Source organism: Mytilus californianus, unplaced genomic scaffold (assembly GCF_021869535.1).
Source record: "Mytilus californianus isolate M0D057914Y unplaced genomic scaffold, xbMytCali1.0.p SCAF_2, whole genome shotgun sequence".
Lineage (NCBI taxonomy): Eukaryota > Metazoa > Mollusca > Bivalvia > Mytilida > Mytilidae > Mytilus > Mytilus californianus.
In genome coordinates this window covers 73,705,079-73,777,167 of record NW_026262668.1, presented here as the reverse complement: position 1 = coordinate 73,777,167, position 72,089 = coordinate 73,705,079, and the positions used below count along the sequence as shown (strand labels likewise).

Sequence of the window (72,089 nt, the reverse complement as noted above, 5' to 3'; positions counted from 1 at the left end):
AAAGTGTGTGTTGAGTACGGAACAATAACCAATTTCACATCACTACATGCTAATGTGTCTGTTCTTTTAGGAACTAATATTTTTAATTCACAACTGTTGAGGTGATGTGATGTCATCGGTAGTCTCCGTTAAGTGTATTCCCATTTTTTCTTGCCCGGGGAGTGATCTAGAGCTTGACGTATGGTTTAGATACTTGTTCATTAATTAATGCCTAACGGTAACCTTTAAATGTATGTTTTTTTTGGTATCTGTTTCAATTGTTTTTGTCCCACATTTATTGAACTTGCACTTTAAATACGTTTCAGATAATGAATATATTATAACAAAACAATTACCATTTAAGGAAATTAAATGCAGCATTAAAACTTGATAACTAATACGTTAAAAAAGTAGTCAACTAATCTAGGATGCTTTATTGGACTATTATAGTCTTTTTTGAATAGTTATAAACAGCACACGACGCTTTTAAATACCGATCTATTTTTTAGTCTCCAGTTCAGTTGTCATTTTGTATCGTCATGAAATGTTTGCGCCTAAGTTAGGCGAGATGTAGCAAGCGACTACTCCCACTTAAATGAACACAAATAAAAAAAAATATAAAGCAAAATAAAGTAACGGTTTGATGCCATATCCCAACAATCCGGTAGAATAGTACTTACAATGTGTATACGTGGCGCCTATCTAAAAATAGAACATATATATACATGTAGTATGAAATGAAAATAACACTTTATACATTTCATGTGTCAGAAGCGCTTTCACCTTCACCAGGAACGCCCAAAACCAAACATGTTTAAGTCAGATATATATAAATACGTAGAAATGTTAGGAGCTTTATTACCAAAAGGAACCTTAAAAGAACAACAAATTATACCAAATATCATCTTTGCCTAAGTGAGTTGGAACTTTAGTTTCTTAATAATTTTTTTAATTGTCTACAGGGAATTTAGAAAAAGTATGTTATAAATCATGTCAGTACCGAAGCACTGACTACTAAGCTGGTGATACTCTCGCTGACTATAAATGTATGTCAATTGCTTTATTTTAATTACAACAGTCTTCAGTAAAAACCTCTTCGATACCTCTGAAATCTGATACGACTCTGTTATTAACCGCTTAACATCTGTTTCATGCAGAATTCATTAGGTCCATTTAGAATTAATTTAAAGGTGTTTTAAGTGATATTATTTCATAAATATAATTTCATTGATCCTCCATATAGATCAACAGCTTGCAAGCTGACTAAATTAATGATACTATTACATTGGAACATTTAAGTGAAAAAGCCATGATATACCGTTTAAATAATATCAATAATATTTCAAGTACATATTTCTGTATAAAAATAATAAAATAAGATATCCATTTAGGACCTAAATACGATATAATATCACTTAAATAACATTTAACTTCAGGTATTTATAAATAAAAAATACATTTGTTTAGAAGTAAATTTCTACAAACTGAACACAATCAGATCAACATCTCTTTAGGAATTTAACTTTAGACGCTAAGACTTCAAAAGATCATAGCCCCATAAACTTTGCGGCGCAACTGATTAGAATCCCATCAAAATTTCAGCATGTTTGTTTCAGCTTAGTAAATGCCCAAAGTTTTGTTTAAGATATCAAATAAATGTATTAACAACACCTGTATACAATAGACATTGTCTAACCCAGGGCCCTGTGTTTACAATGTTCTATCAGCAAGGGTTAAACGATGGTCCCTTTCATGGATATATTTTCTATATTCAGTGCATAAGTTACATTCTTATTCATTACACACAAAAACATCTAACTATCATATAATACAGCAAACAAAGTTCAAATTTATCATCCATTACACTTAACCTCATTGACATTTAAACTTTGTGCTTGAACCAATTTGACTATTACTGGAATTAGCATAACATTAGAACGGAGGATTGCATGATTTAAGTGTCAACAGCTTCAATAAGAGCAAACGTTCTTTTCCACAGTATTATTTAATAGTTTTTCTTGTACTAGTGTTTGTGTTGCATATTTTACCTGTATTATAGAGTTTTTTTCTTGAGTTAATTCAAATATATATATATATATACATGTAGCTTGCTGTATGTTAAACACTCACTAGTCTGTTTGTTTAAACACGTATATAGCTTGCTGTATGTTAAACACTCACTAGTCTATTTGTTTAAACACGTATATAGCTTGCTGTATGTTAAACACTAACTAGTCTATTTGTTTAAACATGTATATAGCTTCAATGGTTTGTGATAGATGGAATGTACATTACAAATAGGGAAGAGTGAATACAGTGATACATATTTATCAAAGTTTCAAAGTTTCATATTGTTGATTTTTCAAACTGTTAAATCCGAGCGTTCCTGGTTTAAGTTATTCCAGACACACATGCTAAGCTCACGGGAAACATATCATTCGTCTTTTATTATATTTTAGATAGTTTAAAATTTTACAATACTCATAGTCAAAGGAAACTTTTCGTCAAAGTTTGCTTGGCTTCTATATAAGGTAGTGACTTTATATTTGGTCTACAGCTTGATAATGATGAGTTGTAGTGTGTAAGATATTTGTTAATCTGCCGTGCATCCACTTCCTGTTTGCGTATAGTTTGAAATTTTACAACACTCATTGTACAAGGAAAATTTTCGTCAAAGTTTTCTTGCCTTAAATGAAAGGGAAAAAAATGAAGCAAACGGACAGTATTTGAAATAAAAGTAAAGTAAAACAAAACAAACCAAACCAAAAAGGCTTTTTTTTTATTATTATTTTATTGTTTTATGCTAACATGAAAGTGATATACGTATAGTACTTATCTATATGAAACCCTGTTCTTATAAAGATTAATATTTACAGGGAACCTTGTTGTTGAAGCTGCAACATTAATGTTATTATTAACACCTTTAAGTTCGATATTATTTGCAAGTGTTAAAAACCAAAACAACAAAAAAACAAACAAGACCAATACCTGATCTGGACCTGCGTCACTGCATATAATTGATTGAGGTTGCATTTATACTGATGCTGTGACGCAGGTCAAGACCTGGCATTGGTCTTGTTTACTTTGTGTTTTAAGCTTAAGTTTACAGCTTTAACAACAATAATAAAAAAAAAATTTTTTGGTTTGTTTGTGTTTTTTTGTGTGTTTTTTTTTTACTTTTTAAATACTGTCCGTTTGCTTCAATTTTTTTTGTCCACGGTTAGTGTAAATACTATTATTTTGCTTGCTTTTCTAGCTACTGCAAACTTGCAAATAAAAAGATGAAATTCTGCTTATAAGATATTGTTGATATTGTAGGAACAGTTATATATCAGAAAATAAGGAACTAGACTTGCCATTGCGACATCCATCCACGAAAGACGAGATAGAAAATTTGTTCATATTTATAAGACATTGTAGGGCCTTCAATAGCAGGTAAAGATCTATACTGTAAGACCGTATAGGAGGCCTCTGGTCAAAATCTATGGTGGTTTGTTTTTCTTTTTGTTTTTGTTTTTGTTTTTGTTTTTTTTTGTAGACAGGTGGTGTATACATTCGTTCCATTGATTGACATAGTCGAGCGTTTGATTTTGTCATGGACTTCCCCATTTTTCAATTAACCCTGGAGTTCGGTATTTTTGTTAATCTTTTTATACTCGTCAATCAGTTATAGATGTTCTTATGTGTGACGGTAAAGAAACACACATTGATGAAACGTCTTCGCTACCAATTAGTTGAAATGAAAATGTCTATTTTATATATATTAATATGATTTATTATACTTCATGTCAAAATGCCATATTTTGATTGGCTAATACGAGGGTGTTAATTTACTCTATTACTCTTTATGGAGACGCTTGATCAAGTGTGCACTTTATTAAATACGACTCTATCCTATGGCAAATACTCTATTACCCTTCACGGAGACGCTTGATCAAGTGTGCGCTTTATTAAATACGACTCTATCCTATGGCAAATACTCTATTACCCTTCAAGGAGACGCTTGATCAAGTGTGCGCTTTATAAAATACGGATGGTTGTTATGTACAAGACGTCATAGTTTATTACTTTGAATTTGAAATTTAATCGACAGTAATAACAGTATAATAAATTAAATAACACATATCTGAGAGGGTGATAGAGCAGATTGTTTCCCCTCGAAAAGACATTGTCAACCTTGGCTTCGCCTCAGTTGACAATTTTTTCTCGGGGTAACAATCTGCTCTATCACCCTCTCAGCTATGTGTTATTTATATAATGATCAAGTTGTTTCTTGTACACATTTTTGATATAAGGAAAAATATATATATTTTATACTCTTGCTTTTATATTTGTAAAACAGCGTTTGTATATACTATTATATTTTGGTATTTTTGTGAAGACAAATTTAATGATTCAACGTTCAAATTGGGAGTAAAACTTGTAGCTATGCAATTCGATTTTCTGTTTCCCTATGTTTTTCTTTTTTCTTTTGTTTTTCCGTTTTTGTTATTTTGCGTGTTATTTTTTGTAGTTTTGCAACGAGAACGGGCTTTTTGCATGTTTATTTTTTGGCTATTTTAGGTATTTCAAATGAAATTTACTACATTGTCGATCTTTTTAAATGATGTTTTCATATTGTTCAATACCTTATCTTTATAAATGCAGATTCCCATATTATTGCGAGTATAAATCGAGGTGTTGTTTAAATCATATTCCTTTCGGGTATTTTTTTACAGGAACCAACGTTTATCCTAAGTGTATCTCCTTTATATATGGATAACACGAAGACAATCATTACTGGCTTCAAGCTTTGCTCGTGATCGGGTGAACATATTTGTGAGTACTCAATAAAGGCAACAGTAGTATACCGCTGTTCAAAAGTCATAAATCGATTGAGAGAAAACAAATCCGGGTTACAAACTAAAACCGAGGGAAACACATCAACTATAAGAGGAAAACAACGGAACAACAGAAACACTGAAGTGCAACAAAAACAAACGCCAACATACATAAAAAACGAACTATTTGATAACAAGTGCTCAAGCCTCACCATTTCCCTGGACATAAAGAGTACAAATCGAATGAAATGGACTGAATTAATTAGATCGTTGCGTAGACTCCGTATCACAAATCTCAAATATTGAAAGCTATAGTTTAAAATGAAAGTACAACAAATAAGTTGATCACAATTTTGTAGAATGGGCTAGTAATGAGTATACATCCGATTAACAGGAAAAGTACAGGGGAAAATACTATCCATTTATTGATGAGGTACGTCCGTAGCACTTTTCTGAATTTTTCATCGGGAATGTATAAACACTACAATTTGAAAGCTAAGGATGTATAAGTATAAGTACATGTACTTGAACATGTGAAAAGGTATATGACCAAAAGGGACCTTAAAGAATAATAAACTTTGCCAGAGGGAGCTAATTGGGACCTTAGTTTCTTAACAATTTCTAAGTCTATCAACGGAGAATTCGAGAAATCGTAAAAATCAACTGATATTTTCCAAAGATCGATTGATTGATAGCTGCTGAACGTGTAGTAGCAAGACAATAACTTGTTGATGTCACATGAAAATACTATGTTTTTGAGTTCATAAACTTCTGGTCTGAGATTTTTAGGCTTTCTAGCATACACAATAAGATTATTTCATATTCAAAGTCCTTAGCAGTGAAATCGGTATTCGTTCATACTGAATATAAATAAGAAGATGTTTAAACACGTATATAGCTTGCTGTATGTTAAACACTCACTAGTCTATTTGTTTTAATTACACCTTATGTAAGAATCCTGGGTTTTGATTGGTTGATAGCCAGTGTATTTTTCACCAATTTACTTTTATCAAATGAATATTGTTCATTTTTAAACAGCGCCGGGGTATATGCAAAAAGGATATGCCTTTTTTTACCCTCTCTGCCGTGGTATTTGCCAAAAAATACTCTATCCGACTGGACGCTTGTAATGTCACGATCATCAATGCGTTTTGTACGTTAACATTCGGTGTAATTAAACAGATATAGCATGTTCTTGAGGGGTATTCACTAAAAATACCAGTTTTGAGAATGAATTTCCCTCGCCTTACGGCTCGCGAAATTTAACATTCTCTCGACTGGTATTTTTCGCAAATACCCCTCCTTAACATGATATATCTGTTCAAAACACGTATATAGCTTGCTGTATGTTAAACACTGACTAGTCTATTTGTTTAAACACGTATATAGCTTGCTGTATGTTAAACACTCGCTAGTCTATTTGTTTAAATACGTATATAGCTTGCTGTATGTTAAACACTAACTAGTCTATTTGTTTAAACATGTATATAGCTTGATGTATGTTAAACACTCACTAGTCTATTTGTTTAAACATGTATATAGCTTAAATGGTTTGTGATAGATGGAATGTACATTACAAATAGGGAAGAGTGAATACAGTGATAGTACTATTCTTCTGATTATCAATATTTAAACTTTTTTTTAAATTACATATTTATCAAAGTTTCAAAGTTTCATATTGTTGATTTTTCAAACTGTTTAATCCGAGCGTTCCTGGTTTAAGTTATTCCAGACACACATGCTAAGCTCACGGGAAACATATCATTCGTCTTTTATTATATTTTAGATAGTTTAAAATTTTACAATACGCATAGTCAAAGGAAACTTTTCGTCAAAGTTTGCTTGGCTTCTATATAAGGTAATGACTTTATATTTGGTCTACAGCTTGATAATGATGAGTTGTAGTGTGTAAGATATTTGTTAATCTGCCGTGCATCCACTTCCTGTTTGCTTATAGTTTGAAATTTTACAACACTCATTGTACAAGGAAAATTTTCGTCAAAATTTTCTTGCCTTAAATGAAAGGGAAAAAATGAAGCAAACGGACAGTATTAAAAAAAAACTAAAGCAAAACAAAACAAAACAAACCAAAAAGGCATTTTTTTTATTATTATTTTATTGTTTTATGCTAACATGAAAGTGATATACGTATAGTTCTTATCTATATGAAATCCTGTTCTTATAAAGATTAATATTTACAGGGAACCTTGTTGTTGAAGCTGCAACATTAATGTTATTATTAACACCTTTAAGTTCGATATTATTTGCAAGTGTTAAAAACTAAAACAACAAAAAAACAAACAAGACCAATACCTGATCTGGACCTGCGTCACTGCATATAATTGATTGAGGTTGCATTTATACTGATGCTGTGACGCAGGTCAAGACCTGGCATTGGTCTTGTTTACTTTGTGTTTTTAGCTTAATTTTACAGCTTTAACAACAATAATATAAAAAAAAACACTTTTTGGTTTGTTTGTTTTTTTTTTGTTTGTTTTTTTACTTTTTAAATACTGTCCGTTTGCTTCAATTTTTTTTTGTCTACGGTTAGTGTAAATACTATTATTTTGCTTGCTTTTCTAGCTACTGCAAACTTGCAAATAAAAAGATGAAATGCTGCTTATAAGATATTGTTGATATTGTAGGAACAGTTATATATCAGAAAATAAGGAACTAGACTTGCCATTGCGACATCCATCCACGAAAGACGAGATAGAAAATTTGTTCATATTTATAAGACATTGTAGGACCTTCAATAGCAGGTAAAGATCTATACTGTAAGACCGTATAGGAGGCCTCTGGTCCATATCTACGGTGGTTTGTTTGTTTGTTTTTTGTTTTTGTTTTTGTTTTTGTTTGTTGTTTTTGTAGACAGGTGGTGTATACATGCATTCCATTGGTTGACATAGTCGAGCGTTTGATTTTGTCATGGACTTCCCCATTTTTTAATCAACCCTGGAGTTCGGTATTTTTGTTAATATTTTTATACTCGTCAATCAGTTATAGATGTTCTTATGTGTGACGGTAAAGAAACACACATTGATGAAACGTCTTCGCTACCAATTAGTTGAAATGAAAATGTCTATTTATATATATTAATATGATATGATCTATGATATAGCTAAGTTGTTTCTTGTACACATTTTTGATATAAGGAAAAATATATATATTTTATACAAAGAATTTTGAATAATTTCTTGTCAACCAATATTTTTTCGTCTTAAATTACTTTGAAAAACGATAAACACATGTACTTATGATTCACAGGGCTTGCTTTTACATTTGTAAAACAGCGTTTGTATATACTATTATATTTTGGTATTTTTGTGAAGACAAATTTAATGATTCAACGTTAAAATTAGGAGTAAAACTTGTAGCTATGCAATTCGATTCTCTGTTTCCCTATGTTTTTCTTTTTCTTTTGTTTTTCCGTTTTTGTTATTTTGCGTGTCATTTTTGTAGTTTTGCAACGAGAACGGGCTTTTTGCTTGTTTATTTTTTGGCTATTTTAGGTATTTCAAATGAAATTTACTACATTGTCGATCTTTTTAAATGATGTTTTCATATTGTTCAATACCTTATCTTTATAAATGCAGATTCCCATATTATTGCGAGTATAAATCGAGGTGTTGTTTGACAGGAACCAACGTTTATCCTAAGTGTATCTTTTTTATGTATGGATAACACGAAGACAATCATTTGATTACCGGCTTCAAGCTTTGCTCGTGATCGGATGAACATATTTGTGAGTGCTCAATAAAGGCAACAGTAGTATACCGCTGTTCAAAAGTCATAAATCGATTGAGAGAAAACAAATCCGGGTTACAAACTAAAACCGAGGGAAGCACATCAACTATAAGAGGAAAACAACGGAACAACAGAAACACTAAGGTGCAACAAAAACAAACGCCAATATACATAGAAACGAACTATTTGATAACAAGTGCTCAAGCCTCACCATTTCTGCTCAAGCCTCACCATTTCCCTGGACATAAAGAGTACAAATCGAATGAAATGGACTGAACTAATTAGATCGTTGCGTAGACTCCGTACCACAAATCTCAAATATTGAAAGCTATAGTTTAAAATGAAAGTACAACAGATAAGTTGATCACAATTTTGTAGAATGGGCTAGTAATGAGTATACATCCGATTAACGGGAATAGTACAGGGGAAAATACTATCCATTTATCGATGAGGTACTGCCGTAGCGCTTTTCTGAATTTTTCATCGGGAATTTTTAGGCTTTCTTGCATACACAATAAGATTATTTCATAATCAAAGTCCTAAGCAATGAAATCGGTATTCGTTCATACTGAATATAAATAAGAAGATGTGGTATGAGTGCCAATGAGACAACTCTCCATCTAAGTCACAATGTATAAAAAGTTAACAATTATAGGTCAAAGTACGGCCTTCAACACGGAGCCTTGGCTCACACCGAACAGCAAGCTATAAAGGACCCCAAAATGACTAGTGTAAAACAATTCAAACAGGAAAACCTACGGTCTAATCTATATAAGAAAACGAGAAGCGAGAAACACCTATGAACCACACCAACAAACCACAACCACTGAACAACAGGCTCCTGACTTAGGACAGGTGCATAAAAATGCATGTCTGATTTTAATGTCTAACAATAATTAATACTTTAATTCATAGAACAAACAGGGGCAATATATTCGACCTTATCAGTAGTGAGGCACGTTTTTTGCCACTTTAATCTTATATAATAACTCACACGTACATTTTTATATTTCTTTAGATTTTTACCCGTATATAAATAAAAGATGACAGAAGCTGTATGAGCTTCAAGTGAAAACTTTTTTTTTTACTCTAAGTGCCAATACTTGGTTCTCCTTTTCCTGCGAATGGATATTCGGATAAAAATCTGCTCTATGGTGTATAATATTGTTATTAAGATATGACATTAAAAAAAAAATGCTGATGTTTTCGAATTCTGATAATGGGGTAGCCATAAGAAACTTGTCAGCATTTAAACAAGTAAAGTGGTTGCTCTGCATGAATTGGGAGCAGAAATATCAAAATTTTGAACCACCATTATAGTTGTCGTCTTTAATGAGCTAACTTATCTCTGCATTTTCAGTATTGTTACACTGCCTAAGCAAAGCGTTAAGATGTTAATAAGAGTGTAAATAAAAGAAGTACATTTATGGGCTAAATTTTCCAAAAACAAATTTAAGCACATAACACCATTATTTATCACATTTAGTAATTATCTGATTTTTCTCGAAAATGTAAGTTTTATGCTGTGATTGATTTGTGCATTTTGACTGTGATGTCTTGAGAATGATTCAATAGTTAGCAAAGACTACGCTACTTTCATGAACATTTTGGAATAATCATAAACAAAGAACCTAAAAACATTTTTACAGAAACACTTTCTTTGTGATTAAAGATTGGGTATAGGTTGTACAGCATATAACATTTCTAAGTTAGTGTGAATTACGTGGTTAATATTTTGTATGCTTGAGCAAATTTATTATTGCATTAACTGTCATGTGATGGCTGTATTCCATATAAACAGAAATAATTGACACGAAATGAGATGTTATAATAATGCTAAGCACATTGGAGAGTGTTTTAAATACATTTGATTTTAAAGAAGATTTTGCTCGTCCAGAACACTTCAAGAGCATTCTTTAATCTGTTCTATACTCAAAGCCATACTAAGTCCTATCTTACTCTCAGAATTGGAATACAATATTCCATTCACTCAAACAATAAAGATCTATTTGTGTTCTTACTATACATTTTCTGTTCAGTACCACATTAAATCATTTAAAACACCGTCAAAGTGAAATTAATAAAGTCTTAAAGTCAAACTTTAAATTTGTTTTTCCATCCAAAGACGAAAATACATCTATGCCATGAACTAGGAGCCAACATTGGTTTGTTTTCTTTCAATCAAAGCAAAACTAATGTTTTCTCAGGTACACTTATTTGTCCATTCTTTAAAACTATAGCATACCAATATCTGTACAAAACTAATATTAATACTAAGGTACAATAGACGAACACACGAGTGAAAACATACGAAATCGCAAGAAACCCAAATGGAGTGAGACCAGCATCACAAACTGGGTAAGCTACAACCCGCACTATTAATGCATTAAATTACCCGCCTTAAGGTTTCAGTCATTTCCAGTTACCAGCGTATCTCCGAGAAAATGACAAAACCAGAAGGACAATACTGAATATATGGGAACTTGGACGGTTAACATGTCCCTGTTAAATTGAAAGACATAAAGTCGCGATCAACTTATTATTGATGACGACAGTAGAACTTGTAACGTGATGATTTAAGTACTTTTTGCTTATTTTCCTGCTTGGGTTAAATCTGAGTTAAATATACCTCTGTTGAAATCTCCATGATAACGGACATGAAACTTTCCCTTCATAACAAGAAAACATCCAAGCGTATATGTATGTTACATTTGAACACTGAGTAACAAGATCGTTTTTGTATATATTCGCAAACTCCGAGGCTTGACCAAAGTTTCCGTATTAAATTATAAAGGAAATAGATAATGAAATTGAACGACATGATGGGTTTTATCTTCGACATTTTCTAAAATGTAATATATATAATAATTAAATCAAGTTGTCTGAGAAAGTCCGGTAAAGCCTTGGAAATGTAAAAATGTAGATTCGTTGGGGATAAAAATCACTTAGGATCATGATGCCAAATTAAATATCAATCAAGCTGTCGAAATTCCATTTCTGGAAGTAAATGATAATCGATCTGAAACCTTTCTTCTTACTTTAAATACTTTTCCGCCATGGCTTCCCGTCCACGAGGACATTATTTACATCATCAAGTCTCGTGGTATGTACGATGTTTTATGGCACGATTAAATAATCACAATCTGGGAAACGCTTTAATCGAGATGCCTATTTTATACTTGATTTCCTTTCACTAAACGTTCTCAAGAGATTGATGCCGAACATCCGCGGTGACAACAGTAAATTAGTGTTTGACAACGAGGTGAATTTGATTTTAATCGCTCTAGCGGTGGCAAACCTTGTCCGTACAACATATATTTACGCGTAATTGATTGATAGATGGTAAAAGAATCGCTTTAGTTCTTGTTGTAATTATAATGTTCACAAGATTAGGAACTGTGATAGATTTTTCTGTCAGACACATCCAACGTTATTCCGATTTCTATTGTTTCCTATTTTGAGTGTAGACTGTTCCATTTTGCATATGATTTTGATTCCAAGGAATTGTAGAGAAAATGTGTCTTAGATACAAGTTCAAAGTGATCCAAACTGCAATTCATTTCTAACCTTTTTCAGATTTTTTTTAATTTTATCTGAGACTACTATAACACAGGTGTTATATGGTGTTATAGTAGTCTCATATTATATGAAAAAAGAATCAAAGAACATATTCCACGTGTAGGACGATAGCCGGCTAAGGAATTTTGCCGAATTTGATGTGTTTGCCATCAAGCCCAAGACCAAAGTTTAAATGTAGGAAAAGCTTTCTTATTTAAAAAAAAAACTACATCACAAAATGTTCTACCAAGAAAAGGGCAAATTTGTGTTGAATTATAATGCAAATGCTCTAAATAGAGAATGTTTGTACATAGTAACTAAAACCCCTGCAAGTCATTAATATAAAAAAAGGAGATGTGGTATAGTTGCCAATGAACTTTCTACCAGAAACCAAAGTACGAGGGTGTTCAAAACTTAGAGATAACCGTGCGACCTTCGGCAAAGAGCAAAAACCTATATCGTATAGAAAGCTTTAAAATGCCCCAGCATGAAAAAAGTTACTGTTTTGAAAGAAATTGACAGAAATTAAACATTTCTCCATCAAACATGTTATTTATAAATAATTTGCTTCATGAACATGAGAAGCACTTTAAAAAGTATTTGGTCAAGAAAACCAATAAATCAAGAAAAGAGCTTTCAATTTTTAATAAAAAAAAACAGGAAGTTGTTTTAGCAATGACAATTGGCATGTGCAATACGACTAATGCCACTAGCGGATAAGGATATACTTACCCACAATAAGCTCCTGAAATTAACTTGCTTTTTTGTGGGGTTCGTGCTCCTCATTCTTTAGTTTTCTGTGTAGTGTTTTGTCTTTTCGTCGTTTTTTATTAGTCATAGTACTGTCTGCATATTATTTTTATTGTCCCTTTGATATCTTTTGCTTCTTTGTTACATTTCCTTAGATGGGAAATACATGCTCTAATAATTGAATTCGTCGTTTCTCATTTGCAGGTGTTTTTAATATAACTATCAAGGTGACCTTCAAAAATTAAAATCATAGGCTTTTGGGAAGGGCACAATTGTTTTCCAAAGGAATATCAATATTGCGTATATGTTACCAATGAAAATATCTAACATATTAAGCATTTGTTTTGTTAGTTGTCGTGTTATAGCAAATTATGTTGAAACTATATGTCTGTAAACAACCCATATTAAAGGGAAAGAACGAAGATCGCGAGGAGTATAATGTTTTTGACCCGTATGTTTTCCTGTTTGTGTCTGCTGGACAGTGCCTACAATTAAAAAAACATCGTTTCTGTCCTTAGTTTGTTCAAGAGGTTTTCCATCGGTTTGGTTATGATATAGATCTGTTATATTTTGTTTTTTTCCATTGAAATTATAGGCTTCCTCTTTTTTTTATGGATTTCCTTAGTTTTAAGCAACCTACGACTACTAGTAAGACGTGCTGCAGTGTTACCCCTTTTCCACCAGAGCTAGTTAAAGATGTATGGTTTACAACACTAGTAGACTCCGAAGAGATCGCCACCGACACAACCGCTTTCGTCGACTATGTGACAGAGTACTGGGTATAAGGAAACAATCGCCAACAATGGAACCATTTCAGCAACGAAGGACCACGCACCAACAACCATACCATTCATCGAAAAACGAGTTAGTATCATTACACTAAGATAAACTCGTTTGATATTTGAATTATGATAGTGCATACAATTGTGAACAAGACAAGATGCTGTCACTGTCTATTCATTCACTTCATTACTTAAAGATTGTTATTTACTAATAGACAACGTTTAATAACTTGTGAGAAATCCAAAAGCTATTTAGTATCAGAGATTGTATCTACGAAGATGAACTCTGAAATAAATAATGTGGTTCAAAAATGAAAGTTGTTATCATTTATTTTTGGAAAAAATATAGATCTAGTCGGACTTAAGAGGGATGGCACAGCAAACTCAAGAAGCACGTCAACCATGCGCACCCAAATTTCTACATCCTGATTGAAATTCTTAAGGAAACAAGCCAACACAGAAGCCAACCAGATACAAGTAGCAGCAGGCGGGACCCAGCGACCAACATCTTGAAATGCAGAAATATCAACAACAGACTATCAACACTGAAAGAACGCTTTCTTCAAGGTGAACTTACCGCCAAGGACTACGCTGACTAAGCAACCTTCCTCCTCCACATGGAAATTCGTATTGTATTGAAAATTTATTAATAGACTCAATATATTTGTAAAGTACATGTATAATAAAAATCATGTCGTTTAATGAATTGTTCACTGTGTCTAATTTCAAAATTTGATGCAATACTACTAAAGTTTCGCTAAATTAATGCATTTTCCTGTGAAAATTTATGTTTTAATTACATGACTTGTTGTATCTAAAAATATGTATTTTGTGTCCGATTTAAAGTTTATTGTGCACAATTGGTTGAATTATACTTTTAATTTTCCCTCAACTTATAGCATTTCAAGACTTTCTAGAGTATTTGTCTGTTAGTGCTTATATTGTTTATCAAAAATTCTGTTGTTTGTATGCTATTAGTGCTCTTTGATGCAATAAATATATATATACTTTTCTAATTTTGACTTTTTCGTTTGGTATTATTATTATATTATTCAAAAGTTCATTTGAGCGGGATTTACTGTAACTCAAATAACAAGTAAATTCCGTTAATCCCGAATGTCAAAAAATCACGTTTCTCCAACAAGAAATTCTTTACCTGTATACAAAAATATCAAATGTTGGAGAAACGTGATCACACCTTTCTTTTGACTAATGCAATGTATATCCTACAGAGGTTAACTTTATATAAAGGAGAAATAATATCAGTTTTAAAAAATACAGTCTCATATTGATTTAATATAAGTTTTCTCGGTTGATGCGATATGCCAGCGTATAATCTCAATATGTCCAATTTTCCGGAGAAAGTTGGATATCCTAAAACGCCTTTGTACGCCTGTTTTTCGGAGGAGTTGAGTGCTGGTGATTGGTGTTGTCTGTTGTACTGTCCAATATTTTCTGTGATGATTTTTAACTCAAAAACTTCTCAAGCAATGATTTGAAGGAGAATCATCATTTAACAATATAAATTCTGTAACTGATCCAAAAGTCCGTTATGGTCCATCTGGCAAAACACAATAATAGAAGCGGCTTTCTTGGTCCACACAGCTGATCTCACTTCCATTTTTTTATATTCATTCATTTCCGTATATTTTCACTTTAATGTTTGAGTATATCCTGATTTAAGGACATTACAACTGGTCGGTGTAAACCCTCAATATCCATAGCGAACCAAGCAAAGAAAATCCATAGGTATCCTAACTCTCGTTGGCGTAGTACTTGGTGCTGCCATAACAATATGGGTATTGGTGTATTTTTAAAAGTAAATTGATTTAAACAATTAAGAAAGCTGTTTAGAATTATTTATAATCTCCTTATTCATTGACTGATTTCTCGAAAGTTTAGTTTTTTCATTTCTTTTGTTTAAGATTACGGATTGTCAAATATTTTGGTTTTGATCATCATTTGTCGAAAAGTGCAAGGAAATCTTATTCAACAGACATGGGTTTTAATTATGTCAACATGGTCCTTACTCTATCTTGAAACTCATGGTCATTACTCTACCTTGAAACTCATGGTCCCTAATCTACATTGAAACTGGAAAAACCTGGGAATTTATTTCAGTCATTCCTGGCCGGTAAACGTCCGTAATATTGACGAAAATGCCAATGTCTATTATTAAAGCACTAAGATACCTGAATAAAGATTTTAGGTTGCCTGCAAGAAAGTGAATTATTTGCAACTTTAATGTCTTACAGTCAACAATAACTTATAGTTTCTTCATCTATGTATTCTGTCATTCTTGAGATTAAATTAATGTCCGTGAGAAGTCAGAGATAAACATGGAATGGTTTGGAGCCCTATCCTAACCGTAAATGAATTTTGTCACATTAAATTGATATGACGACATAGCTGTACTCGTATGTGCAGAGTTGTGATAATAAGCTTATCGTCGTGAAAATGCTGTCTTATCTGTATTTCCAAACTGTGGTAGTTATAGTTTGACCTATGGTATGCTCTCTGATCTTCCTCGTATAAAAAAATGATATATAAGTTTATATGTTTTTCACAAAAAAGATAACTCCAGACAACTTCAGATCTTTAAAATTTCCTAATTTCTTGTTTTTGTGTTCCTTTTCTTTAATATTAAAGATTATGGTGTATTGTAATGGTTTCAAATCTTTCATTAAATCTGTCACGGAGGACAAGTATTGAGCAAGAAAATGATGAATAATAAAGTTCTATAAAGTTAATCGTGCCTTCAATTTTGCAATACAAAGATGATAAAATTGATTAAAACGTCTAGAGTCAATCAAACATCTTAATTACTTCTTTTCTAATTAAATAAACCTAAGATTACTCCAAAATTGAAATACTTTATCAATTCCTCGTTTTTCATAATTTTTCAATTTTATCGGAACACAAAATCTGATTACAACATCGGTTTAATTCAACCGATGAACTTCATTTATTAATCAGTTGATCATTTTTTGTGATGGATGTAATAATAATTGTTTGATTGGGGTTTGATTTCAATTAAAATCGGGACTCTAATATTCGTCCAAGACAGTGCGACAGCGTACAAGTGATGGATGTGTTTTGCGATAAACTATACGTATCCGTTCCGTATACATACTATTATAACACCCTAAGATAATTGACGTAATTTGACGTTAGAATAATTACTTTCAATACCAGACATTTCATATTGAGTGGTACATCATAATAAGCGAATTATCAGTTTTCACATCAAAAATAAGATTATTAGTGTTTCTAATAAGACCGAAAACCCGTTATTAATCATTTTGGTTGAGTTAAAATCAATCGACTCGCGGCTAGTCTGCTTTCCATATCAAAAAGAATGAACAATTATGATTTAATAAAAAGTATAATTCTCATTAATACTTGGTCGAATATGAAATATGTTGTCGGATGCTCTAACTTCAGATGACCGATACGCCTAGAAATTGACAAAAATTTGTGACGTTATGGAATACAGAATAACGTTATTTTTATTCAGAGGGAAAAAAAATATGTAACGGGATCAGAATGGTGTTTGTTATTTTATTTTTATTCCCCTTGTCGGGAAATTTCCTAATAATTCAATATAACATTCGACTGAGTTAATTTTATTTCGTCCTAACTGTGTGCACTTTTAGCTTTCAAAACTTAACCCTACCAAACTAGACAATGCTGATGACACCGATGTATCCATGCATGAATAAAATAAAGTGCTTCAAAAATTTGATTTGGTAAACAGTGATGTCGAAGTACAATTTGAATTGATTGATTGATGGTTGCTTGGCGTCCAGTGGCAAATATTTCATGGATTTTCAGGACGATACAATACAATTTGAAAAGTTATGTCTAAAAGACACATTTGATGCAGCCGTCAAAAAAGGTTACACATTCTGTTAGTTGTGAATATTATAAAGAAAATCAACATCCTGGTAAAATACGTATTCTATAAATATAGTATACTCTGTATGATGTAAACGTGTGGGTTGTGTGCGTTGCTAGTCGGACAAACCTTGCAAACTGTATGCAAAATTTCACTTGAATAGACAAAGTTCAATATTCGGTCATTCGTGGAAAATTATTAAAAAAAAGTGATCCTGAGAATATACATGCACCCTCAATATAGGTAAAAAAAGACTTGGTGCAATATATTATCAAAATGCCAAATTCAGCAACCTGTCATAAAACATTAAAATCTGACAAGATGCGCGTATTGTATATGTACTAACACCAAGTACATAGTATAAAAGTTAAAGCTTCAAAACTGTAATCCTAAAAAATCAGCCGTATAAACCCTATATACCAAGTAAGGGAAGGACTGTCGAAGGACACGGGTAAAACAATATGCTCCCAGCATTTTGTCAAGGGAGCAAAATATATATTAGCATATATGATTATGTTCTATTTTATAAATCATTTGGTGACAAAATATCTTTTTGAATAAGGAGTTCATAGTGGAATGGTAATATGGAGATCTCAAATGTAGCAACATAAGCAAGCTAACATCTACGTCATTTGGTCTTTGATGGAAAGTTGTCCAATTGGCAATCATACCACATCTCCTTATTTCATAAGCGATTGAGTTTTCTCCTGAAATACAAGAATTTTAAAGACTAACGAATACGTACTAGGAGACTGAAATATGTTGCTGTTTTAGTTAAAATCTGACTTTTGTTGTGAACATGTGATGTTATAATTTGAGAGATTTGATACTTGCCATATTAAATATACTTATTAACTTTCCAATTCAAGGGACCAACGAATCTTTACTAAAACTACAACTTAGCAGTAGAAAAATACTCGTCCATCCTGCATTAGTCGCGTGTTATATAGATGTCTTTGGTTTTGTGTGTCGTTAATTGGCCATTTTCTGTTTTATTGTATATCCCACATTTCCACTTATGCACACAAAGAAAAAACAACCCTTTTAATTTACATAAACACTTGTATACTTGTTGTAAAAACTCCTTTTAAGACTGCGACTATGTGAGCAATATGTCAATCCCCCAAAAGGCACCTTTGCTAATCGTCTGTGAGTCGTTTTGTCTCCCCACTTTTTGAAAAGGTGCGTTTTTTTATCCGCTATACCTGTACATCATGTCCAACTCAAAATTCCAAAAACACACCCCTCCCCGAAGACAAAGTGCAAATTAAAATGAATCTGAAATAAAATTGATTTTAAGATCTCGTTGGATTTTTGTCCCTCGCGCGACGCGTTGTGGTGGACATACAAATACCGGGCGTCCGTCCTTCCGTCCGTCCGTTTGTCTGTCCGGTCTTGTTAGCTCTCTGACGTGTACATTTCTTGTCTGATTTTTATAAAACTTATATATTAGGTTTATATCAGCATGTTCGCTGACAAGTTTGAAAATCAATGCCGATCAATTATCGAGTCATGCCCCTTGGATATATTAATTAGTATATGGAAAATTGCATTTTTAAGCACTCTCACGTGTACAATTTTTGCCAGATCTTTAGATAATTTATATTAAAGGTTTATATCAGCATTGTCTTGGATAATTTCGAAGGTCAGTGCTGATCAAATATTTTTAAAAGAGTTATGCCCCTTGGAAATAAGAATTATATCGAAAATTGCATTGCATTTGCTCTCAAATCTGCATTTCTCTATTAACGATATTATATATAAAAAATCAAATCAAAGAACAAACAAAAGTTATAATGGCCATTGACAGATACAATATGTACAACTCTGGAGGGGGTGGGGGTGGGGGGGCATTGAAACTGTTCTTTTAATCAGTTTGTTTGCCGTTTGAATAAAATAGGTGAATGAAAATATCTTGTTTGCGTTCGAAGTGCTACTCTGGATTTACCTTCATCGAAGCACCGATCATTCATTCATTGTGGGGCCACATGTTTTTAATTAATCGTTTGATTGTAAATTTCGAGAAAATAATTTATTTCAGAACGGAGTTGAAAGAAAAGATGTAACGGGATCTGAATGATTAAATTAAATTTCGACCTAACCGAGTGCACATTTAGTGTTGACATCCCATATGTTTAAGCCTTTGTTAACTTTCTCCTTATTCCGATGTGGCTGTCCTGTTTAGACTGTGCCCATAAGATTACAATGCTAGTAGTTTCTTTTAAACAAGCTTTCGAAACCATATCGGATTTCTTCTGTACAGTCCAATAAATTTCAAAGACTGTTTCCACTTAAAACATAGGAAAAGTTGTTCGGCCAAACAGCCAATTTCAACTACTCTTCTTTGTTCATTCCATGCCAATAAACCAGTTTCTGTCTGAGTTTGTACGTCTGTTTGTATGGTGCTTTTTTTCGGAAAAATTCTATCGGTATTCTTTTCCAAATAAATTTCCTTTTTCTATTTTGCTAGCGACGTTTTTCAGTGACCATTTAAAAACGAATGGGCTTCTTAGCGGAATTGCATTAATTGTGGTACAATTCCCCGTATTTTCATACCTTATCATGCGTTTCTATAATTTGGATTTCTACTTTCAAAAAATATTTCATCGGGAAACGGCGTGCATCCTTAATAAGAATGTATTGAAAAAAAAAACCAAACCAGAATAAAAAGCTCAGTCTTTTATGCATCAGAACATAACATATATATATATATATATATATATATATATATATATATATATAAACAAGTCTAAATTGAAAACAACGTTCAAACCTATGATTGCGTTGGATAAAAACCGCAATTTTTATACGTGTGCATGCAAAACAAATTTCTTGTTAGAGGGGTCTAAATACAGCACAAACAACATTTTCCAAAAGACCAAAAAAGTGAAAAAGTATATTTTAACAAAACGCATTTGACTAACAGGTCGAACAACAAATGTTCTTAAACCCTGCTGACTGCCATTGGCGATTGCCAAATAAACGGATCACCGATGTAATAAATGGATCTTAATTTTAAATTTAATACTAAACAGAAAACAATAAACTTGCGGAGACGATGATATACCGCAAACAAAAGGTGCAAAGGTTTTTGTACACCATATCCGCAAAAGACCAAAAAAGTGAAAAAGTATATTTTAACAAAACGCATTTGACTAACAGGTCGAACAACAAATGTTCTTAAACCCTGCTGACTGCCATTGGCGATTGCCAAATAAACGGATCACCGATGTAATAAATGGATCTTAATTTTAAATTTAATACTAAACAGAAAACAATAAACTTGCGGAGACGATGATATACCGCAAACAAAAGGTGCAAAGGTTTTTGTACACCATATCCGGATTTCGACAAATAATGTCTCTTCAGTGATGTTAGGAATCGAAACGGTATTTGGAAAGCCCAACAATTTACCTCAATTTAGGATAGACTCTTGAATTTTGAGGAGTCAAAATAGGATGAACAGATCATATAAACAACTGATGTTCTTAAACCCTGCTGGCGATTGCCAAATAAACGGATCACAAGATGTAGCAATATATATATATATATATATATATATATATATATATATATATATAAGTCTGAAAATTAAACCCAACAGTGTTAGAATTAGACTTTTATGCTGACAAATTTTGTCCCTCAACGGGATTCGAACTCACACCTTTGATACACTACAGCACCAATCGCTTAGCCTCATGTCCAGCGCTCTAGACCACACGACCACATCCGCTATATAAAAATATAACTTCAATAGTCGTAGTGTTACCTTGTCATGTAAGGCGAATCTAGAGATAGACATAAGACACGTGTTTTTTAAGCGTGTGAAGATGTTATATTATTATTTAATACACAATGTATTTGTTATTTGTCAGCAGTCTAACTCAACAATTTTTATATACCGTATGGGATAATGATTCAATTCATTATACAGTCACTAGAAATAAGTATATCATACATAATATATATATATAAATCGTACAGATGCCTACTTATCTAAAAAGTATATATTTAAATGTGAAGAATGAGAAGAAGAATGGGAGGAAGACGACGAAGCAATCAATGTCAAATATATAAGGTATTGCATCAAATCCCTCGACATTCTGCATCTATGCAAAGTTACTATTAATAATGTTAATAAAAATAAAAGACTAATTTACTATTTACATTTCACCTAAGTATGATTTTTTTTTTCTCATTTTTGTTCTTTTATTTGAATCGTAATTATGCAGTTTTTTGTTTTGTGATTGAATATGATACGTATAGAAAGCGACGCTAAAATGAAGGTATTTTTAATATATAATCATATATATTTGCAAATTTGAAATAAAGAAACATTTATCTTTCAACTATGTTATACCAGACTGAGGCAAATTGTTTGTTTGATTCGTTCTAAGTTTTATACGTTTGACGTCAATTTCAAAGATGTCGACAACAGCAGGAACGATAACTCGTGGCGTAACGTCATTCGGTATCGTGTAACCTAAAACTTCAAGGGAGGGGTATGGTTTTTTGTCTGAGTCAGTAATTCTTTTCGCGCTTTTTTTTTAGTTTTTTCGACGCTATCAATCAAATTATTTTTTTCAAAATTTAACACTATAAGGTATGGGGGAAATCTTGATTCAGAATAATTCAATTGGTAAGTTTCGCAGTAAAGAGGTAGGCAATGACCCGACTTGAAAAGCTAGGTTCAATGTACCGAGTTAATTTAATTGGTTAACATTACAGAGGGTGTGGATGGGGTTTACAGAATAGAGAATAATGGGCAAAACACAAAAAAGAATAGATCAAAATGGGGTGCTAAAATATAAAGAATAACTGCAAAAATTAAAGAATTGGGTAAAAATAAACTGATTACAGAAAAGAACAATGTCCAGAATACAGTTGTCAAGTAATTACAGAATAGCCATTATTTTTAAAGATAAAGAATAATGAGCGAAAAAATTAAAGAATACAGAAATGAAGGAACCCCCCATCCATACCCTAATTACAGTCGTTCATAAATGTTAAGACTTGTGTGTTGACATGTGAACAATGAATCAAAAAAAAAATTGAAAATAGAAAAAAAAACCAAATAAACACATTACAAACGACTAAATAATTGTTTTAACCTGTTGGGAGATTTTAAGCTATTTATATTGTCTTATCAGCGTCAAACATAAATTTGATACCGAAAACAAATTAGATTAAACTATCTTCTCAAAAATTACGATCAACGAAGCCACATTTTCATCAGTTCCAATCCTACTTTTATTTAATTTACTTATTCAATAAATAAAATTATTTCTGTTAGAGAGAATTTCATCACAAGATGATAACGGACTCCGGGGAAACTGTACGACTTCCGTATGAAATTGCATCAAATGTTATAGAAACCAAGATAAATGCTTTATTTTAATGTGTTGATAATAGACCGAAGTCTTTCTTAAAAGTTTTTGCTGCAATTTTGTGTGAAAAGGGAAACGCATTCAAATGTTATTGCTTTCTTCGAAAGTGATTAATTCTAGTTGAAATAAATTGTATCTACATAAAAAAATTACAGAAAACCCATTATTTACAGGAGACTAAAAATGAAGAAAACAAAACTGGATTGAGAAATAAGTAAGAAGACACCGGAAGATAGGAGACAGAAAAAAACATACATCGAGAATAGAACAGAAAAAAATAATTTTCAAATTTGGTGAGTACTCCAGCACAAGGGGCGTTTTGAGTTATCTATTAAGGTGCTATTTTCGCTGCTAGTCAAGTAATATCCTGAAAATATCTATAACACCTTACAAATACTACACACACACTCATATTTATTCAAACTCAATTATTTTCCAAATAATATGTTCTCTATTTGCTCACGCGCATGAGCTTTCTCAAAACTTGATCTTAGATCTATTTCGTAAACTGTAAAGGCTATCCCAGAAAAAATATATACCTTAACAATAGTCATGCCATACTGATACGCACTGTTGCAACCGCATGTCAAGTCTTAAACAGTTTGTCCGAGTTTGCGGTTGAGCTATTTCATTATAGATTCTCAAATGTAAACGGATATATTTATTCAAACATCTTTGATTGATTGATTGTTGTTTGCCATGTTTCGTGAATATTCAGGACGATAACACGTTATAATTATCATACATTCAATAGGCAGGTTCTGCAGTATGGGTTATTTGGATGAAGGGCGGGAATTTCGAGCAAAGGCACTAAGGTCTTATCAAAATGTCAGATACACAGCCCGTTATCGTCTACGTGCATTTCTAAAAATAATAACGTGTACCCACCACGTAAACGATAACGAACAAGTCCATATGATTTCGACAGCCATGCACGGGAAAATTGTGACATGTTGAATAAGGACAGAAATTTTACTTTGCAACAGGACATTTACCGACCCCTCAAAGAGTTGTTGGAATTTAAGTTTTGTTCGAACCTACAGTGACTGTGGCACTTTCCATACATGCACGATGCATCGGATTTGATGTCTCCAATCCGACCGAACGTGATGGATTATTTATACATCCCGCACAGTCAAACGGGTTCCCCCCTTACGCATTGGTTTTATTTTTGGATGGAAACGTCAAAGGGTAACCATATCTCTATACGCCAGTCAACCAAACATCTAAGGATCGAGAGTCTACGGCTATCAGTATCAGTTTTCTTTGTCTGTCATTCAACAATCCTTAGGTAGCCTGCCATATATTTTCTATACAGTGTCATGCAGACTAACTGATTAGGAAGGGACAAAAAATCAACACTAAAATAATCTAATCAGAATTGAGTGTGGCTATTTTCATATCTAATCTTTACAAAAATTCTTCCCATTTCGTCATTATGAGACATTTTTTTAGATCTCTTATACATTTGTACTACTTTATAATACAGCTTGAGTGTCATGACTTTTTGTCAGAATATATACTTGTATGAATATTAACGATTCTATGCAATGTACTTAAAAGATTTCAGAACAATTTAACGTATATTTATATCAAAATGTTATTCAGGGTTACACACACCTGTTTAAAACCGTGTTAATACAAAATCGCAAAGAGGTAGACCAATTTCCCTTGAATTTTGTCAAACAAGTGTCATTTTCAAAAGTATTCCAATCTTTTCTTAAATTCACGGTGTCTCAGCTTCACGTGTGTACTTTATAATGTTCTAACAATATTGTGGCCTATATTTAATCAGATGACCAAATCATCAACTCTCCTAAAAAATATCTCAAAACCTCAATTCTGACTGATTTTGGAAAATTTTGAGTATCTATCAACAAAAAAGCTTTGGAATGTTATCCAAATAATTTTTGTTTTCTGATCAGAACGTAAATCAATCTTTTTATAGGTGGCTGTAGAAAAAAAAACAGTTCACCGTAATATAAGACATTTTTCATTTAGTTTTGCTGGAATCCTTTTAAATAAAATTCCATGTTAGGATTTCTTATCTATTACTTAGTAAAATTAAATTCTTCAGACTGTCAAGATCTGTCAAATACCCATTCTGCCCTAAGCCTATTCTAATTTGTAATAATTAATTTTTTGTACGAATTTTCATTCTTGTTATCTGAAGAAATATCAAACAATAAGACACCTTAGTTATTAAATTTATCAATTTATCAAGAAACGTCAAAACAAAACAAAAATATCAGACGAAAATCATCGTTTTTCCTATTCTTCTCCGTGAAACCATTTTTAACGAGTACCACATGTGAAGCAGGGTCTGCTTAATCCTCTTGAGCACTTGGCCTTCATTGTTGCAGTTTGACTGTTATGTTGTTATTGTTGCGGCTGCCGATTTTGCAGTGATTTATTTTTCAATGCATGTATTGTTTCAATAAATCGTAATTTTACCTATCTGTAATGAAAACCTTTTTTCAAACTTCCATATTCGGGCAGGTGTTGGGGTTCAAATATTTAAATGCATCCATGGTTTAGGAATTATAGGTATTGTCTTTAGGTTATACAATTTAGCTGACAGCTTTAAAGCACACCTTTATACCGATATTACTATAGTTTGGAGAAATATTGGGATGCTATTAACCAAAATCTTATTTAAATATTTTTATTTTTTATTTATCCAGGCCCCGGCACCATAAAACTTTCTGAGTAAATTTTTATTGCTCAGCCTGAGAATTTTCTCAATTTCTTTATTCTCAGCAAAATACACCGCCATAAAAAAAATCTCAGATTTTTTCTTACTCAAGACTAAGAATATTCTTAAATTTTTGGGTAAAGCCAAAACCATACTTAAGTATATAAAACAAATTCTTACATATTGCTATTGAAAGTATTTTGATATAGAATTACAACTGTTAATAGTGTTTTTGTTGAAATTTGCATGGAAGAACGTCACCAATCAACACAAATTAAATTGTATCTGAAAGAACATACACATCTTTACCCAGTCCAACATAATTTCTGTTTTGGTTAACGTTGTCCTTCGCATACATTTTTTTAGGATAAATACTCTCAACATCAATTTTGTCAAAAACTGTCAAAATTGAGGTTTCTGGTTTTTTTCTGGCGTTCATAATTCGTTGATCTGTTTTGAAATAAGCACTATGAATTTAAGAAAAGATCGGAAGACTCTTTAAACATAGTGTGAAATAGCTTCACTGCTCTTTTTTTTTTTATTGTTTTATGAAATCACCTTCATTTTAGTGGTCTTATGAGATTTAAGCGAAAATGAAAAAATATACATTACATAGGGTAATTTGAGCGCCGATATCATAGAACCTTTGAGCGCCGGAATATTAACCTTACCGGTATTTTCAAATAGGATGTTTGAGCAAATATTCTGTGATACTTGTATATGATTTCAAAATATATTTCTAAAAATTTGTAAGGGGTTCCGCGGAACCCTGTGTCTCAACTACAATTGCCGCTGTCAGTGTAAAAAAGTAATGTTGACTTAAAAAAAGTGAGTCTATTTATTAATAAAATACAAAATTAAAAATAAAATAAAACTTTTTCTTTAGATTCTAAAAAATTTAGTCCCAGACTGTCTGTAATTGTTAACTGTAAAAAACGTATTTAGTCCATCTATCAGAAAAATACTGAAAATGAAAATATATTTTCAAAACTTTACATCAGACACTATCTCATAATCATTAAAAAAAAGCTTCTGTTAAAGTTTCATAAAATTCTATGACGGTTTGGCAAAGTATTTGATGTGTAACAAATTTTAACACCAGACTACATATCTATATTCTTGTTTACTGTGAAATAATTTAAGTTCATTTATCATTAAAATATGGAAAAAATGAAAAAACATATTTTCAAATTTTTCTCTAGATACTGTATTTTAGACATGATCAAGCTTCTGTCCATATTTCATGAAATTCCATGAAGGTTTGACTAAGTTATTGATGACAGAAAAACTTTAACCTCAGACTGAAACTGAATGTAAACTGTAAAAAAAAACTAAGTCCATTTATCAGTAAAATATGGAAAAATGAAAATAAATATTTTCAACATTTTGCTCTTAATACTATATTTTGGTCTGAAAAAAGCTTTTTATTTTGTCCAAATTTCATAAAATTCCATGAAGGTTTGACAAAATTAACCACAGATTTAACCTAAATGTTGACGGTATCTATGCTGGCTATGTCTTGCTTTTGCATAATAAATTTCGCAGGCTCGTCAAAAAGTAAGAAAAAAAGTGAAGTTTTTAAAATGAATATATTTTAATAACCCGAATAATTCGACCGGTTCTGTCAAGTTCTACTTACCAATCAATTCTAAGTTATATAATTCATTGGCTATTCAAATGTCAGTCTACATTTCTTGTATATATAAAGTGAAATGTCCCTTAGCACTTGAGATCTTAATACTAATACATGTACATGTTAAAATTGATAAAATTTTGACAGAGACTATTAAATAAAGGGAAAAAGAGCCTTGTTTGAGACAGTTCTGATATAGAGTGGTACAAAACACTAAAAGGAGAAGTCAAAACGTACAAACAATGCACCAGAATCTCATGGACTTGCATTCCGGTACTGCCAGCAGGAAATAACGAGGGATTTTCATGTCAGAATGCTAGGATATAATTTCTAGCCCATACTGACTTTTCAAAAAAGCCATTGCGGAGTTTCAAGTTTATGACAGTGCATTGATTTTTTTAAACTCCACATTTTACTAACTATATCCTACTCGAAATCCCACTTCATCTTCTCCGTGGTGAGCAGGGGTAACAGATTATATCAGGCAAACGGAAGAGGTTCTCCTTCATCATTCTTAATTTTTTTTCACTCAAATGTCCTATTCTTAATTTTATTTTCGCTCAATTGTCCTAAAATTTTGGTGCTCAAACGTCCTTTTTTATCGCTCAAATGCCCATTGCCGCATTTTAGTATACGTGAATAAAAGGATATGTGGGTATATGTCTATGTGATTGTGACAGTCCCAAACCTTTATTTTTGTCCATGTCCTGCGTATATAGTGATATTTCTTTAATAGAGTGTTGATGCTTACAAAAATGCTATTTGTGATTTTATCTATCATAGGTTCCTCTTATGTTTTAAATTATTTTATTGCAAAAGAGGTAAACCTGCATTTTCGCGAAGTTAAGTATACACTTTTTTACATCGGATGATCGTGAGGGCATTCCGGTGTATTGTTGCCACAGACATTTCTACCCACGTGACTTTCGTTTTTGAATGATAACCGAACGCAAAATAACATTCCTTATCACTTGTTAGATATCAATTTCATCAATAGATATTCATGAAAATAATTTTTAAGAACATAGATAAATGATATGAAAATGTTTTGTCGTGAGAAATATATATATCAATAACAAATCAAGAATACCGAAAATTTGTGTTAACGCATGCGGAAGAATATCTCAAGAACGTTTTGCGGGAAAATATGAATGCCTACTCAAATCCAATCTATTAGAAAAATCGAATTATTACAGAAGAGTGTCCACCATGCACTTGCACTGCACTATTATTAGAATAGTAGAATAGAATGATATACAAATGGATGAAAATTACATATACATGTAACTGTTATATACAAATATTAATATAATATATAACAACAAACCAGAGTATACTGATTTATATCACTACAATATAATAGTTATTACGGTGAGGTTGAATACCCTGTCATTTATTCATCATCCACGCACGAACTTGTCTCAGAAAAAAATATATCTATGTACCTTAACCTCACTTTCAGGTATAGAGATGTGATTTTTTTTTCTGAGACAAGTGCTTGTGACCATCCACAAGAACTTGCGGTCATCCGATATTCAGCAAGAATATTTTTTTCTACATTTTTAAAGACAAAGGAATGGGACATATATATATATATATATATATATATATATATATATATATATAAAACTTTAATTTTTATAGTTTTTTGGAATACAAGACATGGTTTTGTCCATAGCCAGGTAACGGTTTTGGTCCATTTGATACTTTCTATAGCCCAGTTCCTTTGCTGTTATACTCTTTCAACCCATCATAGAGATAAAATGGGTCCGTGTAACACTTATCAATTCAAAATTTCAAAAAGTTTTCAAATTTTAGTTTTTTGGATTTTTGATCAAAGTTTTAAAATATCAAAATTCCAATTTTTTTATTTTTTTTCGAATTTTGTATAATTTATATATAAACGGCCTATTTTAAATGATTTATTGTTGTTTGTCAGTGGCAAATATTTCATGCATGTTCAGGACGATAACAAATTAACAATAAATACAATAGGTAGGTCCTGTAATAGAGTCCGTACAGGATGAAGGTCGGCAAATTTAGATAGCCACTGGAAATGAGTGTATATTGATTAGGGACAGATATTTGCAATCAACGAAACACTTAAAGAATTGTAACGGTTCGTAACGTGCAGAGAGCGTGGCACTCTCTCTACACGCCTCATTCTGACTGGACGTAGCTGCGTTATTGTATTTTGCTCAAAGTTGATTGTCGCTCGATAATTTACGAAAGTGCAAATAACAAATACGGAACTATCCCTTATTTCAAAAATCGAATATTCTGTTTCCTTTTATTCGCTATTTAAAAATAGCAGTAATTTCAAAGTCGACAAGTAATTTCTGTATATTGTTCATTTAGTTAGAGAATCAAAGTGTGTCGAAATCTGGTCTTACTAACAGAGGGACATTAAAACTCATATGTTGAAAATAAACAGACAGCGCCATGGCTAAAAAAGAAAAAGACCAATAGACAAACAAATGTACACAACACACAACATAGAAAACTAAAGACTGAGCAACACGAACCCCACCAGAAACTGGGGGTGATCTCAGGTGATCCGGAAGGGTAAGCAGATCCTGATCCACATGTGACACCCGTCGTGTTGCTCATGTTATTACAAACCCGGTAATAAGCAATTCGATAGGTTACATGTTAGCCTCTTGTTTTATAATTTTTATTATATAAAGTTTTTCAGAAAATACTGTCTTCGTTTTGATTTGTTTTGGTAAATTACATATCGTTTCCTTCCATTCTTATTCCGTTTCGCACTTGTAACAGGTATCCACTTTTTAGTCCTTTCCCTCTTTCCTATATTTTAATCAAAAATCAAAAAAATCAAACTTTTAAAAAGCGAAATGATCAAAACTGTACGTTCAGTTTAGAACTTTTAAGTTTGCTTAAATATCTAAACTATTAAAATTTAAAACGAAGTTTATAATTCTAGAATTTTAATGATTTGGTGAAATTTTCAAAATTCGAAAAAAAAATAAAAAATTTGGAATTTTGATACTTTTAAACTTTGATCAAAAATCCAAAAAACTTAAATTTGAAAACTTTTTGAAATTTTGAATTGGTAAGTGTTACACGAACCAAAATGTTCCGTTCATTCTGACATTGCAGTTAAAATGCCCACCATTTCCATAAGTGATGGCACACAGAGAATATCTGAAATATTACATTTTAATAGTATATAATTCTAGTACCTATACAAAATGACACATTGGTAAGAACGCACATTGGTCAATGATTTTGTCATTTTGTATGAGATACAGACATCTTCCATACTAAACCTGACTTGTATTTCTTTTAAAAGTTTGGTTGTTCTTTAACATGTTTAATTCATAATTAAATAAAAGGTTCAATTTTCTGGAATATGTGTTCCTTACAATATTTATAATACATTTGATGTGTTCTCTGAGTTTTAAAGTCTCAATGTTTTGTATTAATTCTGGTATGTAATGTCAATGTCCTAAAATATCATATTATGTGGCATGTGGACATGTAAGAGGTACTGAGTATTTTTCCATTTACATGTTTGTGCAACACTGAAACCATTCATTTAAATAAGACAAGTAATACATATATATCAATAATGAATAGAATGGGATATGGTGAACAAGATCCTGACACAAAATCAAAACATGTACATAATAAATTTGCAGCAAAGAAACAGCTCCTTTATTGCTGTTCTTCATCTTGAATATTACAGTGAGATCTTCAACACAGAGAAATAATTCTCGCCTCAATGACAGCCCCTAGCACCGGTTTGAGCAGAATTCTTTGCTAAAGTCAAATTGTACCATTGAAGACGCACAGATGCGAGGCAATATGAACAATTTAATATGAATAGCTGGCAAAGAAATCTAACAAATACTGTCATAGATTGCCCGACAATTTCACTTATACATTAATATGAGACAAATATAAAGTGAAACACAGGGTAAGTTACTAGATGTGCATGGTACATATAAACAGTGAAGGTTTTTATACCCCTCACAAATGAAGTTATAGGTGGTGGTGGGGTTTATAGGATTAACCAAGTGTGTCCTGTCCTGTCTGTCGGTTTGTCCATAGATCTTGAAAGTGAGGTACTAGTACACTTAAATGTGTGGATGATCTTTTTAGCGAGCGAAGCGAGCGAAGAAAACAAGTACATCATACATGTCATACAAGCTGAAGATGAAGCCAGAATATTTTTTTTAGCAACTGAATAGGCCAGATTATTTTTTTTTGTCAAAATAGAGGCCAGATTATTTTTTTTCAAAAAAAACCCTTACATCGCTAAGGAAAAAAATTCTCAGCTGAGAATATATGTTGAGAATATTTTTTTATGGCAGAGAAAAAAGTTCACATTCTTAGCTGAGTAATAAAATTCATTCTGAGAATATTATTTTTCTCAGAAAATAAAAGTTTTATGGCGCCGGGGCCAGATTATCAAGAATACTCCACTGTATAAATAAAATGCTTCGAAAGTACAAGTAATACAGTCGAATAAAAACTATCCTTAATGAGATTGGCAAAATTCTTTTATCAATGGATTGTTTCATATCGTATCTCGGATTTTTAATTTTAGATATTGAATAAGGTAGATATCTTCTCCCGCCTGTCAGTTATCATAGGAATAAAAAAAACTATGAAACTTCTTCTTGTGTTGGGATCCATTCTTGTTAACCATGCCTTTGTGATTTGGTCCATTCTTGTAGTTAACCTTGCCTTTGTGGTGGCACCAATTCTAGTTGTTGATATTGGTGGAGTCCATTCTTGTCGTTAACCATGCCTTTGTATGGAACCATTCTTGTCGTTAACCTGTGCTTTTTGCAGGGGTCTATTCCTGTTGTTAACATTACCTTTGAGGTATATAGATACCATTCTTGTCTTTAACCTTGTCTTTAGCGGACAATGTGCCGAACCTTCAATTGAATTGTTTTGGCAATACAACTAAAGAGACTTATAAAATGGTTTTCCAAAAAGACGAATAAAAAACCAAACCTTTTTATATCGATAAATGGTACACTGCAAGAACAGGGACGGACAGGGGTAAGTTAGATCACAGATGTACTAAGCCATGAATTAAAACTTTTTACTTGAATTCGATTTTCAATGAAATTGATTTATTCTAATGACGTTGAAGATGGACTTCACCTTCGCAATAAATGTTGGTATTGTGACAAAAGAAAAGTAGTACCGAACTCCAAGGAGAATTCAAAACTGAAAGTCCCTTATCAAATGGCAAAATCAAAAGCTGAAACACATCAAACGAATGGAAAACAACTGTCATATTCCTGACTTGGTACAGGTAGTTCCTTATGTAGAAAATGGTGGCTTAAACCTGGTTTTTATAGCTAGCTAAACCTCTCACTTGTATGACAGTCGCATAAAATTTCATTATATTGACATATGGCAAAATTTGGGGTAATTTGCTAATTTGCATAGCGGCCATTTTGCCTTATCATGACGGCAGCCATTACAATAGGATTATATAAGCCCTTTTAATAAAAATGTCAATATGCAAATACCTATGTCGAATGAACAATTTGTTCCCATATAGGTGAATTGTTCATGTTTTTAGGCTTCTGTCCGTGTACAAATGGACATTGTCTACTCTGAAATCTTTCGGCCTTTTTAGTTTAAAAATCGGAAGCGTAACCATTGTGTAATTGCTATATAAGATCAAATAAAATGACGTAAAATCGTAAAATAGCAAGATTCAAAACAGAAATACACAAGCAAGAAGATATTGTTCATCATTTGTTCGCATATAGAGAAACACCTTGTAGGTTGAATTTTAAAGTTAAATAACTTTTAACTTACCTGCTTTCTTAAGTTTTCGGCCAAATTCTTTTAAAAACCTGATGATTTCAACCTTCTCATTTCGTAAAAAGTCAAATTTTAAGCATTTTCCCTTAGAATTACACAGCAATTTTGTAAATATCCGCCAAAGGAAGTTTTTGAAGATACATTTGTTTTAGATACATGACGGAAAAGGACTGGATTATCCGCAAATCTATAATAAATTATATTTTCAATCTTAAGCTAAGGGAAGTAATTTTATCAAAAGGGACAAAGTCACGTGGTTCAAATGATTTAAATAATGTACCTTTGATTTTGCCATATGACAACAATGTGTGCACCAAACAAACAGACATAAAAGGTAAAAATGTCAAAAATAGGCGAAAGGGTATTTTTTATAAATCATTAAATAAAACCTATAGATATACACAATAAAGGTAGGTTGGTAGAATTGTTCTTCATTTTTTCATTGATAACTAACATTGACAATAACAAACTTCATTAATGGTGCCATTGATTAAACCAAACTCATTTTTATACTGTTTACGAATAAAAGGAGATGTGGGAGTATACCACAGGCGCCGAAGTTAGGGAATACTCCCCCACCTCCAAAAAAAAACCCTGCCTTGAAAAATAGAAAATAAAAGAAATAAAGGGGCATTATATATATACTGCTGTTATTGTAAAATCGTATGGATAAGAGCAAGAATACATTAATTAAGTAAAAATAAGTTAAAGGATAAAGGAATATTTACTATAAAAAATAAAGCACAAACATTTATATATAGAAAAGGAGGTGGGGCAATTTCCCAAGCGCCTGTGCGTTTGATAATTTAACACCTCAGTTTATGTACTTATCGGAAAAAGATTTAGAAAGATTACTGAACTTAGCAGTTGAACTGCTAGTTTGGTGCTGAGACTACTAGGCTCAGTATAACAGTGTTATAGTAGTCAGTCTCAGTTTGGTTGATTTGTATATTCCTCCCCCTTAGAAAAAAATATTCTAAAACAGTAATTACCGTATTTTGCCTTTTTGAATACGCGTATAATAATAATTGTATCGTCTTTGAAACTATTCCAGTTGCCGGCATGCAACTACGTACCGAAAAAAGTCTGAATAAAGCGCGATAACCGTTGTGAATATTGCGGAAATACGTCACAAGGTAACCGTAATTGGCTGGATATTACTTTCCATGTTGCCAAGATTTGAAAACGTTTGAAACGGTAATTTCTTTTCATTCAAACATATAATGATATTCTAACATAGACGTAAACAATATTTCACAACAGAAATTGAACGAAAAGCAGGTAAAAAGCAGACATAATAGGCTTGATTCAAAAAGAAACATCTTAACACTGGCCGATGTTGATCTGTTGTCTATGAGTATGATTTCAAGTCTGCAAAGCGTTACCCTGTTTATACCGGTTTACATGGTATTGATGATATCAACTGGGCGAATCTTTTTACTTTAGCACCATCTAATAAAAGTAATTATAATACAAATAGAGATCACTCTTTAAAAACTCTTAAGAAACAGTGTAGGATGACACATACATGTAGACTGTATACTTTTTTTCAATTACAGTAGAGTAGTGGATCAGTGGAATATTATAATCCAATAACATGTCAGATTAACAGTGACAGCAAAGTCTTCAAATAATTTTAAGTCTGCGTTAAATGACTAAAACACTGGAACATGTATAAATTCCAGTTTTATAACTTTATATAACTTAATAAGTTCTGTATCTGAATGAATATGTTGTCGATACCAATACTGGCTTTAATACAAAATTTTTAATAAGTATATTATACATATATTATTATGCGATAAGAAATTTTATTAGAACATTCCAAGATGAGGGGTCAGTAGAAGATATGGCTTATTTTATGACCCGAAGACAAAGGTACATTCAATATTTTATTTACCAATCATGGACCCTCAAGGGGCATATACTCAAAATACAAATGTATAACAATTTCACAATAATAATCATAGCATAACCAAAGACATATAATACAATTGTATTATATGTCTCTGGCTATTATATGTCTCTGGCATAACAAATTATTAATGATACATTGGTAGTACACAAATAATTGTACAAAAAGAAAACAACATATTGTATAGTATTATCATGGAATATGACATAGTTGATATTAGCATACACTTAAATTGGAAGGTTTCCTACAGCAGGAAACACAGGGGTCCTAGAACCATTCCCTGGGGTACACCGAAACGTAATGCTTTCATTCCACTCATTTCGTCATCTACATTCATTGGTTTGGTTGGGTAAGCCAAGCAGTGATCCATTTCCTTGGATACCATAGTAACTCATCTTCTACAATAGCCGCTGGTGTGGGACTGAGTCTTTAATATCTCATCTCAACATACTCAATAATCTAGATTAATATTCTTATTATTTTGAATTTGAATCATTTAAAGGCACACTAAGACACTTTACTGGCTAATTGCTCACCCTACCACAGGCAAATGAGAGGGCTCAGTCATATCACAATACAACCATGTCCAGAGAACTCCCATAAACTCAATATAAAACGGAGAACTGATAGATATTTCCCAAAAAATCTATTTAATATGGAGGTTTACTGCTTTTATAGATAATAAAGTCTATAATTTTGAGGTATTTATGTCATTTTTACTCGATAAAAATACAATTTAACTTCAGGAATTCAATTATTATTCTTATTTAAAATATCTACAGAATAAAATTGGAAACATATGTAATTGTGGAAGTATGTCAACAATGGTCAATGAGTCAACCACAAATTCAGTCATAAACATTAATAAAAATAGCATCAACACAAGTGCAAAATTCTGTCATTTATTACACAATACAAATGCATCAGTTCATGATAAATGACAAAAATAAAAAAAACTCTTTACTAAGCCAACAGTACTGCAGTGCTTGGCTATGAAGTAGAGTTGTCTACCTTTTGAAGAATTACGTCCCCCTTATTTTTATACAAGGAAGTTGCATACAAGACGTACAAATCGAATTCCTGTAGTGAAATTGTATATTGAGTAAAATGACAAATTTATAGTATTTTTTTCAATAATAGCAGTTTTACACCATATTATGTAAATTTAGTTTTCAGGTATAAACATCTATCGGTTCTCTGGTTCATATTGAGTTTTTGGGAGTTCTCGGGAAATTGTTGTACTCGTCATATCATAGATTTGGGTCCAAAATATATGTCCAAGTCGACTGGTATGAGTTCTAGATATTTGTATATGAAGTAGAGTTTTCTACCTTTTTAATAATTATGTCCCCCTTATTGTTATACAAGGAAGTTGCATACAAGACGTACAAATCGAACTCCTGTAGTGAAATTGTACTTATAATGACTAAAATGACAAATTTATAGTCTTTATTTTCCATAATAGCAGTTTTACACCATATAATGTAAATTTAGTTTTCAGGTAACATCTATCAGTTCTCTGGTTCATATTGAGTTTTTAGGAGTTCTCGGGGAATTGTTGTACTCTTCATATCATAGATTTTTTGGGTCCAAAATATATGTCTAAGTCGACTGGTATCAGTTCTAGATATTTGTATATAAGACGCCTGAGTGATACACAAGCTAGAATACACACCAGTCATCATGGTCATCTAGTCAACCAGCTGGGTTTATATTTTTCCACACAAATACATTTACATCTTTGTTATGAGCCACTGTGATTCCCACTGTTTTTTGTATTGTCATTTTTCTAATAGTATTTATGAGTCAGTTTTCATTGTGCCTTTTTAAACTCATAAAAGTATGCATTACCATCCTCATTTTAGAGTAAACTCTAAAAATTGTTCCTGAAAATGAATTTCCCCAATTTTGTGGGAAAATCACTTTCAACTTTTTGAAAAATAACTTTTTAGTTTAACAATGTATCCTGCCAAATTTCAAAGACAATGCAAAAATAGCCCACAATTCCAACATAAACTAACTATTTTGTCTTGTATCATAAAACCACAAAACATTTAGTTTTTAACTACTTGCAATTCTATAGGAAATGTTAGTAATTACCTGGTTTTTTTTTAGATTTTAGTCCTGTGACCAGGTAATAAGATTCTGCTATAAGACCTCAACATGAACAAAACTAGTGACAGCAGGGCATTGCATTTTCATTGTTGCTTAAACAGTTATCTACCCCGAAACTCTATCAACTCATTTAAAACATGTTATTAAAGATATTAAGATTATCAGTCAACTGAAAGATTCCCAATTTTTATTTTTTTTGTAATTAAGATTCACTGACAGTTACCTTGTTAACCAGCATGGTAGAAATAAGGATCTGCTTGCCAGTCTAGTACAAAGAAGGGATCTTATGTAATATTTGCCAGTGGACATTAAACACTGATTCATCATCATCATTATCATGTAACTGTTAAAAATATACATGAAAGCCATTTATCTTTTTTTTTTAAATTTATTGTTCATGAATAGTGTTGCAGGTTTGACTGAATGAAACAATTTTTTCCCCCACAGGAATGCCCAGACAAAAGCGTGGCATATTTGGTGTGAAAAAAGATCCAAAACACCAGATCTTGTATTTTGGTAATAATGGAGAAGAATGGCCTTCAGATGATTCAGAGGATTCTGATTATCTCCCTTCTGACTTAGAAGATGATCAGCCTGCCTCCTCGTAAGTGAAAAATTAAACAAATGATCAGTTGACAAATTACACAATTTAATGAATTAAACAAAATTGTGTATAAAAATAGGAAGATGTGGTATGATTGCCAATGTCAATGAGACAACTCTCCACAAGAGACCAAATACATAGAAGAAAGCGACTAAAGGTCACCATATGTTCTTCAACTTTAACGTGCAAAACACACAGCGTACATTTTGTAGCAAGCTTTAAAAAGCCTTGAAATGACAAATGTAAAACAAATTCAAACGGCCTGATTTATATACAAAAAAAACGAAAAACACATGATATACATTGTACAGCAACAAATGACAATTGCTGAATTACAGGCTCCTGACTTGGGACAGGCACATATACACATGTATGTAGTCTGTTAAATTTTCTGTGATAGAATTTTATTTTTTACAAGGCAAGTGCATGCTATGTACCTTCTTTTTATACGCCCGCTTACGGGACGTATTATGGTATACCGTTGTCCATCCATCTGTTTGTCCGTCTGTCGTCAACATGTCGGACATTAACTCAAAAAAGCTTCAACCAATTTGCATAAAACTTTGGTGAATTGTCATATTTATTAATGTGAGCTCCCTTTGAATTTTATAAATTTTAGATTTTATGTTTCCGAGTTATGGAGTTTTATTCATTAAAAGAAAAGGGGGATTTTCCAGTTTCGGACAATAACTCAAAAATCTTTCAGCAGTTCTCATGAAACTTTGGAGAATTGTTTTTACCTATTGATGTAAGCTCCCTTTCAATTTTTATAAATTTAAGATTTTACACTTCCGAGTTATGGGATTTTATTCATAAAAAAGGGGTGATTTTCTAGTTATCGGACAATACCTTTAAAGTGCTTTGAGCAGTTTTCATTAAACTTTGGTGACTGGTTTATATCAATTAAGATAACTCCCTTTAGTTTTTCACAAATTTCTGATATGACATTGAGAAGTTATTGAACTTTATTAGTAAAAAATGCGACGGGCGTATCATGCATTTATGGCGCAGCTGTTTATTTTGTATTATTCTGCAAGGTACAAGTGCTTTAGCATGGTGATTGAAGTCCTTCTAATAATTATTTAGATGAACATAATGATTAAAAACAATAATTAAGCTATTCCTTTGATGCTACATGTATCGGTATGCTACCAGCATGACCAGTATTTCCCATGCAGTATTTATCAAGATTTTCCTTTCTTAGACATCCCTCTCTAAAACCATTTTTTTTCTTCATAAATACATACAGAGCGTTTGACATAAAATACATACCAGTAACATGTTTTAAATGATATACATGCATAATATATTTATTAGTATTTAATTCAAATACATGTGCATTTGTTAAATAGTTAGATAAATGTTTCTATTGGAATGCCTACCATTGATAGTGAACATAATAGTCATGATAGTACCGGTATATTACTGACTTCTTTGGTTTCTTTTTACTTTAAGTACAAACATGACATTAATAACAACCTGGCATCAGTGTAAGAGAAAAATAGATACAGGAACATTTTATATATTATAGAACAATTGCTATAAACATTATTATTATTTTAGGAAGAGAAAGAAGAAGCAAGGTAAAGGAAAAAACAAAAAACTAATTCTAAAGGAAGAAAGTGCAAAAAGTAACAGTTTAGATATTTGTGTGGATTTACCTCCCTTACCTACAGAAATTTGGTTGAAGATTTTCCAAGATGTCGTATCAGTTGCAGGTCCACTTCCATTCTTATGCAGGTACCATCTTTTATCTGTCTGTATTTGTTTACATGCATGGCTCTTAGATATTCTTATCACGGGAGAAATAAGAGCCATGTATGAGTACATTGTATATGGTTTCACAGCAAAAGTACAAATTTAACACAAACATCTGTTGAAAGCTTTATTAAAAATGTTTGGTACAATGTATAAGCAATATTAATGTCAACCAAAAACAAGAAAAAACATTTGTCATTAAAAAAATTAAATGCTGTAAAGTTTGAACAAGAATATATTTTACATCCTTTTCAATTTAATTTTCTGTATACTCATAATCATGTTAAATATGTTAAGAATGTATTATATTTTACATAAGAAAAAATGTGCACTTTTGTAATTTACTGTAAGGTTACTGTCTCATTGGTGTTTTCTCCTCATCTCCTTTTATTCATATTAAATGTATTATTTTTATCAGGGCACAGAAAGTATGCTCAAACTGGAAAGAATTATCTGAGCATCCTTCCCTTTGGAGAAAAGTAGACCTTACCTATGGATGGATTAAACACAAGGAAGAAACTTTAAGGTGGTTAAGTGAAAACAGACTCTCACAGTGTCAGGACATCAATTTATCAAACTGGACATTATCAAGTGCATTGTCTGTCATTACTGAGAGATGTCCTCATCTGCAAACTGTAAATCTCTCCCATTGTAAGAAGTTAACACCTGATGGAGTTACTTCCCTTGCTAACAATTGTACAGAACTCAGGGATATAGATTTTTCTGATACAAGTGTAAGTGTGATCTAATTACTAATTGATGTAGGGATGGAAAATGTTTGAACAGTTGAATTTTTTGTCATCATCTGCAATTGTTGTATACAATATAGGTGTCATGTTAGAAAGAAAGTGGTTAAGGGTTAAATCCTTGAGGGTCTGGAATAGGTTTACAGAGATCGGTTTCTTAATCGCCATTTTGCACTTGTTTTGCACTTGTTTTGTTATTCCTTTCATATGATAAAACTGCCACTCCAGTATAGTATGATAATCCTGAGGGCCCTCCTAATAACCATATTAATGCCTCTGGGAAATATTGGCTACTGATCACTAATCACTCCACCATACCTAACAGTGATCACAAGCTCAGAACTAATATAATTTCCTTATTATTTAATTAATTTTCAGCAAAGACAATTGTCAATTCTGATTTAAAAATCAAAACTTGATTTAACTTACGTAGAAAAAAGTAGTTTTTCTTGAGTTGAATGTGTGCTATATTTACTATTTAATACGCATGTGTGAAATTGTCTCCTTCCGATGAGACACCTAATCGAAAAATGCAAAAAGATTTCATGCTAAATTAAATGAATGCAACTATTCTCTGTTATATTCAAACACTTTTAAAGGTAATAAAATGAAAAAGCCAGTGATTTCCTGTGAATTTGATAAACAGAATAAATCCGTAATTACTCGTACTTTAGTATTGTCGTGTAAATTCTGGTTGTAATTCCGTCTTTGAAATTGAAAGAAACATTAGCGATGTCTGATAAATTTACTATTTTGATTCACTAAATTTATTCCAATTTTAAGCTGTTGCATTCCATAAACTGTTCTTGAATGTTTTTAGAAAAATGGTAAGAAAATTCATGAAGTAATCATGGTAATTGCGATGAAACAGTCAATACAAGTTCGTTGATGCTATGAATCGTGGTGAATAATTTCGACATTTTGAAAAAAGGGCCTCAACTTTTAAGTCATCTCAAAATGACTGAAATTGTGTGAAAAAATTTCCGAATCCTTGCCCAAATAAAAAAAAAAAGAAGGAAAATAGGTACTGTGTAATAAGTTTATTTTCTGATACTTTGTTATTTGATAAAATATGTTCATTTTCTTTATACTACATGTGACTGTATGTTGTCTTTCTGAAAAAGGTTGAATAAATATTGCAAAGTAAAAATATTCGAAAGAATACATATCTAAATGATGATTATTTACAATTTTACACTTTAGATAACATCAACATCCTTGAAAGAATTGATCCTGAAGAGGTTCAGTGAATTAAAGAGAATTGATGTCAGCTGCAACAAAAAGCTTACTGGTTTTACAATGGTCTTGGATACAATTATGGTATGTAAAACTAAGGAGATGTGGTATGATTGCCAATGAAACAACTATCCACCAGAGATTAAACGCAATTATTGGTCACTGTACAGCCTTCAACAATGAGAAAAAAATCATACTATATAGTCATATAAGGAGGCACTACAATTATGGTAGTCTATTCAATGATGTAATTTGAATCTCTTTAAAAACTAATATCAATTGGAATTTGAATACCTTAACAAATATAGTATCCCTACTACAGGAGATGGGACTCTAATGTGTATTGCACACCATGTCCATTGATTTGTCCCTTCAACAAATATTTTGTCACTTTTCTCAGGTACTATTGAAAAGAATGATTTCGTATTTGGTCAGCAGCTTGACAGTGATGTGTTTTAATGTGTGAGTACTTTTTCTAAACTGTCAAACTGTTTTTCACTTATATTAATCCTTTTCCTAAAAAGTTATGCTATATTTATATATGTATTTGGTAGAATATTCTGAAATCATGAAAAGTTATATTTTGTCTTTCGTGTAAGCTTTGATCAATGGGACGTACATTACTATGGGTAGGGACAATAAAAGTTGTAGGTATATTTCTCCATTGAGATTGAGAAGTTATAATCAGTTGTACATGTACTTCCTTTAAAGAAATGAAAAATATGCGAAATAATGATCTGCAAAGAATTGTGTAACCCATGAAAAAGTAATGTTATTATCATCTTTGAATGGTGTCTTGGCCAGTTTGTATTTCACCTTGCAAAATTTATTTGCAGTAAACTTTACTTCAACAAATTATTTGCTTTCAGTGATTTCGTAATTTTGTATTATCTTCTTTTTGTAGAAATGTTCCAAATTGACCGTGTTAGACATTTCAAGCCTTGAAAATGTACCAACATATGTCACCTTTGATATAGAGGAGTTCCAAAAATCCTGTCCTAAGTTGAAGGTCCTTAGAATGGGGAACAACAGATACAAAGGCACTCCAAAAACAGATGAGGAAGTGGTAAATTTTATTAACAGCTTGCTGGTCATTTATTATAGATATAAAACTTCCTTTGTGTTCTCATGGTAGTGTACTGGTGATCACAAGGGTCATCACTAGCCTGGTCAAAACACTGTAAAATTGATATTTGTTGCTCTTCTGCAACAGCCTTTTTAATGCAACATTGTTTATAACGTTCATCTTGTATTTTAAAAGTTGCATGATTCAATTTAGATTTGAAGGTCACAATTATCCATATTTTGGTCCCATTACCTACAGAGTATTGCCAGTAAACTTAAGTTGCCACCATCAATTTGCCAATTGATGCCTGCTACCCTTCAAATACAGATGGGTGACGTGTTTTCCTGCTCTGTTAGCTTGTTAAAAATCCGACTCACTTGTCCTTAATATTTATGTGAATTTTCACTGGATGTTAAACAACCATTATTCAATAAATCAATTTACTGTTTAGTTGGTATTAGTGTTGGAAATCCGCTGGCATATTATTATTAACTAATCCAATGATCAGACAGAATGCTTATTTTCAATTTTCATTAAACAAAGTTTAGGGGGGAGGGTATATATATAAATCTGTCCGTCCTGCTTCGTGTCCGGTCAGAAATGAACAGAAATAAGAAATATCTTCATCAAATATAAATGAAAGACTTTTTGTCTCTCAGACTTAGACTGGTAATATCTGGACAGGTATGGCTACATTTATAATGATTTCATAATTTCACACAAAGATTGTGTTCAGAGGAGAGTGGTATTAAGATGAGTTAGTTTAAATTTTGAAACTTAGCTGATGCTGTCTGTCATGTTTGTTTGTCATTGGTTTCTGTCTTATTTGGGTTTTTTTTTTTCGTTTATTGTTTTATCATAAAACAGGCCATTTGTTTTGTCATGTATTTGGTCTCTGATGGATAGTTGTCTCATTGGCAATCATACCACATCTCCTTATATTTTTATTGGTTTTGTTAGAAATATAATTGTCTAAAAGGGAGATTATTCATGATTATATTGTAGAATGTTAAATTCTGACTCCAGACCGTATTGGATGTTTTCTTCTGGAACATATAAAAAGATAAAGAAAATAGATATATAATTTATTTACTTAATTTTTTTCAGGAAAAATCTGCAGGCTTCCCAGATTTAGAAGAATTTAGTATCCCAGACTTAAGTGGTAGACATAATATGCATAACACCATAGTGTATGATGTTTTCTATAGGTTAGTTTCTTTCTAAAATAATTCATATTTTTTTATTTATTATTTATCTTAGGGTATTATTTACAATAAGGTCAACCTTAATAGGTAACAACTAAAAAAAAAATAGATTTTAGATTCTTCTCCTTCCACAAAATTATAGAGGTGGTAGTGCTTTTTTAATTTATTGCTTATTCTAACTAATGAAACATATGAGAACAAGAATGTGTCCATAGTACACGGATGCCCCACTCGCACTATAATTTTCTGTGTTCAGTGGACCATGAAATTGGGGTCAAAACTCTAATTTGGCATTAAAATTAGAAAGATCATATCATAGGGAACATGTACTAAGTTTCAAGTTGATTGGACTTCAACTTCATCAAAAACTACCTTGACCAAAAACTTTAACCTGAAAAACTTTAACCTGAAGCGGGACGGACGGACAGACGAACGAACGGACGCACAGACGGAAAAACATAATGCCCATAAATGGGGCATAAAAAGTTAATTATCAATTTGAAGAAAACCACCAGGAAATGGAGGGAATGAGAAATAGGCAATTTGTTCAAAGGTATGGACACATTTAAAACTATGGCTCAGGTAGGTTTTTGTATTCATCAAATGTGAGGTTTAATTTATGGTCAAGTTACAGTAAATGGGCTGTGTCCCAGATGTTGGTTATATAATAATGATAAACTGGTATTAATATTTTTTCATATTTTTCTAATTTTTCTTCTTATATAACGTGTATATATAGCTAAATAGGCGACTAAAATATAAGGGTGTAGGTAGGGGTGATTTCTCATTCAATGACAGAAGTGTTTTTTTCTCCACAGGGACGGAGGCATCACTAAATACCAGTATGTCTTTGGAATGTTATTCAGAATAATATAAGCGACTGTTATGGAAAAGGAACGGCTACAAAATCTTAATCCTTATTAAACGTTAAAGTATTCTTTATCTGCTACATCAATTGTGGGAGATGTCCTCGCATTGGTAGCATTTAACTAGCACATGCCTTATTCTATGTTTCTAGCTAGAATAGCCTACCGAGAGGATAATTTAGGGACAATAGTTAATTCTTATTAGCCAATAATCATAAATACTTACGCCCATACGCTCCAAAGTTCGGGAGTGCAGTCAGGAGAAACAATGGGAATTTTTATTGTTCCTTCCGGCTGCACTACTTGGAAACTACTCCAAAACATTTACCAGGATACAGTATATACATTCCAAATTAAAAGTAGGATTTTAGCGAGAAATCATTTAAAAAGGGGACCTTTATTCTTTTTTTTTATCAAGATTTACTTTATTTTTATAAGTATATCACAGAGGTGAACAACCTGATTAAATTTCTAATCAATATTATACTTATCAGTTAACAATTTACATTTCATTAGGAACTATCATTTGTTTTTTTGTTTTTTTGCTTTGTTTCATTTTTCCTTTCAATTTGTTTTTATGCCCCCGCCATAGTTGTGGGGGCATTAAGTTTTACCCTTGTCCGTCTGTACGTCCGTCCGTACGTCCTAAAATTGGTTTCCGTTCTCTAACGAGTTTGCCTCAACCAAATGTTATGAAACTTATACACAATGCTTATAAATAAAACACAGATCAAGTTTGAATTTTGGTGGCATCACTTTAACCGTTCTAGATTTGTGTTTTTGTCGAGCCTGCAACTTTTGTCGCAGAAAGCTCGACATAGGGATAGTGATCTGGCGGCGGCGGCGTTAACTTACTTCTTAAAAGCTTTATATTTTAGAAGGTGGAAGACCTGGATGCTTCATACTTTGCTAAAGATGCCTTATGTTACGAAGTTTCCGTCTGTCACATGTCCATTGTCCTTGACCTCATTTTCATGGTTCAGTGAGCACTTGAAAAAAAAGATTTTTTGTAATGTTAATTTCTCTCTTATTTTGAGTAATAGGATAACTATATTTGGTAAGTGCGTACCTTGCAAGGTCCTCATGCCCGTCAGACAGTTTTCACTTTACCTCGACCTCATTTCATGGATCAGTGAACAAGGTTAAGTTTTCGTGGTCAAGTCCATATCTCAGATACTATAAGCAATAGGTCTAGTATATTTGGTGTATGGAAGGATTGTAAGGTGTACATGTCCAACTGGCAGGTGTCATTTGACCTTGACCTCATTTTTATGGTTCAGTGGTTATAGTTAAGTTTTTGTGTTTTGGTCTGTTTTTCTTATACTGTATGCAATAGGTGTACTATATTTGGTGTATGGAATGATTGTAAGGTGTACATGTCCAACTGGCAGGTATCATCTGACCTTAACCTCATTTTGTTGGTTAATTGGTCAAGGTTAAGTTTTTATGGTTAAGTTTGTTTCTTAGATACTATAAGCAATAGGTCAACTATATTTAATGCATAGGTTGATTGTAAGGTGTACATGTCTGCCTGGCATGGTTCATCTGACCTTGACCTCATTTTGTTGGTTCATTGGTCAATGTTTAGTTTTCTTGGTTTAGTCTGTTTCTTAGAAACTATAAGCAATAGGTCAACTATATTTAGTGTATTGAATGATTGTAAGGTTGATAGTTGTAGTAAACTTAAAAATTTTATATTTAGGACTATCAACATAATATTAATGGTTAGTAAAGAAGGCGAGACATTTCAGCGTGTGCACTCTAGTTTTTTTAGTTTTAATTTTTTTTTTATATATATACATATGTATACTTAATTGTAATACAGTCAACTCTGTTCGTCACAGTTTCATATAATTACCCGCCAAAATGTAATACTAAAAATATATTAAGGAATGAGTGTATATATATATATATACATAATATCAATGTTACAAGAATTTAAGGCGCAATTACTATTTTAAGCCGCCTACCAAAACCAATAACAACAACAACAGATGTTGGTACTATTTTGCATACAACTTTGGCTCGTTGAACTGGAAAAAACAATGCAGTTATCTCTTTTATTGTCAGAAATATTACTGATCAAATTCTTTCAAAATAGGTGAATATTTGTATAGAAAGCACATGAAATTGTCGAAAAACAGTCTCAACTTGTGTTAGAATCATCAAATCTCATATTTGAATCCATAGATTTTTCTTTAAAAAATGATATGTTCTTGATACAGAAATGTATGTAAAATATAAATAGGGTCACCGACTTCATTTTATTACAGTAAACATTGTTTTAAGTAGTGATCTAGATGGAAAAAATACCACAAAACTTTGAAATAAGTGTAACGTCATCGCTTTTCAGGATGAATACGTCGATTTTTTTACGTTTTTCACTTCCAAATAGGTAACAGATTGTTAATAGACCAAAAAGGAAGTCGGTGACCATATGATTATTTCATATCATTAAAACAGAAATTTGTCATCAATATATAATTTTTTAAGAAAAATCTATATATTTAAAAATGGAGATTTGATGATTTAAAGACAAATTTAAGAACGTTTTTGCAGTCTTATGGGCATTCTATACAAATGTGCATCTATTTTGAAATAAATCGATCAGTGATATTTTAGGAAGTAATAGAGATAACTGAATTATTAGTAATAGTTCAACGAGCCAAAATTTTACCAAAATGTGTGACATAGCCAATTTACTGTTCCTTGACCCTAAGTGGGCAAGAGTGACTTTCAATATCAGACACCTCATCTGTAGTGTATCCAGTAGTATTAAAAAACTGTCAGGCCTTTTAAATCTTACTATTATTATGTAGGATTTGCATTTTTGTTGATATTATAATCATATTGGGGAATGCCCATTTGGCTTTTTTACAGAATATTACACAAGTCTTTTAAGCTGAAAGTCTTAGATATCAGAGGACGATGTAATGAGTCATACACAGTCCTAGATATTTTACCAGCAGCAGATTTAGAGAGTTTGCATGTTGGTCTATCTTCAATGTGTTATGATGATCCATATATGGGACTCTTTCTAAAGGTGAGGATAAGGAAACCAGTTTGAACTTAGGATAGAGTAATAAGAAAATTCAAGATTTTCTATGTTTATATGAAGAAAAGAAGATTTTGGGTATACTTCAATGAGACAGGAACCCAACTCTATTAAACGAAAGACTTCTAGAGATCAACTTACAGTCTTCAATAATAGACAGGTCTCTCCAAACAAAAATTATTTTGATGAGTATGCAAGAGTCTAAATTAACGGTCATCACCGGATATGGCTCATCAACATATTTGAACAGGAGTAACACAGCGGGTGGCAATAGTGGAGCAGAAACTACTAACCTTTCTGGAGTTCTCACAAAGTATTGGATTGGTCTCCTGTAGCTCAATTTTCTGTGTTTTTTTTTACTTTTGTTTGGCTATGAAGATGTATTTTTATTTGACAAATGGTTTTTGATTGTACCCTTGGTAGTTTCACCCTCTTTTAATCATCAGCAAGAATAGCACTTCCATTTGTATTTAGTTTTAAAATAATTTACAGAACACACAATCTGTTACAGTTAAAATCCTTCTTGGTGATTATTGTTCATGTGATTGTGGGTAAAACAGTCTAAAATAGCTCTTTGTTTATTCAGTGGATATTTTATTGCAGAGTTGTAAACTTTGTTATCACTCAAAATCACCGGCTAGGCAATTTTATTTTAAATATTAGCAAAATTTATTTTCTTGGTATTGTAGATATAGAAGAATGTTAACTTTGATCTATCAAAACATGTATTATTTCAGTGGAGACATAGTCTAAAGACAATAGATTTGTCTTGGGTTCAGAATGTAGAACTAGCCATTCAGGAACTAACCAGTGGGCTATCATTACCTCTAGAAAAAATTCAACTGACAGGGTCTAATATTGAATACAAAGATCTCAGGTATAACATGGATATATATTTATTTTCTAAAATTTGCTTTGATCATTTTTTGTGATCATTTTTCATATCACGCTACTCAAGTAATATGGGTTTTTCTCAGTCATATAGAAAGAGAAGGTTTGACATCATGAGCCTTCATTATTGACGTTGAGTAGGAATATAGCGATCAACAGATTATCAATGGATTTTCAAACTCTGAAGATGTTCACGAGGCTCACACTTTTATTATGTTTTTGTGTTAAATCCTATAAATAATTAACAATGTCATATACACAACTACATTTTTTATAGGTTATGTTGTACACATTATTGGATTTTTTTAGAAATATACTTTGTCATTTAATGTTAGTATTGCCTCCTGTTGTTCCTTTTAGTATTCTCCATAAATTTTCACATGATCTTAAAGGGGCATTAGCTGTCAAATTCATGTTCACCGATTTGACTCAAATTCTCATATTTGATTTATAACATACTAAAAGGTATATCCAAATTACAATATGTCTGAAATAAACAGTTAACAATGCATGTCTGTTTGATTTCATGTTATTGGTTAAAAGAATAAGTTAATCATCATTTTTACCTGTATTAGAATGATTTTTTGTGGATCGAATCAGTCAACGAAATGGTTCACCTTTGTTTCACTTTCAATGTTGACATTCTTTTCCTTTAAATGACTGAACACGACTAATAAATGGGTAACCAATCTCTGGCTAATGGGTTAAATTGAAGGTCACACCAGGATTCAATGAGGTCGAATTATTTACTTAGAAGTGGAAGTGAATAATTCATCAGCAATATTTCTTTGCTTATTTTGACAAAATCGAACCAAATTGGCTGCTAAAAGCGGATTATTATTTCATTATTATTTAACTTTAATAATGATTAATTCTAATTTTTTTCATATCTCTTAGCTAATGCCCCTTTAAGCAAGATAGGTTAGAAAAGAAAGGAAATGGGGTAGATGAACATGAGAAATAAAAAAGAAAAACCATGAGATACTAGAAATAGCCATTTCTGTATAAAAGAACTTTTTTCCCATAGTTTTTTATCATGTCAAGTCCTTTGCAGCGATTTCCAATTTTTTTTGTATTTATATGAAAGAATATCACAGTAGTTTAAATTTGTGATGATTAAAACTCCACATTATTTTGCTGTACACCAAAAACATGTAAAGAAATAGCTTGCAAAAATAAGTTGGTTTACAGAATATGAAAGGACCAGTATTTCATTTCTGCTTTTCATCTTCACAAAATCTTGAAGGTTTTCAATGATGAAGAAAAAGAGCTCACATATTTCAGCAGGATCGACAGTCCCTAGTGTCAACATTAATGACACTTTTTTTATATTCGTTTTAACTGTTACATATATTTTTGTAGAAATGTATATGAGATTCATCAATTTATTAAAGATGAAACTGGTGAAGTCTTTCTGCATACTCTATCATGTCATGTCAGACAAAGAAATAATAATCAGAACAATTACACTCAGAATTAAGTAGTAAAACCCTGAGAAACAAAAACAAAAAATTCATAACTGGATAATAATTGAGAAACCTTATTTGCCATGGCATGCACAGTTTCTTACTATTTGTCAGTAGTTTCTGCATATTTATGTACTTGATAACAAGTATAATTGTGAAGAAAATAAAGCCTTTCAAGAGAATCAGTTAGTGTTGGTCAGGGTATTTAAATTCTTGGAAGGTGAACTGTTTAAATGATTATATACAATAGATATTGTTCTCTTGAGTTTATTCAATGGGAACTTTAAATTACTCATCGAAAACAAGAATTCATTGATTTATTTTCCTTTACAAAAATTAAACTCCTAGTAATGAAAATACATGTACCAATACCGAATAATACACACAGTGTCAAGCAAGAGAAAATGATACCAAATTTATGTCAATTATAGACTACTGAAGAACAAATTTTTTGTTTTTATTTGTTCAAAACCTTGACCAACAGCAACTGATTCCATGAAAGATTTTATTTCCTTTGCAATAATTCATGTGTTTGAAATTTGATTTCCTTTTTAGGACTTTGCTGAAAAAATGTCCAAAATTGAACTATGTTCAGCTGGAATCTTGTCGCAATCTGGTCAGAGGGATTAAACGGCTGTATAAAGATGAGGACATCAATATGTTAAAGGAGAAAATAAAAAGTCTGGGAAATATTTAACCAATTGACATTTTATCTATATTGAAGGTACAGGCAGCTACAGATGTCAGGAGTCCAAGTATATAATTTTTTTATTTTTATACAAATGTTAGATTTTTAAATTTGTTGAATTATTTAAAAACATTTTTGATGCTGATTTTTATTTATTATTAATATCCATTATTCATTAAAAGTAATCATTTGCTCTGAGTGTTTTTTTATTTTAGATGATTTATAATAGCTCACATGGCCCAAAGGACTAATGTGCTGTCATATTAATTTGGAATTCATCAGGCTGTCATCCTTAAACTTTGTAAAATCTTTTCCTTTGAAGTACCTTTCCATTGTAACCAAAATTGACTGAATTCATCCAAGGATGTCTTAACTATATCTAACTAATATAGGACAATGGTGTTGATTAAAAATTAAACCATTCCAGGCCCTTTTGTTTACCACATAATTAATATTACCAATAATTAACAAGTCGAATCCGATACCAATAGTATAACATGTCACATGTTACCTGTCACCTAATCTGTACATTCCTCCTCTGTCAGGTGCACCACCAAACGGTGTATTTGGGTGTTTGCTATATACACAGGTCATAATCACACTTGAACTTCATCATTATTCAGGGATTGACACTACTAAATTCAATCATTGACAAAAAAAAGATATATCCAAAGTTTCCGGTTGTAGTAAGAAAACCAGGACGGATTCAAACAGAAAGATTTTGAAAGCAGAGAAAACTGTGCACCTTATGATCAGTATGACTTTATCAAATGACAAAAGGAATACTCAAAATCCAGGTGGAAAATATGACGTACGGCGTAGGTACTTCAATTCAGTCACGGACCCGCGATGTCGCCGGTGTGTTCTAGTTGATTTATAAAATAAGAAAATGTGGTATAATTGTCAATGAGACAACTCTCCACCAGAGACCAAAGGACATAGAAGTCAACAGCTATAGCAAAACCCATACTGCATAGTCAGCTATAAAAGGCCCCGAAATGACAAATGTAAAACAATTCAAACGTGAAAATTAACGGCCTGATTTATGTACAAAATAAAGAACAAAAAACAAATATGATATACAACAACAAACAAAAACCACTGAATTACAGGCTCCTGACTTTGGACAGGCACATACAGAATGTGGCGGGTTTAAACTTGTTTGAAAGCGCCAACCCTCCCCTAACCTTGGACAGTGGTGTAACAGTACAACATAAGAACAAACTATAAAAATCTGTTGAAAAAGGCTTAACTCATCAGATCAATACAAAGCAGAAATACATCTAACAAAAACACAGACCGGACCTGGCAGGGTACTTATACATCCCCACAACTAAAAAGACACTAAGTACAGATCTGAGAGTACTTGCAGTTACTGACAGCTAGTTCAAAGCCAATAACAACTAATAAAAAAATGCAACTAAGACTAAAATATCAATCAGTACACATCAAATATCCACTGGATTTAGTGTACAGACCTCATTAACAGTCAGAAAACAAGAATATGTCCATAGTACATGGATGCCCCACTCGCACTATCATTTTCTATGTTCAGTGGACTGTGAAATTGGGGTCAAAACTCTAATTTGGCATTACAATTAGAAAGATAACTACCTTGACCAAAAACCTGAAGCGGGACAGATGAACGAACTGACGCACAGACCAGAAAACATAATGCCCCTTCTACTGTCGTAGGTGGGGCATAAAAACATGACCTTGTGCAATGCCAAGATACAGGTATTAACAGATTGTAGAGCCATGGATGTGCATATGTATATAAAAAATAATATTTAGTTGGATTTTGATTTACTGATAACAAAATCAATATTAATACCAATAAAATCAATATTCAAAGATCTAATTACAGTGTTGAATTGGTAACCTTTTAGAATAAGTTTATTTAAAGGATCGATAAGTTTACCAAGATCAAATCTTAATTTCTAGGCTTGGTAAACAACTTCTCCGTAAAAATTAGGATGTGCTATCCTGTTTAAAATTAAGTTTTCTACAGGTACAACCAAACTTCCAAACCAAATCTTTGTATTTATGGAAGAATTTAGTAAAGGTTTTAAGTAATTTGTGGTAACAAAATCCCTGAATTTACCAGTAATACATAGATTTCGTTCATTTAAATCCATATAAACACCGTAAGATGGTGCCAAAGGAACATAATCGTCCAAAAAAGGAAAATTTACAATAGGGAACGAAAAATCGTTCACATGAATGGAAAATCTCAATATAAAGTTTTCCATTAGTTGTATGCTTCAAATTTTGAAAATATTTCACTCAAATGAAGTTTTTGAGTTTTATGGTAGGTGTTGTTTCATTTTCAATTCTATTGTATTGATCAAACATTTATGGATTTCAGCAAGTCAATAATATGGCAGCTCCCTCCTTAATAGTTAATGCAACATGTCAACTGTGGATTTGATGGTAAATAGATGCCAATGAAAAATTGTTAATTAAAAATTGCAAATGTTTGGTTAAGAGTTAAAATTTACACATCAATAAGCTCTAGAAAAATTGTGTTTAATCCTAAAATTAACACCTCAAAAAAATCATGGGTGAACTCTGGTGCTCTGGAGGGGTAAGCAGTTTTTGCCCAACTAGTGGCACAAGTTGTGTTTCTCCTGGCAAGTAAAATTTGGCAATGTCATAATCTAGGCAAAGAGGAAGGGATTGTGACTACTACAAGTAGAACATATCTGTGGTCACATGTGACCCAAATAATATATTCAAGAGTGAAGTTGCAATAACTGTATTATACAGGCAAAACAATTGTTTTTGTTAAGTAGATTGTGGTTTATTAGCTAATGAGGATAAAAAGTATAAAATCTAAAAGAAATAAAGAAATATGAGAAAAGTGACATATAGAAAAGTTATGTTGGTTAATAGGAGAAATTTTCTGTTGTTTCTTAAATATCACTTCTGTTGAAAAATTCATATCTCTTTTAAAATCACATAATATAAATGGAATAAGAAATTTTGGCAAGTCATGTAAAGTTTCATAGCCAATAAAATCCAACACGTCACCTTGGAAACATGGATGCTGTCTAGCTGCATTCAAAGAAAACCTGCACCAATCAGAACATGTTTCAAATGGAGCGCATGTTTGAATAATGTTTTGAATGATTTGATTGGCTGTTACATCATGACCTTGTAATAAGCGTTGAATGTAGCACCCCTGTACATCTGTGTCAGCCTCTTCTTTCCACAAAAGACACCTCGATATTGACTTCCAATTAGTGCAGTACGGATCCTTTAAGTTTTCTTTTGGAAAATAAGTTAAAAATCCAAGACACATTTCATCTGATGTAGAGTATCCGAAATGAACATTTTCTGAACGTGACGTTGTAGAATATATACATGTTACCTTTATTTCATCTCCTGGTATTAACTTGACTGGTTCCTGATAGCTGAAATATTAAAACAAAAATTGGTCATTTATATCAATGAATTTCATTATTCATACATTTTTCTCATAATCTGCTTTTCAACAGGATTGAATCGAAATAAAGATCATCAAATCATTGAAACATGTAAAAAATGAACCATGACATCGTCATTGAAAAGGCCAACAAATTTTACTTTTAAGCTGATATGTATGCACATATGAAGTAGAATATACATATATTTTTTTTGAAAAATAAAGAACTTAGGCAGCACACCTGTGCTTGTATCGCTCACCTGGGGAAAATTGCCAGGCATAATTAGGACTTTTATATGAACATTCTTTAGCTCTTTGTGTTGCTGATCATTTTTGCAATTTACATGTTAAACCTAGCTCCTATAGGATTTAGATAACAGCCAAAAACTGCAAAAAAGACCAATAAAAATCAACATGTAAGGGGCAATAACTTCAAAACAGGTCAAACTTTCAGAGTAGATAGATCTTGTCATGTTGATCATTTTTGCAGTTTATATCTACATCCTATAGTTTTCCAAATAACAGAAAAAAACTCAAAAACAGGATAATGCACTTTTCTGAAATTTTCAGCGTTAATAAATCTTGTATTGCTGATCATTTTTGCAATTTAGACTGTTAAACTACCTCCTATATTTATTAAGATAACAGCCAAAAAATGAAAAAAAAGAAGATATTCAGGGGGCAATAACTCAAGAACAAGTTTTTAGATTTTTCCAAAATTTTCAGGGTAGACACATCTTGTCATGCTGAACATTCTGCAATTTACAGCCAAAAACTTCAAAAATAACCCTGATATTTCAGAGGCACAACTCCAAAACAGGTCAACATATTTTTCTCTAAATTTCATGGTAGATACTCTGGAACTCATTAAGCCCAAGTTTGGCTGAAATTGATTCAGCAGTTTCAAAGGAGAAGATTTTTTAAAGTAAGCAAACTAAATGAACAAATTGTGAAAAATTGTCTTTAAAGGACAACAACTCCTTAAGGGGTCAATTGACAATTTTGGTCATATTAAACTTATTTGTAGATCTAACTTTGCTGAACATTTTTGCTGTTTGCAGTTTATCTTTATCTGTAATAATATTCAAGATTATAACTGAAAACTGCAAAATTTCCTTAAAATCATCAATTCAGTGGCAATTACCTAAAAATCAGATACCCAATTTGGCTGATAATTTCAGGGCAGGTAGACCTTGACCTAATGAATGCTTTAACTTCTTGTCTGATTTGCTCTAAATGCTTTAGTTTTTGAGATATTAGTCAAAAACTGCATTTTACCCTATGTTCTATTTTTAGCCATGGCGGCCATGTTTTCTGAGAAAACAGAAAATAAAACACAAACATTATTTTAGATAACCTAAGAATCATTCAGCTTAAGTTTAATTTAATTTGGTTCAGTAGTTTCAGAGAAGATTTTTTAAAGTTAGAAAACATGATAAACAAATTGTGTAAAATTGTCCTTAAAGGGCAATAACTCTTTAAGGGGTCAATTGACAAATTTGGTCATGTAAACTTATTTGTAGATCTTACTTTGCTGAACATTTTTACTGTTTACATTTTATCTTTATCTATAATAATATTCAAGATAATAACCAAAAACTGCAAAATTTCCTTAAAATTACCAATTTAGTGGCAGCAACCTAACAATGGGTTGTAAGAATAATCTGAAAATTTCAGGCCTGATAGAACTTGACCTGATAAACAGTGTAACCCCATGTCAGATTTGCTCTAAATGCTTTAGTTTTTGAGATATAAGCCAAAAACTGCATTTTACCCAGATGTTCTATTTTTAGCGATGGCGGCCGTGTTTTTTTTAAGAAACAGAAAATAAAACACAAACTTTATTCTAGATACCCTAAGGATCATTCAGCTTAAGTTTGGTTGGAATTGGTTCATTAGTTTTAGAGGAGAAGATGTTTGAAATAGTTTACACCGAACGGACGACGACAGACGACGACGGACGTCAAGTGATGGAAAGGTGAGCTAAAAAGCTAAGATGTCGCTGCTCTGTTAAAGTAAGAACAGTATGTATTAAATTACCTGTGTTTCCGCTAATCCTACCTACCCTAAAGATATTTTTATCATTTTTGAACAGGCACTATTAAAGTCAGACTCTTTCCCCTGTTTAAATCAGTCAAAACATTTTTGACAAAATTATTTGCCTTCCTTCCCACGTTATTTTCTTTCAGCATGTAAGTGGAAACACAGGGATTATTTTTTAGGCCTACCAAAACTTTGTATAGTATAAAACTATTCAAATCCTTGGCCTAAAGGACTTGAAGCTATTCTTTCTATCACAAGTTACCTATGAAGTACAGGCATGTCGTAGCTGAAATTCTGGTCATATGCGAGGTCTTTTATTTTTCTATCTTTACGGTACAATTCTATACGTTCTTGACGACCTTCAAAATATTTGACAATCATTCCGTTAAAGCATTTCCCTCTAAACACATTCTAAAACATTTCTATTTAGAACGGCATTGATTTAATATAACTGACAAAATTATTTTTTTTATTTGTTTATTGTATACCCCTGTTGCTCACCTTTTGACCAAATATCATATAGTTTAAACGATTCTTAAAATTAACCCAATGTCTTTCCAAAATTGGGAAAAGCCGCAATAATTCTAAACCTTTTCAATTAATGTCTATTCAGTGATGTTTTTATTGCTGCAAATCTAGATGACTTCGTAATTTTCAAGTTCAAAGTTCAAGCACAGCATTTAATTATCTTAATGTCCATACAAAGCCTTTCATCAAATAATGCATACAACGAAGATTTTTGCGTGTTAAGCCAGTATAGACAGTTTTGATCAAGTGTGATCAAAAATGCTTTCAATTCAAACTGTTGCGTATGGTTCAGTCTGCGTTATGCTATATTCTGACATGACTAGGTATATTAAAAGTTCATAATACGATTAAAGATAATTATCTTTAATTGAGACTATTTGGAAATTTATTCCGAATATCTGTAAAACTTTCCATTATTTCTTGTGATGCAATGACTACAAATTAAATTGATTTTTTTTTTTCATTTAGAGATTAGCAATATCTTAACTTTAAAAAATACCTACGATAAAATCATTAAAAGTAATAATTTCAGAGAAAAAATTAAGCCAAAATAAGGTCCTAATTGTACTGTTCGTTCCTGAATTAAGTGTTCTTAATTGTCTGAAATTCTAAAAAAAACCAATTATCTTACTAATGAAAATACAATTATTGATTTGGTAAATTTTGAACGTTCTGATCATACATTGTATGCTACCCGAAAACCCGACCTCAGTATGAGAACATATTAAACAATATACAAAATGTATATAAATTAGAATATAAATTAGATAGGTTCTACAAATTGGGTTGACCAAGATAAAGTGAGGAGAATTTGGACGTCCATTGGAAAAAGGATATTTTGGATGGCAAAGGGTCCTCTCCAAGACCGCTAAAGAGTTACTGCAAGTGATCTTTAATGTGCAGGGAGCGTGACATTTTCAGCGTCGAATTTAATGTCTCAATTTCTACCGGACCTAACTGTGTATACTAGTATAAACAATCTTGTCAATAGTCAATCGGATTTCATCTTAGTATGGGTCATCGTATATATTGCCAGACGGGAGAACATAATTTTATAAAAGATATATCATTGTTGGCATCCTTCATTCTGCCATTCTAGAGGTTTCATCTTTGTAAAATTTATTTAATTCGTATATGATATTTCTAGACAAAAATTCTATTCCCAAAAGCTACGAATTTTATTCTGAATAAATATTAAAATGGTCCATCATAACTATGAGTGTCTTACTCATCATCGAAGACTTTTAAAACAAAGCACTATATTCCCAAATTTAAGTATTTGGTAGTGTCTCGTGTATATTTACCCCTTATCTTTTCATTCTCAATAGGTAGCCTCCCTATTATAAACATGTTAGTTTTAATGAAAATTGCCCGCTCGCCCGTTCTCATGTCCTCAGAAACGAAACTTCAACCAAGCAGGAACGTCAAAAGTAATAGTGTTCCCATAATGTAAAGCAATTATTTCTGTATTGGTCTATGGAAAATATAGTACCTAAATAATGCATATGGTTATATCCAGATGTGATATAGATTTCCTCTTCAATAAGCTTGTCTGAACATTCAGCTGAACATTCGCCAGTAACGACAACTCTCCTTTTCTTTGGCGGAAGATCAATCCAATACTGCCCGACTATCATAATTCCAGCGTCATGCTGACGTAATACATGCGTGTAAAATATTGTCATACCAGACGCATCTGTCATTCCTTCATGGAGGTCAGGATTATTCCAATGAATCTATAATATAACGGAATCATTATTTTTTCCCATCGCAGTAACATGTTCTTGTCTAATCTAGTGTTTGGCAAAAAAAAAAACGGCAAACAAACCCTCGACAATATCAATAAAAAAGCTGCCATATAATGATACTTCCGTGGAACATCAGAGATCATCAGATTTTAAAATGATAGATTAATATTGTATTGCCAAGTCCGTGTGGGAGACACAGGCACTTGTCTCTGAAAAAAAGTTCCTATATACCTTAATATAACACAAAAGGTGTGCGACAAGCAAATATAAGATAGAAAAACATCTGAAAGTGACAAGCAAAAGTAATATAAGATAGAAAAACATCTGAAAGTGACAAGCAAAAGTAATATAAGATAGAAAAACATCTGAAAGTGACAAGCAAATATAAGATAGAAAAACATCTGAAAGTGACAAGCAAATATAAGATAGAAAAACATCTGAAAGTGACAAGCAAATATAAGATAGAAAAACATCTGAAAGTGACAAGCAAATATAAGATAGAAAAACATCTATGGCCTAATAATTAAAAAGCTAGTCGTTGTCCTCTTTCATTTTAATTTTTAATTTTATTTTGTTCACAAAAAAGTGGGGCGGGACAAAAACATAGTTTTGCCCCCCTTGTGCCCTCTCCTCAGTGTCGACTCCTGAGCCCATAAAAAAGTGATCCAGTAGCTTCACCGTTCAGGACTAAATTCTTTCGATACCAGTTATAAAAGTAATTCCAGGTGTTGTTGAATTCATGGTGATAATGGTATTACTGATTATAAGTACACAAATACACTTTATATCATACCTGTAGTGCACCTTTCTTAAACCCGTTCATTCCAATCCTAAACCCTGAACTGTTGTGTGAACATTCACCAGACATTCCCATACTCCAAATACCAATCACACTAGAGCATTTAGGACTTGCAATCATTCCACAGGGAAATGGTTCATACAGTTCTTCTGTGATGTCATCCTCTGAAAAGATTTCAAGAAGTAAAAAATTCCGTTTACCAAAAATTTGCCAAGTGTGTCGGATTTAGTTCAAAAATAGATAATTCATATAGACCGAAACAGTAGACAGAAACCAATAAGACAACGCATACATACTGATAATCACAGAAAATTAAACACATAGAGAGATTCAATATGTTCATATTTTGATTAGTTTGTGATAAAGTCATGGAGCTATTGTAATCTATCTGTGATCAGAGAAAATGTTCATATTTGATAGTATGTGTAACATGCATTTTTGTTCGTTTTGTATATTTTTAAAAAATTTTAAATGGCCTTACTGAAACTTTGAAAATTAAAGACCATTGCACCTTTAAAAGTTTTCTTTTTTAATTTACTAATATTTGAAGCACCTACAATCTCTTGTGCAATTCGTACGTTTTAGTCCAGTGGAGACCTGCATGGATCAAAGCGTACGAAATGCACACGAGATTGTTCTATAAGCTACATGCACATAACAGACAGAAAAGAATATTTTGTAATGGTAACTTACTGTAAATATAAAAATACTGCAGTACCTGATTCGTCACAACCAAATAAAAGAATATGATGCATCACGTGTTTGTTGTCAATGGCGGGCTTTGTAGCTACAATGTGGTAATCTTGGTCTTGTGGAAATTCAAATATCAGACACATGTAAGTAGTGGTCTGCTTTGGTACTTTCCTTTTTGGCATTTTTACAGTTATATTTCTTGTATCTAAGTTTAAAATGTGGCATTGATCAAAGTATATCATTTTAAACAAACTGCTTAATTTAAGACATTAGTATCATTTTTGGTTTAAATTATAGCCATTGCATCTTTCTTTCTTTTAATACTGAATAACAAATAAATATTGCAAATTATTGTACAAAAACAACAATTCAAAATTACTTTAAAGATCAGACCGTTCATGCGAAAGAAAAAAATCACTTGAAAAAAAAAGATTTACCTTCTTCAGTTTCATCCAAAATATAACTGATTACCTTTTTCCTTCAGAGATGGACAGTCGTCTATGGGTGCTTCACAAGATAACCATGCCTTTTCCCGACACAATGAACTATCTAAGGGTTCACAAATCCCTGATAAAAACAATTTAACAAATAGCTTCAAACTATAAGTGATTTTCTATAAGAAAAAAGTAAAACAAAAAATCATTAAAGTCCGTATGTGTTATTCAGTTCGTGTATGTTTTTTAAATTATTGGGGCCATACGTGTATTCTGGTAAAGTTTAAGCAAAGCCGCATAGAAAATAAGCTTACAATAAGAATGAAATGAAATCATACCGTCATACACTTTAATAGTACACAGTTCTGAATATGATCTTCATGAAACATGATATAATGTCTGATTCGGTTGGTAAAAGAGTGTGCATCCTATTCAAATATGAACGACGCGGGTTGTCAAAAAAAAAAAATAAAAATAACAACCATGGCCAAAACGTACGCTTACCTGTAAGGATTGTCATCGAAAAATATAGAGCAAAAAAACCAAAATCGGGTCTATATTTTTTTTCAGTTCAAACTTTACCTGGATGAGATATATTTTCTGTACTGAGGTTGACGTTATCATATTGTGTCTTCCAGGTACAATTTGGATCACCAAGTTCCTCTCCGTTGTATCTCCCATCCCCATCAGAATCCAATAGACACATCTTTTTATTCCACTAAATACATTGAAATTGAAATCATTGAATTACATAATTACAGTTTTTAATTGATTGTATTGGTTGTGTAGTTTTGTTGTCTTGTGTGAGATTGAGTAATATCTGAGATAAAAATATATTTCAACCAAAAAATAAAATATTTGCAATTACATACATGTTTTATTGACAGTAAAATGAGAATATAGTGTAAAAATAATACTTAAAACATTATTTTTGATAGCTGAACGACTGTGTAAGGGTTTCGTCTACATTTAAGGTCTTTAAACACCGTGATTTTCATGCAGTTGCGCATCAGATAGTCTAATCATGCAAAAAATATCTAGAATTGGTCTTATTTTCCTACAATAAGCTCCAACACAATTAAGTTTTTTTTTCATTTTGAAACAATTTATGTATCATGATTTGGTCTATGTTGTGGAAGATACCTCTCCAACTTGTTGAAAGTCGATACCGAAGGGATTCTGCTCATCTCCTCCGTCATTTTGCCTGTGTCCAACTCCTTGCCATGTTTGACCTTTATTACAAGGGTGTGGTACTTTGTTGCCATTTGGTATCAGGTTTTGATAAGCTCTGTAGGAAAGAACGATGTTTACACAAAGTAAAATTCCCACATATGACAAACTCCTGAAAAAAAATTTCGTGCATATGTTCATTGTTATCAATGCAAATTAAATATGAACAACTGATCTGTGTTGGGAGCTTACGGAACAGATCTGTGTTGGGAGCTTACGAAACAGATCTGTGTTGGGAGCTTACTAAACAGATCTGTCTTGGTAGCTTACAAAACTAGTCATGACAAAGTGAAATTATAACCCGTTGTTTAACAAATTATGAATTGAAGGAAAGACAAAATCAATTTCGAAATAAAACGCAGGAAATGATACTAAAACAGAACATTGACATGAACTCTATATAAAACAGATGGTTAAATCCGTTGCTTCTCAGTAAAGCAGTGTGTGGCACCTGTTGATTTTATGTGAGTGGTGGGGTGGGGTGGGGTTTGGGTTGGTTAGATATAATTAGAAGAGAGAGACAGTTGGGACTATGTATTGCTTAACTTTTGAACAGATGACTTATTTTCATACCCTTGATTGTGAAATTTCTTGTTAAGACATAAAGCCATAAATTTAGCAAAATCTTGTTAGTAGCTGTCCACTGTATATGTTCTTTGTTCTGTTTATAAACATATATAGATTAGATAGGTAGGGTTGTCTTTCTGGAATTCACAAATTTAGCTCATTGAATTTTATCTGTACCAAGTCCAGATTCTTTAGCACATATGCCGCTTTTCTTGCTTGTTTACGTGTGTTTTATTTCTTTGTTGGTGGTTGGTGTGATTTGGGGAAGTGTCCCATATTTTTAGAAATACCTGTTATCTTTTGACAGATAATACGAAAACTGCAAGACTCGCAGCACCTATTAACTGCAGATAAAGTTAAAAAAAACATTAGCTTGCTCTATTCTTTATTTTAATTTCTTTTTGTAAGATATTTGCCAACTTCCTTAAATTTGATATAGCATGGTATCGGTCACGTATACACTATAATTTAAATGTCCGCCCAAAATACCCAAAATATGTGTTATTCTAGAATTTTTTTGGCAGGAACTATAATAGATACAGAAAAATTGTACGACAAATGTTCAGCAACATAAAATCTACAAATTAAAATTGAGAATGGAATTAGTCAACATCTCAGTCCAAAATCGACAATTGACCCCTCAGTACAGGAGTTATTGCCTTTGAGACACGATGTTTACCCATTTTTTAATTTTTTTGGCAGAAACTAAAATAGATAGAGAGAAATTATAAAAAGCAAACATGTTCAGCGAAATAAGATCTAAAAATCAGTCAGCTTTAGCGAAATTGACAATTGAGGAAGGAGATACATGCCCTTAGCCTTTATATCGAATATATAATAGATAGTGAGAAACTGTGAACAAAAAAAAGATCAGCAAACAAGATCTACAGACTGCAAAGTGACGGAAATCATTAAATAACATCTAATAGAGGTCTTAAATGGGTTTTTTTTAAACTTTTTTTCCAGTTTTTGTCTTTTATCTCGAAAACTATAATAGAACGATAACTATAATAGGATAGGTGAGCGTATCAGGCTATTACACTAAGGAGGAAAAAAAGATCTATTATTAAAAATACCGAATTCCGAGATAAATCAAGTCCATAAAACTCGACAAACCAAACGCTTGAGTATATAAACCAAACGGGATCAACTGGAAAAAACTGTCACATTCCTGACTTGGTACAGTAGCCTCTTGTTTTATCCATTACCACTTTTGTGTTTATCGTTCTTGTTTTGTTAATCTAAAAACAATATTCATATGAATATTTAATTTCCTGGCGTTTTTCTTTAACTTATAAGATTGGTAAACCTGTGTTGGAGACTTATTTTGTGAATAAAGGCAATAAAAATATAAATGTGCATCTTTCATTGACGGTTTTAGTCGTAAAACAAGGATATCCAACATAGACTTAAGTAATGAAAAATCTTGTTTTACATAGTAAAGTAGAGAGTTTAAAAGCCGATTGGGGTTTAGGTGAAATATAAAATATAACAAGTTGTATAAAATATCAGACACATTAATATTTTATTGGAAATCTTTTCTGCTCTTTATTTTCTGCCATGGTTTTCCTGCTGAATTAGTTCTAAAATTACTACCTTTATTAGAGATTTAACAGCTTTTGCAATGATGCAAGGTGGGAATAAACATCATGAAATTAACTAAAAAATAATTAACATTTTGTTTACACATGTTTTATCTCGTGTTATCTTGTAAAAACATTCAATATCTTAAATGATCGACTGTGGATTTTGACACGTGAAGTTGTCTAAACCAGAACACTACATGATGTAATGTGTTACCTTTTTTCAATTCGAGAATTGCATTCAATTTTACTAAAAGGATGGGTGTTCACGGATTAATTTCAAACGAATTATCAATACAAGAAAATTGGATCATTGAAAAATATCATACCCATGCATGAAACATATAATTTCTATCAAAACTGTAAATGTGCGATGCCGCATTCAGAAAAGGCAATGTTTCACGTGGAAAACGCATTTGAAACAAAGTACAAATGCTACCCTATAGCAACTTATAGCGTTTTTGTTTTTCGTTGGTATTGTGCTGTGCAATGTTATATCAATTTTGATTTACAAGCATTGGATGAAAACTAGTATTAAAGCTCTATTCTAAGTTTGACCTTTAAAATGACTATTCATGTTAAGTAACCCCAGTTCTAAATTGATTTGGAATCAAGAGATACACAAAAACTTCTATAAACTTCAACGCTTATATAATAATGTATAGACACTTATCTATTGTTAAAGATAGTACATTGACCTTGATTTTTGCGTCGTTAGGTTGATATCTTATTGACGTGTACCCATCATCTCCATTTCTACGTATACAAAAAGTAATTAAGATCTCTATATTCTTTATAATATAAAAATACGAAGATGTGGTATGATTGCCAATGAGACAACTCTCCACCAGAGACCAAATTACATAGAAGTTAGCAACTATAGGTCACCGTACGGCCTTCAACAATGAGCAAAATCCATATCGCATAGTCAGCTATAAAAGGCCCCGAAATGACAAATGTACAACAATTCAAAAGAGAAAACTAAGTAAAGGCCTGATTTATGTACAAAACATAGGAAATACAAATATAATATACAGCAACAACGACAGCCACTGAATTTTAGGCTCATTGCTTGGGACAGGCACATACAGAATGTGGTGGGGTTAAACAAGTTTGCAGGTGCCCAACCATCCCTCTAAACTGGGACAGTGGTGTAACAGCACAAACTATGAACAAACTATGAAAATGAGATGAAAAGGGCTTAACTCATCAGATTGTTACAAAGCAGAAAAACAAGTAACAAAAACAAAGACCGGACGTGGTAGGATCTTTCTACATCACCACAACAAAAAAGACACTAAGTACAGATCTGAGAGTACTCGTAGTTACTGACAGGCTAGTTCAAAGCCGATAACAACTAATAAAAAAATCATGTATCTTAGACTAAAGCATCAATCAGTACACATCCAACATCCAATAGATTTAGTGTAACGACGTCATTAACAGTCAGAGAAAAACATGACATTGTGCAATGGCAAAATACAGGTATCTATAGATTGAATAACATGAATGTGCATATGTATATAACAATAATTTTAGTTTGGTTTTAATTTACTATTAACAAAGTCAATATTTATACCAATAAAAACAATATTTAAAAATCGAATTAAAGTGTTGAATTGGTAAACTTTTAGAATAATTTTATTTACAGGATCGATCGTATTTAAATTTACGGGCTCGGTAAACAACATCTCCGTAAAACATAGGATATGCTATCCTGTTTGAAATAAGTTTTCTACAGGCACAGCCAAACTCGCAAACCAAATATTTGTATCTATGGAAAAATTTAGTAAAGGTTTTAATTAATTTGTGGTAACGAAATCCCTGACTTCATAATTTACCAGTAATACATAGATTACGTTCACTGAAATCCAAAACGTGACTACATACATGGGCATAGCGAACGAGTTGTTATATATAAACTCCGTTAGATGGTGCCAAAGGAACATCAGCATCCAAAAAATAAAAAGTAACAATAGGAAAAGAATAATCATCCCTTTTGTTGTAGATTTTTGTGCAGAGTTTCACATATAAAACTGAAATATTTAAATCTAGGAAAGGACAGTTATTACCGTTTATATTTTATTTATTTAAGGTTAATTTCTTTGTGTAAATATCGACAGTATATTTAGAAAATTCTTGGTTATTTAACGAAAAAATATCATCAAGATAACGAGAAGTGCTGTTGAATTTATCAATTAAATGCAGTTCAGACGGGTCTTTACTGAGTTTGGTCATAAACTGTGATTCATTACAGTACAAGAGCAAGTCTGCTAACGAAGGGGTTCAATTGGTGCCCATAGGAATGCCTACAACCTGTCGATACACTTTATTGCCGAATCATACATAAATGCTATCAAGGGGAAAATTAACCGTTTTAATCATCTCATCATACCTCAAGTAAGTATATCCAGCATATTAACCTTTCTCATTAAAGAAGAAAGCTTTAAATGAGATGCAGCAAATACATTTGCATTCAGATTTTTCACTTCATGCAGTGAGAGACATAATGGGGTACTATACATGTCTCTAATGCAACGATTCATCATTTATTGACCACCAACAAAGAGACAGCTCATCAACAATTAAAAAAATCATGGCTAGATCAGAGACATATATATATATATATCTCTGTTATATGTGTCTCTAGCTAGATCGAGTTCTACATTGGATTCATTCAAGACTATGACTATATTTATAAATTTACTGTTAAGCAAAACTTTTAATTGTTCGAAATACTACGAAAAATTTGCCCCATAATAGATGAACATAGCTTATTTGGCTAAATCTTTCGAAATTTTTGGTCCTAAATGCTATTCAACTTTAACTTTGTTTGGCCTTTGTAACTTTGTCAGTGATTCGAGCGTCATTGATGGGTCTTTTGTAGACGAAACGCATACAAAATAATAAGCCTGGTATCTTTGATTAGATTTTTATTATAGTTTTGTTAAAACGCATCAATTAAAATAACTGTAAGAAAGACAGTCTGGGAGATCATGATTTAATTGTTAGTTGTAATTGGCTTTGAACTAGCTTTCAATAAATGTGGGTACTCTTATATCGGTGCTTTGTGTCTATCGTTTTTATGTAAGTTGTTTTTTTTTCTAGTTCGTATCGATCTATTGAGCTAAGCCATTTACCACAGTTTCTGATGTTGCGCTGTTACACCACTGTCCCAGGCTAGCGGAGGGTTGAGCGATCACACATCCTTATGTGCCTGTCCAAAGTCAGCAGGCTGTAATTCAGTGATAGTTGTGGGTTCATGTCTGTCATATTTGTTTTTCGTAAATTGTTTTTTTTTTATAAATTAAGCTGTTAGTTTTCTCGTTTGATTTTTTTTCACATTTTGTTATGTGGGGGCATTTTATAGCTGTCTATATACGGTATGGGTTTTGCTCATTGTTGAAGGCCATACGATGACATATGATTGATAACATCCACGTCATTTGAACTCTGGTGGATAGTTGTCTCATTGGCAATCATACCTCATCTCATTATTTTTATATACAGAGAATACATACCATTCTGCCTTGATTATAATAGAGTATTCAAACAATAAGTTTTTTTTTGCCATTTCAAAGAAAGATAAAAGGGTAAAAAAAACCATGATATTTGATTACCCGGTATAAAACCATATTGATTACTTCAGAGTAATATATGGTGTTTTCTTATGTAATTTCAAAACAAATGTGCATCCATCAATTGCAACTAAATATTATATCGAATAAAACCACATTGCTCTGATAATTTCGAATCCATTTTTTGGTTTCAGCGGTATAATTTTCCAATAAAGTCAAAACCAAACTACTAAATCATAAGCGATGTGTTAGGAACATTCTTAAAGTCTGTATATGAGTAGAAACCTTCCGCATTTCCATGCGTATTGTTTCACATATCAAAATATTAAAGGTGTCTAAATTAAAAAAAAACCAAGGTGTCCCAGGTCATGAACCTCGTCAGTTGGTCCTTTGGTGGTATTTCGTGTTTAGGGAGCTACCATTTGATTTGTAGGGGGGGCTAGGATGAAAAATGTTGTCCAGCATTTTTTTTTAGTTGTAATCTATGTCCTGCCTTTTTATTTTTCACTCTATTTGGTTCTGTATTTTTTTTTATTAGTTTATCCTGACTTTTTTTTTACATAGATTGACATCCTGTCAAGTTGCTCATCCTGCCTTTTTTTCCCTCAAAACTCCTGTCCTGCCTTTTTTCAAATTTCATCCTCCCCCTCCCCCATAAAAATCAAATGGTAGCTCCCTTACACCAGATCTTTGAAGTCTCTGTTACAATATGTTAAAAGGACACTTGTAGAAATTAATTGCCCTCACATATTTGAAATCGCTCGATTTTCATGTATATAGATATCGGAATTCATTTTCAATACTAACTGTTGTATCTAGTATAAAAAAAAAAAAAAAAAACCAGCGATGTTATTTAAAAGTTCAAATAAACCCATTTAGCAAATAAAATAAAAATAAAATAAAATAAGAGAAATCCTCAAATTGAACTTACAGTAAAGTTAATATATTCATTTTCTTCATCTACTGTTGTATAATTAATTTGGTTTCTTGAGATAATCACTATCCTTGTCCAATCTAACAGGATTCCACGAGTCATGGATGATTTTTTTCTTCCGAACTGGTGAGCCCAAAGATACATCAGAATTGTGATCAGTCGTTGTCGTTTTATTGCAAAAGTTTTTTAAAAAATCAATCTAAATCTACTCTGTCGTTATTTTTTGTTGATGAAAACCCTTTAATATATTTTCTCCATAGAACTTTGGAAACGCCCCGACCAAAAAAATATATATATTTCTCACTCAGCAGACTATCTCAATTACGGCATTTTTTAAAAATAGTTTTACTTCGATTTAATTGATGGAGTCAATCAAACGACAAATTTAGATAAAAAACTGAAACAATTTCAATGCATATAGTAAAGCCTATTTGATACCACGGTACCATTTCCTAATGATATATAAGAAAATGTAGGTTTTCGACGAAATTATCCGAAAGATGTTGATAAAAATATAAACCGTTAATACTGTTGGGTTAAATTGTTCAAATGTCAGATTTAAAACACACTTCTCCTAACCGAAAAAAATGCAACGTCAGGAATATTAAGTTTACTGGAGATAATAATGAAGAATAAGAATATTGACCGCTCGCTCCATTTTTAGGCAAATAACAAACATACAAGGTTTTCTCGTTGTTATCTGTGTCTAGGAACATTAGCTGACAAAAATGTAGGTTTTCGACTAAATTATCCGAAAGATGTTGATAAAAATATAAACCGTTAATACTGTTGGGTTAAATTGTTCAAATGTCAGATTTAAAACACACTTCTCCTAACCGAAAAAAATGCAACGTCAGGAATATTAAGTTTACTGGAGATAATAATGAAGAATAAGAATATTGACCGCTCGCTCCATTTTTAGGCAAATAACAAACAAAAAAATAACAAAAAAATTAGTGTGGTTTTATTTTAAGGTAAGTTGAGCAATTCCGTTCAGTAATCGTTATGGACATGATTAAAACAAGAGGAATGAATTAGAATAGAATAAAAAAATATTCTATTTCGATTCTTGATTATAAATAACCAACAACAATTCTTATTTATTATGAAAATTTACGGTCTTGGATAAAATATCTCGTACTTCAGTGGCAGTCAAACTCTGTCACATTTTCATATACCTGTCCCAAGTCAAGATTCTCCTCACTGGTTATTTTAATTATCTTTTTGTTTTTATCTCTTTAGGCGTTGATCACATATTTTTGATAGTCTGTTTAATTTATTTACATTTTTTTCTAGATTGAAAGCGACCAATGGCTTGACATGTTTTAGTGAAGTGATCTATAGATGTTTTTTTAAGTCGCTTGGTTGCTGTCAGAGTGAAGTGTTTCCCATTTCTTCCATTCATTTCTATCATCAGGTAAAATCATAAAAGACTTTTAAATAGAAATGACGAAAATGGCTTTTAAAATGTAATCTAAAATCCTTGTTATAAATACAATGGAAAAGGTAAACATTGCGATAAAACTAAAATGCATATCATAAATTATTGAATCTCTTCAATTTTCCTACAAAACATTCAATTTATTTGAAGTGTTTAAATCAAAAAACAAACAAAAAACAAACTCATACAATTAGATTGTTTTTCCCCGGACTTTGTATATATGAAAATTCTTTTTCGTTGTTTCCGTATGTCATGGAAACCGTGATCTGTTTTTATTCGATTGTATACAAAATATAAAAAAAAAAACCAAACAAATAAAATTGCAATGTCATATCATGCATTTACTTTTACTTATTAACCCTAGTAAGGAAAAAAAACATGGAAAGCTTACCTGTTCATCTTGATTATCTATCCTTCATTTTCAGGTGGATACTTGCGTAAGACCCACAGTCAATTGTTTGTATAAAAGTATCTGGATTATCCAAGCACATGTTCCGTTTTTAATGTAAACTCCGAAGATGTATTTTCGTTTGATGTTTAATCATAGGCAAAGCAAACTAAATGGTTGTAATGCAACTCGTACGTCCGCGTATTTCTGTGCTAATCAAAGTATACTATGCAAATTAATTCAAATGTCATACTAAGAGCAAGTGGTTTTGAACAAGTTTTGTTTATATAACAAAGATTTATGTTTATCTTTGTTTTTAAAGGATGAGTAAAATACACAGTTCATATCTTTTTGTTAATTTACAGATACCTAATACATTAACCACTCCTTTTAAGGAAACATTAGACGGAGGCTACAGCTGTCTATGCCTGCATACGTATAGATTAAAGACTAGGAGCAGATATTTACTATAGATTTATAACTTAATCAATCTGTTTTCCAAATGCAAGTCCTTTGAAACAATTTATTAATTGAGAACTCTTTGAAGCTTAATGTCTTCACTGTAAAAACAGGGAGTCGACGAGAAAGAAACCCATAAAAGACAAAATAAAGAGAAAGTTACATGTAGGTTCACGTTGCAGATGTGTATTCGAAAAAGAACAGAAAACAAAACGAAAATCATTTCAAAGATATTTTTTTTCAGATAGGATGCGTGTTCTCTTGGATACTTGCAATGCAATTTAATTATTATTTAAAAAAGAGAAATTGTTTAGCTATTGTCATATTTGAAAACACGCAATTGCTTCAGAAAATCACATCCGCGGTAAGTGAATACGAATAAAAGGTATGAAGGGTATACATCTGTGAGACAGTCACCCAACGACACAAGCACACCAAAAAACATAATTTATGTTTGCTTACAAGTCACTTACATTGCCGTTGATAATAATAATAATAAAAAAGACATTACTCGCTGGATTGTATTTTTACACAAAAGCAAATAAGAGTTATTGACAAACGAAATAGGTTCACAGATACACAAATATCCTTTCTATCACTTTTAAGGCACCGACCATTGATGTTTTGGGGATTTAAAAAAAAAATGTTTGATGCAAAAAATTTTGAAAAAAAAATATTTGTTCAGAAAAAAAATTGATGGCAGGTGTCTTATAACGAAATACCGGCAACTGTCATAAAATAAAACATTTTCGCATAAAACTACATAGGATCAGTATAATTTGATGTCCTGCATGGATTCAATTATGACAATTGCTGTTTATTCTAACCGTCTTTGTATGGTCATATTTTAAGCGTCAAGCACACGGTGTAGTTTTATTTGTTCGTTTGACATGTGTTAGTGAACTTTCCGCCTTTGATACCATAAATACGATATCTCAGACGCTAATCTGTAGGGAATAGCTACTTGTATTTGATCATCAAAAGAATGATTGGCCGATTCGTCATCATGTAACAACATGCAACATGTAACATGTATATAAAAAAAATAACTGGCAAGAAAATACATGTATTTGCATAGTTCCCATTGCAGGCGTTTCTGATCAGTTTCTGTATATAAAACATCGTCCCAACGGCAAGTCCATCAGTCTTTATTTTCAATGTGCTTAGTAGTACAAAAAGGAATATTAGTGTCAACGGTGACATAGAATAATTATAAAAGCTCACCTGGATAAAAGGAACTAAGCAAATGAATTAATGAATAGTAACGACCTCTTCCAAATTTTTCACGCTTTGTTTTTATTTTCTTTGGCCTATGTTGTACGACAATAACTTTGATAAGCTGGAAAATACAATAAACAATGAATATTATGGGAGGTATTTAATGTCACTGGTGATCCACAACTCATTCCTTCTGTTAATTATATTACATTACATGTCTGTTCTTACTAATGACTACAGGAATAAATACAAACTGAGAAATTCTCAAGAACTCTTATGTACAGTTTGCAATTTTATAATTAACCTCATGCCATTCTGATCTACACATTCAGTACATGACCT

General features: G+C 32.0%; 2 protein-coding genes across 3 annotated transcripts; one reads left to right on the top strand and one right to left on the bottom strand.

Moving 5' to 3' along the window:
* Positions 1 to 34,207: 34,207 nt before the first annotated feature.
* On the top strand, positions 34,208 to 50,870 carry LOC127730273 (F-box/LRR-repeat protein 6-like). Of its 2 annotated transcripts, none has more exons than XM_052238576.1 (10): positions 34,208 to 34,263; positions 37,544 to 37,700; positions 39,264 to 39,440; positions 39,877 to 40,192; positions 41,408 to 41,524; positions 42,345 to 42,506; positions 43,614 to 43,714; positions 47,458 to 47,620; positions 48,370 to 48,509; positions 50,545 to 50,870. In XM_052238576.1, the coding sequence occupies exons 2-10, from the start codon at positions 37,546 to 37,548 to the stop codon at positions 50,684 to 50,686; spliced, it is 1,473 nt and encodes a 490-aa protein (XP_052094536.1). In that variant the 5' UTR covers positions 34,208 to 34,263; positions 37,544 to 37,545; the 3' UTR covers positions 50,687 to 50,870. The 2 variants fall into 2 exon arrangements, with proteins under 2 accessions (XP_052094536.1, XP_052094537.1); XM_052238577.1 differs by having other exon boundaries at positions 34,221 to 34,347.
* Positions 50,871 to 53,458: 2,588 nt separating this feature from the next.
* LOC127730272 (tyramine beta-hydroxylase-like) lies at positions 53,459 to 70,307 on the bottom strand. The gene is made up of 9 exons (XM_052238575.1): positions 70,074 to 70,307; positions 61,493 to 61,691; positions 60,932 to 61,067; positions 60,387 to 60,482; positions 59,941 to 60,120; positions 59,217 to 59,386; positions 58,168 to 58,411; positions 56,410 to 56,506; positions 53,459 to 54,093 (listed from the first exon to the last, which is right to left on the bottom strand). Exons 1-9 carry the CDS (start codon positions 70,079 to 70,081, stop codon positions 53,484 to 53,486), a joined length of 1,740 nt encoding a protein of 579 aa, XP_052094535.1. The 5' UTR covers positions 70,082 to 70,307; the 3' UTR covers positions 53,459 to 53,483.
* Between the last annotated feature and the right edge of the window lie 1,782 nt (positions 70,308 to 72,089).

Coding starts and splice junctions, on each gene's coding strand:
- LOC127730273 (XM_052238576.1), top strand. CDS start 37,546: ATGCCCAGACAAAAGCGTGGCATATTTGGTGTGAAAAAAGATCCAAAA. Junction 39,441..39,876: donor CCACTTCCATTCTTATGCAG/GTACCATCTTTT, acceptor TATTTTTATCAG/GGCACAGAAAGTATGCTCAA. Junction 47,621..48,369: donor ATATGGGACTCTTTCTAAAG/GTGAGGATAAGG, acceptor GTATTATTTCAG/TGGAGACATAGTCTAAAGAC.
- LOC127730272 (XM_052238575.1), bottom strand. Junction 60,483..60,931: donor AGAAAATATATCTCATCCAG/GTAAAGTTTGAA, acceptor TGTTTTTATCAG/GGATTTGTGAACCCTTAGAT. Junction 58,412..59,216: donor TTAAGAAAGGTGCACTACAG/GTATGATATAAA, acceptor GTTATATTATAG/ATTCATTGGAATAATCCTGA.